Source organism: Nicotiana tabacum, chromosome 14 (genome assembly GCF_000715075.1).
Source record: "Nicotiana tabacum cultivar K326 chromosome 14, ASM71507v2, whole genome shotgun sequence".
Lineage (NCBI taxonomy): Eukaryota > Viridiplantae > Streptophyta > Magnoliopsida > Solanales > Solanaceae > Nicotiana > Nicotiana tabacum.
Window position 1 is genome coordinate 19,649,260 of NC_134093.1, and position 72,089 is coordinate 19,721,348.

A 72,089-nucleotide genomic window follows, 5' to 3' on the forward strand; every position below is an offset into this window, starting at 1 on the left:
TAGGCTACACATTGGCGGTGATTACCTTGATAATGAGTTTAATAAATGTGTTAAATAACTTGGAATATATCAAATTGAGGTCAAAGAGTTTATGACGTGCATTAATTATATTTTGTAGTGTAGTGGAAGAAAGAACAAAAATGGAATTAGCTAAAGATGAAAATGGAACCTACCGTAATTGAGGATGGACACCTTTTCACGTGGAATACATAATATGAAATGAGGAAGTGACTCATTCACTCTACATATAGGTGATCTGGTGGTTGTATGTAGGGGTGGACAATTCATATTTTATTATATATGGGAAGTGAACCCCACGGCCCAAGGGGTTATGAATTGTCTTAATATACTACTTGAATTAAATTAGTTTCTTAGTTCGAATAAAGGCAGCAATGAAAGTTAGTTCTTTCTTACGGTATGAAGAGTTCTTTAACTTGAATTGAGGAAGCAAATTTATTAACCATGGCACATTATTCAATTCATATAAACCCCATCTCAATCAACTAGAAACCCTTTACAATTGCACCTTACGGACAACTATCTCTAAGGAAATTGTATTGCAATTTTCTTCTTGGTTTGGAAGATTTGTGTGTAAAGGTGTTGGGAAGGCTTATCTCCAGTTCATCTTATCCCTTTTCTTCAAATAATTAAGGTAATAATTCAACAATCCTTCTAGATAAGTTTATCTTCAACTTAGATAAATCCTTTAATTTCTTATTGATTTAGAAATAAAGGTTCTTGTAGTATATTTGAGGAGGATTTGGTTGTGTTGAAGGGTTGAAAATATAGTTATAAATATGTATATGTTTTGTTATTCTTGCTGTTCAAGGTAATTTCATACCTTTCTCCATGTATTTGAGGTCATTTGGATCATAATATTGGTTATTGATTAAGTGTTGTAGTTGTTGAACGGTTTTGAGTGGTTTCTCAAGGTATCATATGGCTAAAAATTGTGAAATATAGTTGTTTGTGACGGTGGTTGTGTTGTGAGAAGAGGATAAGAGCTAGTGGTGTTGAATTGCCATTGTAGGATGAGATGAATCTTATGCACCCTAAGTGTTCCATAAAATGTCGTAGTGAATCCAATTCTTGGTTTATTGATTCGATTGTGATCCAAATCATTTATACAATGTAGATTATCATTCATAAAGCATACGAGAACTCGGGAGCTATCGCTAGCCAAGCAATAAAGATATGTTAAGGTTATTACTTCTTTCCTTTTGGCATGATCCATACGATACAAACGAAACGAGTAAACACGCAACTTTCATAAATGCCTCTATTCATAGAAGCACTAGGAGTGCCTATGTTGTTGATTTTTCATGTGTCTTATTATTATATATTATGTTCATGGGTCTAAAACAAATATGTAAGTGGATAAAGTTTATCCGAGAGATCTTATTGACTTACTTCATTATGCATTACATTCATTTAAACATGTAAATTGACCCATGACCAGATAGCGTTATATACGCATATATTATATGTATATGAGATATAGGGAAAGGTTATGGCGTTATATACGCACCTCCACCTGATTAGTTGGTATACATTGATGATTTCGCCCACATAGGCCAAGATGATTTGATGGGATGCCCTCAGAAGCTTGATGATATTATGTACGCATATACCTATGCATGATATGGCATTTACACGCATATGCATTACATTATAAATATTTTCATGATTCATAGAGCTATTCAGACTTACATGTTGAGTTCTTTACTCCATCTTTCTTTCATGCCTTTTATATATGTTTATTTTTATGCCTTACATACTCGGTGTATTATTCGTACTGACGCCTCTCTTGCCCAGGGACCTGCATTTCATGTCGCATGTGCAGATAGACAGTCTGACGGTCCCCATCCTTAAGATCCTAGCTCAGCGAGAGTTAGTGTGCTCCATTTGATCCAGATCTGCTATTGAGTTTTGGTACGATACTTTTGTATACATATAAGGATATGACGGGCCCCAGTCCCATCCTTTATAGAGTTTTACACTCTATTAGAGATAGAGACAATCATGTATAGTTGGATAGTATATGGCCTTGTCGGCTCGCCCTACTGTATTCCGCATGTATATATATATATATATGTCTGTTGAGTATATCTCCTCACGTATGTTATTCACACGATTCAGCAGTTTATGGGCAGATATTATGCATGACCTACACTTATTTCATATTTATATCTTAGACGTATGCTTAGGGGTATTCGGTAGGTAGAACTCGGGCACTCGTCACAACCCATCGGTTTGGGTCGTGACATTTTTTGTAACAACCCGACCGGTCTTTTCGAGTATTACAACCTCGTATCCTTATTTACTGCTCAATTTATGCTTTTCAGTTGTTATTTGACTTGCCGAGGGTAATTGGTTCGGGTCCGGTGAGGTTTGGAATGATTTGGAATACTTGGTCCGGATAACATAATGGTCGCAGAGTGAATAAGAGGCGGGGAAGCTTGGAGGAAAATATGTGGTGCATTATGCGCCAAAGAACAGGTCTGTGGGCCGCATAACTACCGCAGACCCAGGCATGTGACCCCACAATTTTGGGCACCAAATTTTGCGGCCGATATGCGTACCGCATATCAATTCTGCGATCGCATATGCGCCCGCAGAGTGTGTTTTGGGGCTTCATTTTTCTGGTTTTATAAACCCGACCCTATTATTATAAAACACTATTGGGGCATTTTGAAGGGTTTGATATAATATTTTAGAGAGAGGTGAGAGCATCTTAGAGAGAGAAAGTGAAGACCTAACATCAATTCTTGTTCAAGGTTTGAAAATTTCACAAGGATCTTGCTAGGGCTTCAAAGATGTAGGAATATTTTCCCCAATTCTTCAATTTCGAGTTTGGAGTAAAAGATGGGGGATTAAGAGTATGATTCTTGGGTGTGAGGGTATTAATTATACATACACATACCAATAAGGTTTGTGGAAAGATTGTTGAGTTCAAATGGGTAAAGATTGGGTTGAAATCTTCAAAAACTTTAATTGAAGAATTGAGGATCGATGCCGAATTTTTATGAAATTTGTATGGTTGGACTCATGGTTGGATGGGCGTTCATATTCCGTAAATTTTGTTGGGTTCTGAGATGTAGGCCCCACAAGTAATTTTTGTGTTAATTTCGGATTTTTATTTGAAAATTAGCATTTTCTTATGGAATTAATTACAATAATTGGTATTGACTGATTCGAATTAATTGTGGCTAGATACGAGGCTTTCGAAGACCAATTCTCGTGGCAAGGGCATAACGAAATAAAGAATTACACGGTTTGAGGTAAGTAACAGTTCTAAATTTGGTACTAAGAGTATGCAACCCTGGATTATGTGTTATGCGATTGGTTTGAGGTGACGCACATGCTAGGTGACAGGCGTGCGGGCGTGCACCGTAGAAATTGTGACTTGGTCAAATTCCATAGAACTGTATAGTTGAATAATCTGTTGATATCCGTACATTCTCTACGTGTTAGAGAAAATTGAGCTGAGACTCGTATTAAAAATCATGCTTAGACATGTGTTGTTATTGTTAGTACCCATTGGGGTAATCTGTGTGGTTGAATTATATGCTCAAATTGTAATTTCACACTTAGTCATGTTCATTCATTTCATATCATATCTCAGTCTCTGTTGTTATTTATGGGTACATCATATTATCATTTTTGGGCTGATTTTCATGATATCTTGAGCCTGAGAGACTGGAAAGGTTGATAACTGATTGAGACTGAGGGCCTAATTGTGAGGATATTTATGTGATCGAGCTGCGCGCCGTAACATGTTTCATTGTTATATGCCATGATTGGCTTGATATGGTGCTTGGGCTGAAGGAGCCCTTCCAGAGTCTGTAGACACCCCCAGTGAGCGCAGGTACCTACTGAGTGAGAGTGCGAGTGTCGAGTGCCGAGTGCTAAGTGATTGAGATGAATGAGTGATTGTGAGGAATGAGTGACTGTGAGGAAATAATGATTGTGGGGTTGGAGTGAATGAGATGACTGAGTGACTATTACTCTGAGAGGATGCATTGATTTTATTATTGTTGCACTTCAGCTGTCACATATCACTATTTTGGAAATTTCAAAAAATATTATTTTCTGTTTCAATCAAATTTGATATGAAATTATTGTGGAGTTTTAAATGTTGAACTTGAAAGCATGCCTACCCCTTTATGTTGGAAAATACTGTATTTGGACTTAACTGAGAAGCTCGTCACTACTTTCAGTTCCTTATTTATTATTGTTACTCGCTGAGTTGGTTGTACTTACACTACACCCTGCACTTCGTGTGTAGATCCAGGTGATCCCGGACCCAGGGGGTATTGATTATTTCACACAGTTAATTTTTCGGAGATTCAGAGATAGCTGCCATGTTTCGCAGACCTTGTATTTCCTTCTCTATCCTCTTGTTTATTGTATTTGGTCTCATATCATTATAGACCCTATTTTCCAGACTTGTAATATATAGATACTCATGTACTCAGTGACATAAGGTTTTGGGAGTATTTGTATAGGAATTTGCGAGATTTTTGGTATTGTATTAAACATTATGTTTTTAAACTTAAAGAAAAATATGGGTTATTGACGTTGTCGGCTTGCCTAGTACTGAGATATGCGCCATCACAACATGTTAGTATTTTGGGTCATGACATATTTAGTTTAAGCGTTTGGATGGACAACTATTTGGGTTTATTCTTCTAACTATCTAGCCACTCATTCCTGTTTGGGCTTGAACCTGTCCGAAACTAAAAAGACAGGCCGTCAACTTGTGCCGAAATACAACAAATAATTGCATGGTATATCCCCCAACAGGACTGGTCTTGGCAGAATATCTTTGTCTTTTATGATCTCAGCGTAATGTTCAGTTTTTTACGTGAATATTATAGTTCTTCAATATTTAAAACTTGAATTTCTTATTTAATGGTGGAAAGTAGATGATTAATGATTCATTTGTTAAAGTCGTTTGAATTTTGTTAATTTTTGTTTAAATTTTTAGTCAAACACCGATTTGGTGATTTACACTAAAAAGCTCAAAGCTCCATTGTTGGATTTTAGAAAGTATTGAAGAAGATAAAATGAGTCTTTTTGAATTGATTTTATTTGACAAATTTTGTGGTTGGGGAGTATTTGTGTTGGTACTTAGAAGCTTTGTTTCGAATTTTAGATCATTGAGCAAATTTTGGGTGGTTTGATCGAAATTAAAGTTGCAAATTCGAAGAATACTTCGTTAAAGTAACACAAAAAATTAGGCTAATATTTCTTATTAACATTTTCATATAATAAGACTGGTTTTGGAACATAGTCGTGAGGGTCTCACTATTATCAGAGAAATTTTCAGCTTTCGATCATCATCAGATAAATAATCACCTAGATATAAATGCCTTGACTAATGATAGTCTCATAACCTGTATACGAACAATGGTGTTATGAACTGAATTCAGAATATTTAGAATTATGCAAAAAGGAAACTGATTCTTTACTGCATAAAAGTCTTATTTTCTAAGAATCTAGAAATACATTTCAAACATTTAGAACTCCTGCACCTATTACTATTTATTCACATGGATCTGATACCATTTCGTGCCAAGTGAAATTAATTTTTTACTGCATAAAGGTCTCATAAGACCATCCATGTTTAAATGGTCTTGAATATGTTCGAAACTAAAGAGACATGCCGTCAACTTGCGCTGAAATGCAATAAATAATTGCATGGTATATCCCCAAATAGGATTGGTCTTGGCAGAATGTCTTTGTCTTTTATGATCTCAGCGTAATGTTCTGTTTTTTAAGTGAATATTATAGTTATTCAATATTTAAAGCATGAATTTCTTATTTAATGGTGAAAAGAAGATGTTTAATGACTCATTTGTTAAAGTTGTTTGAATGTTGTTAATTTTTATTTAAATTTTTAGTCAAACACCAATTTGGTAATTTACAGTGAAAAGCTCAAAACTCCATTGTAGGATCTTAGAAAGTATTGAAGAAAATAAAATGGGTCTTTTTGAATTGATTTTTTTTGACAAAATTTGTGATTGGGGATTGTTTGTGTTGGTACTTAGAAGGGTTGTTTCGAATTTTAGATCATTGAGCAAATTTAGGGTGGTTTGATTGAAATTGAAGTTGCAAATTCGAAGAATACTTTGTTAAAGTAACACAAAAAATTATGCCAATGAGGTCGACTTCAATTAACAACTTAACATATATGTAAAGTAAGTATAGTATAAACTCTACAAATCCAATAGAGAAATCCCTAAAAGTAAAATAATGTCAACCTGGTAAACTTTAATGAACAACTTAACATAAAGGTAGGGCAAAAATATAGCATAAACTATACCAATCCGGTAGAAAAATGTTTAAGAACAATAATTGAGTGCGGGTCAATGACTTAATTTTTAAATACCACTAATCACCCAAGATCTAGTTGGGTAGGCCATATTTGTATCATTTTTTTTTCATCTTCTTTTGTGACCAAAATTAGTATTAGCGTTACATCGTGCACGTTTATTTTCTGTACCAAGATAGTGTCCAAGACCACTTTTGTCCTCGAATAATTTATTAGGTACCTATTACCTCTCGCTATTACAAATATCAACAACTCTATTCAATAAAGAAAAAAGCATTACCTAATATTTTCGTGACAAGATATGAATAGTTGCCTCTCATGACCCGTTTCCACTTGAATGACTGTTACGCTACAATTTTGAATATTTGTATACATTATTATTAAAGAATAAACATACTAGAACAACTAATAATTTAACCTTCAGCCAAGATTTTTGCTGCTTCGCTTTTCCAATTGTATGTGATCCATCCTTGATTCCTTTTCCCAAGTTTTTTTTAATTAAATAAATGAGACGAACAACTTTCTTACTTCACTAGTTATTATAATTAATATGTTTATCTTTAGCTTTCTTGAATTTTAAAATTCGCTTCAAATACCTAAATGACATACGTAAGTCTAAAGGTAGCTCTTGCTAATCAACTCGTCAACCAATAAAAATGATGAGGTTATAATTTACTAGAAGATATTCAATGACCTAGTGATTAATGGATTTGATTGATAAACATAAAGTCTTATGTTTAAATCTCAGTGGAATCAGAAATAAATATTTTACATCTATCTAAATTTTGATGAATAGAATTGTATGATATATGTTGTTGGGAGATAACAAGTCAGTTTAATAAAAAAAAGTTTCAAGTAGTAATGTTTCAAAACTTACCCTAATTTCTTAAAAATTAATCATAAGGGTGAAAAATGAGAAAGGATTAAAGTAAAAAAGAGACGGAGGCGGATCCGGGTCGGGTCATGCTATATCCCATTATCATCTGAAACCCTCGAGCAAAAAATCTTCTTTTCGTCCCCTCTCCCTCGCTCTCACTGTGCATCAGCTCCAGCTCCTTTGGTGCTCCTTAAACCCTAACTTCAGCTCTTTCTCTTTCTCTTTTTCCACAATGAACTGTTCAAGTAAGCTTCACTCCCTCTCTCTGTTTCTTTACTTCCATTTTCATGTAAGCGTATTATTTATAATATATAGTCCTTTTGATTGTCTCTGATCTGTAGTTTCTATTTTTTGTATAAATTTTTCCGTACAGTTTCCGGCGAGGTGCCGGAGGATCCGGTGGTGTCGAAAAAGTCCGGACTCCTTTTCGAGAAGCGTTTAATAGAAAGACACATCTCTGTGAGTTTCTATTTTTTATTTGAGCATTTGAATTATATACGCGGACAATATGAAAGAGTTTTACGAATTTAGTACAGTTTTACTGGATACACATGTGCTATAGAGAGATATATGTAATTTGTGTTAAAGTGACTAGTAGTGTAAAGATTCTCTACACTGTCAGGAGTATTAACTTATATATGGTTACAGTATCAGTACAGATTTACTGGCTACAACATGTTATTTTACCTTCCTTTGTAGGTTATGGGTCTATGCTGTCTGTGTTCTGTACTATCCTTTGTAGGTTATCTATCCATGTTTGCTGTAAAAAGCTATCTGTAATTTGCGTTAAAGGGTCTAATAGTGTTAAAGGTTCTTGACATTGTTAGAGTATTAAGCTCATCTTTTAATGCTGTTTCAATGTGTGTGCGTTTGTATGACCGAGTTATTTCTGGCAATGGGGGTTCGGATAATGGCCTGCCCCTCCCTTAAGACCAACCACCGCCTTCGAAACTAGGAGAAATGGGCCTGTCCCTTCTACCCTTTTTCACTTAACTACTAGGCTTAGTTCGTATGACATAGGGCTGAATCTGTCACAAGTCCCTCGACGTTTTGCCACTCGAACCTTTGTATGCATTCTTTTTCTCATGGTGTTTTCACTTATTTATGTGGTTCAGTTTGCGGTCAATCTTGAAAAGAGAAAGGTTCTATTTCCGAGCTTGTGTCATGTAAAATGTAGGAAGGAATGGAACAATAACAATTGTGCCTCAACCTCAAACTAGTTAGGGTCGGCTATATGAATCCTTTATATTCATTCAGTTCAATTTGGGTCAGTTTCATTAAAAAACTTACTAGTTTGTCTTTGGTATATTTTCTCCAGTACAAAATCTGAAACATTGGTCCCCCCCCCCCCCCCACACACACACACACCACAATCCCCCGCTTTATGTTCCTCCCCAAATGGGTTCTGTAATAGCTATTGGAAACTTAAGCGGCGCCAACTTAGGTTTCCACGAAAAAATGTAAAGATTTTGCTAAAGTAAAGTAATTTTATTAAAGAAATCAGTACCAAGAAGGTACTGAATAGATTATAAAACTCAGTACTTTGAGCAGAACCTTCACAAAAACAGAGCCTAACAAGTCCATGAAATCATACTAAATACACTTTCTCCTCTAAGCCAACGGAACAAGTTCTGGAGACATATAAATTTTACAATTTCATTCAGTTCGTTTTTTCCTTCAAAACATTTTTTGTTCCTCTCCTGCCATACTGTCCAGATGATACACATGGTATTAGCTCGCAAGTTTTCCTCAGTCTTCTCTTTACCCTTTGTCCTTGCCAACAGTTTAGTAATTCCTTAAAGCTTTGTGGCATTACCCAATGAACACCAAATATATTTAGAAATAAGCAGCAACCCACCCAAAAACGTGATGATTGCAATGTATCAACAGATGATTAACAGTTTCTGCACAGCATTAACCCAAAAAAGCATCTATTACATAAACTGAATCCCCTTTTCTGTAAATTATCCTGGGTCAAGCAAGCTTCATAAGCAGCAACCCACCCAAAACATGCAGTTTTCGTTGGGGTTCCACAATAGTTTCAAGGGCCAGAATGTCTCCAAATCAAGTTACTGATCTATTCACAGCCAGATTTCACCATATATATTCCATATTATCTGCAAGACAAACCTGAGTGTCTTCTTTGTTTCTTCAATATTTATTGTCTGCATTTTCTGCAAAAAGCACTATCATCCATCCACCAATCTTTGAACTTTCTCCTAAGCTGAAAATTCCAACCATTTTGCATAAAGCAGTCAGCCATCAGGCATTCTTGATTCATCACCAGACTATAAATGACAGGAAGTTGATCCTTTAACCGCCCTTCTTTAGACCATTTATCAGTCCATAGTTTGATTTTCCATTGCCCACCTTTAATTTGATATTATTCTTAAACTCTCCCCATAAACCTGCTATTTGTTTTGATATGGCCACTCCATAAGAGTTGTTCACAGGCTTAGGATCTCAGGATCCTTCCCTTCCATACATAAGATTTATAACTGCCTTCCATATAGCATATTGTTATCATTCCATCTCCATATCCACTTATAGAGGAAAAAAGATTGAGTAGAAAGATTAGCATTCAATCATCCATTTTGCTTGATTGTGTGAGAATTTTCATAGTTCTTTGGAGGGAGAATGTTAGCATCTTTTTTGGATAAAGTAATATGTTCTTACCTCTGGCTAAATGCTGCATTTTCTCAAGTTTATATGTGTATCTTTTTGGTTGGTACAGGATTATGGTAAATGTCCCGTAACCGGAGAGCCATTGACGGCAGATGACATTATCCCTGTTAAAACTGGCAAGGTAATACTATTTTGAAATATATAACATAATATGCCTAGTTTTTCTCAGTATTAGCTTTATGGCATGATCTCAATTGGGTTTACATCGTGGAGCTTACTAATATTGGTACTTATTGCAGATAGTGAAACCGCGACCTGTACAGGCTGCAAGCATCCCTGGGATGTTGGGAATGTTTCAAATAGTACGTGTTTTTGATCCTTGATTTTCTGCTTCCCATTTTTAAGGTTTGTTGTGCGACATTAATTAATATGTAATGCCGAGGAACTTGACTACTCAGTTATCATTTTGCAAAGCTATGTTTCTTCATCATTCTTTGAAATAGTATTAAGCACTCATGCAAAGATTATTTACCTTTGAGGGTTATGTTGGAAAATTAAGAAGTTTTTGTCATGATATGCCCCATATCTCTCAAAATGCTCCTTTTTATTTAAGCGGATTGCTTAAGTATTGCTTAGTTCATTGTTCAATTAGAAAAGAGGCGTGCAACCCAGGTTAAAATCATCATCTTGAAATTTATGATCCTAGCTAACTTAGTTCATGAAGCTTCTAAATAAAGCTTTTGACATCATTAGATATGATGTGCCAAATTCAGCAGGATGATTTCTGTTTGTTTATCCTATAGTGTTTTTATCACTTTATACTTCACATGTGGTGACTACTAAACTAATTACCATTTATCTTGAAGCAAGTATCTGTTACATTTGATGCTTCTGTAGTCTTAATTTTCTTTTGTCTCTTAGGAATGGGATGGTCTGATGCTGTCAAATTTTGCATTGGAACAACAATTACATACTGCAAGGCAAGAGCTGAGTCATGCTTTATATCAGGTGAAGGAAGTGGCCTACATACTTTTAAGTATCTAGAACTCTTTATTCTGGAGAGTTTATCCTTCAGACTGTCTTTTACAACATAGGATCAATGATTGTTTTTTTTGGAACTTTAAGGTCTTTCCTAGGCAGTATCGACATTAAGGCAGCCTCAGATACTATTTGATGAAAGAGGAGAGAGGATGTACAAGTTGTAAATTCTGAAAGCTAGGTGTTACAAAGCATGAGTAGTACTTGAATCGATTTTTCTATGCAAGATGATCTTGTATATGAGATCGAGAAGACCTACTCCACCGGTTTTATAGATTATGCATACAGATAATAGTTGGAAGTTGTTCAACATCAGAATGAGCATCTAAAATGATATTTGCTACAGTTCCATAGAGACATAAAATAGAACTATATATCTAGATGTAGTTATAATTTCGTCTCTTTTCCTTTGCAATTTAGGGCTTGATTGGCTAAAGAGTTTGAAGCTAACTTATCCGAAGAATAAAAGAATAAAAAAAAAATAAACGGTCCGAAGGTTTTGGTAAAGACCCATTTTATTTTACTAGGCATTTTATTTTGTACAGTGGAAAAATATACAAATGAAGGGAAAATAATGACCCACTAGTAGCCATAAGAGTGATACGAGATGTCCAGTGGATGAAACTAGCACAAATTTATAATTAAAAGAGCGTAAACAGCAGAGTGAGTTAATGTGTTTCTTATCTGTTGATGTTAGGGCTTAATTTAAGTTGGAAGTTCTTTTGTGCAAGTTTTTCCATTATAACAAGTCATTTATTGTTTCAAGTTTTCTATTTTGTATAACGGGGAATAAATTCTTCTATAGTAAAACCCAACACCCTCAAACTCCCAACCTAGGAGCTCAACATTGGACCCTTCTTACTTTTGCTCCCATTTGTGACTCAAACTCCAGCCTTATCTTTGGGGGGGGGGGGGGGGTCTTACTACCAAGCTCTCTCTCTTTTTTCACAATGGACAAAAGAATTTTAAGCATATCAAAGAAATAAGTAGTGTCATATTGTCTTTAAAGTGACATGAGTTTTTTTTGGTCTATGCCATAAGTTCTGCTTAAAAATTGGCACAAGAAGAGAGTGGAAATTCGATTTGAGCTATAGAGAAAGGCTTAGACCAAGGATCAGATAGTCAAATGAGTTTTCAGTTTAAAAAAGGGATAGATCTCACTATAACGAGGTTCAGTTTAAATCGGGTGGAAGCGAGTGGTTTAGTGGCTTGGGGAGTCCATTGCATCAAGAGTATAGAGACTGATTGGGCCCAAGGACCCTTTTAGCAAACCAGGAATATAGTTAACAAAGAGGTAATTGTACTTGTGTCGGTTGGAGTCACAATTGAGTAGAATTAGCATCCTAAGATTTGATACTGTTGCTTTTTGTTCCAATAATCAGGTTCTAGATTCACTGTATTTTTGTTATCTTTTCTATTTTTGACGAGAAGGGTGTCTGTGCCTGTTTGCGCGCTTGCTACCTCCCACCAGCACAAGATACCGAGTAACTTTTCCCACAAGGCTTAGGCAGATGGAAAGAAGTCACATAGTATTTTTCTCCTGTCTTTCAAATCCAAATTTCCCTCTTCTCAATCTCCAAAATTGACATCTAGATAATTTTCTCCTGTTCTCTCGCCCTACATTCTTCTAGTAGCTGCTTCTCAATATTACAGTTTTCTGCGTGCTTCCCCTGGTACATCCCTTGCGAATTTTATGTATTGTCTTGGCAGCATGATGCTGCCTGCAGAGTAATTGCCAGGCTGAAAAAGGAAAGGGATGAGGCAAGGGGGTTGCTTGCCCAGGCTGAAAGACAAATACCCATGGCAGCCACTACAGCAGTTGGCGCTACTGCTTTAAGCAATGGGAAAAGAGGTAGTTAATTTTTATGCTTTGCGTGTGTCTTAACCATCTTCTTTTTCCTTATGATTCTTGTTATCAACTTGTATCGATAGCTGCCGAGGATGAGGAGATGGGTCCTGATGGCAAGAAAATTCGCCCTGGAATATCAAACTCTGTCATTGAGACTCTTACGGAATGTAATGCTGCTCTTTCACAACAAAGGAAAAAACGACAGGTAATATCTGCTACACACATTTGGAGGGTTTTTTAAGTAGGATTGTGAGTATCCTTTGTTACTTTCCCCTCATTCTCTTCTGATATTGTATTATATGAGCTTTTTCCTTGCTGCTGCTTCTCCCAGTAGGAAGCAAAATGATTATTTCACTTTTTTTTCTAACCTAGATACCGGCAACACTGGCTTCTGTGGATGCTCTGGAAAGATATACCCAACTGAATAGTTATCCTCTTCACAAAACCAACAAACCTGGCATTTTGTCTTTGGATATTCATTATCCTAAGGTAAGTTCTTTCTTCTGTTTTTTCCCTTGATTTGTTTTTAATTATTGTTCACAAAGGAGATACAGCTAAAATCTGTTACTTGGACCTGGGTATGGTTACTTATTCAATGCAGGCGTGTGAATTCGGAACCCGTAATTGCACCTTTTCCTGCTAAGTATTAGTATAAAGAGATTGGAAGTACTGACACCCAAGTCACACCCGTTTCACACTTATGTTGATGCAAATTAAGGATCCATGAAAGATATACTAAAATACATTCCCATTTTGGTTTCACAGTAGCTAATACGAGTCATTTGTTATTCAAACTTCTGCTTTTAGTACAGATGCATAAAGTTAGTGGCTTTTGCATAAATGGCCTTGGCGTTGAAAGTTGTCCTTTTTTCTACGTAGATATTGAGTGCTTATCCAGATAAACATGTGATAAAATAGTTACTTGTGTTAAGGCACAAGTGGTTTTACAGTACTAGGTTCCTATGGCTATGGATTTGGAAGGTGAGTTAGTTAGATCTAGAGCCTGCTCATATATCTGCATTATCACATTTGTGCAAAACCGAGGAATAACTTATTGTCATCAAGAGATTCTCTTTAAAGATGAAAGTTTTGGTTCATGAGAAAGTCAAAAGTTGCAGATATTCGAATGGTTCGTGCCACTTAATTCTTATGCTTCCTTGTTTTCTTGGTGCATATTTATGGTTAAACTTCTTTCAGCGTCTCTAATATCTAATTTGTGTTCTGTTAGGATTTAATTGCTACTGGTGGTGTGGATTCAAATGCTGTGGTCTTCGATCGTCCTTCAGGACAGATCATATCAACACTAAGTGGTCATTCAAAGAGGGTCTGTCTTCTTATTGACATTTCTTTTTCTTACTGTTACTTGATAATTCCTTAGCTGTGTTTGCTTTGCAAAATTTCTGGCTTAGTATATTCTGCCTTTTTAGGTTACCAGTGTAAAATTTGCGTCTGAGGGTGAACTAGTGGTCTCTGGCTCAGCAGATAAGGTAAGCCTGACTGTTTCTCTTTAGTCAAGTTGAACATGCACTTTTCATTCAATAGTATGCCTTCATCTTGTTTTGTTGAAGCTTATACTTTCCTTAGTGTGTTCTCCCCTTCTACGGTAGGTTATGTGCTACTTGTTAGGAATAACTGGAAAGGGTTCACTTGTAAAGAATATCTTAATACGAGGTCACTGATATTAGATGTTACAGTACGGGGTTTCTTTAAATTTTGCCACCATATTTACTCTTTGATATGTTTCCAAGAATAGACTGGATAATAAAAAAGAAAAGGATTTGTTTGATTAAACAAGTGTTTTTATTGATTGTTTTGTCCCTTCAGTTCTAGCCTCTAGGTTCAGATCTGGTTAGTACTAGGATTTGGAAGTTCTTTATATGACAGAAAAAACTTTAGAGTCAAATACTGGATAATAAAAAAGAAAAGGATTAGTTTGATTAAACATGTGTTTTTATTGATTGTTTTTTCCCTTCAGTTCTAGCCTCTAGGCTCAGATCTGGTTAGTACTAGGATTTGGAAGTTCTTCATATGACAGAACAACTTTAGAGTCAAATGTTTTTGTCATTTCAGATGGGTTTGGCACCTCAGCTAAATAATAGAAAATATAAACATTAACACTGTTGTTGCGTAATGCACAGTTGCATGACTAGCCTCAGTGGCACTCTTCCGTTGATGTTTTACTTAACTGTGTAGTTGAGTTTTGCAGACAGTTCGTGTGTGGCAAAGTTCTGAAAATGGGAACTATGACTGTAGGCATGTCTTGAAGGATCATACGGCAGAGGTAATTTCATATTAGCATCTCATTGATCAATACTGAAAGTTCTGATATCAACTTACCTTCTTATTATCTAGGGACAAAATGCTGGTAATAGTCCTGCTTGATTGTACAAAACTTAATATTTTGGAAAACAAGCTAATAAGCTTTCCAGTGTTGATCCTTAATCTCGGTGCCCCTTTTAGTATTCCATCTTTTTGGGTATTTTGTTTCTAGGCTTAGATATGCGAATTGTGGAAGAGATCATTAAGAAGTGAAAGATGGAGATGGAACTCATATATTTGGACTACTGCTTTGCTGTACTAGAAAATTGTAGTTTTCTATATGTACTGTTATATAAATTATTAAGAGTGGATTATTTGTTCACGCAAAGTGCAAAAAATGAATTTGATCTGAAATTACTGGGGGAGTATTTCTGTTGTCCTTGGAGTTGTGTTTGCCTTGTGGTGAAATTCTTTCTTCTGTTCCCAGACTATCTTCATAGTGAGCTTCCACCTCTTGAATGAATACCTGCTAGTTTTTATTGATTTGTGCTATCACATTCTGCTTGAAGGAAAAGTAAAAAAAAAGAAGTAAAATACATTGTTGGGGAATAAGGGGGTGGTGGGATATTTCAAGTGGAAATCAATGTTTTGTTGTCCCTGCTATCTAATATAAGTCCTCCAGACCCGTGAAATTGCCGTCACCCTTCACATTTTTATGATGCTTCATTTTTAGGTTGTGACTTCTTCAACTGGATTTAGTGTACTTTCTAGCCATCTAATTAGATATATACATCTACCAATGATTACAGGTGCAAGCTGTCACCGTCCATGCGACCAATAACTATTTTGTGACTGCATCTCTTGATAGCACATGGTGCTTTTATGATCTTGCTTCTGGCTTATGCCTTACACAGGTTTCTTTTTTCTCTGGCCTCTCATTCTCAAGAAACAATGTAGAGTTGTCTAGAGTCGTCGACTTTTAAATTTATTGACTTATTAAAAAAGTTCAAATTATAATGCAGGTAGCAGATGCTTCAGAATCTGAGGGCTACACATCCGCAGCTTTCCACCCTGATGGTCTGATCCTTGGAACAGGGACCTCAGGGTCTCTGGTTAAGATATGGGATGTAAAAAGTCAGGTCTGTTGCCTCAAAGGCAGCGAATACTCTTGTCCTTCCTCTTCTTCATTCCAAGTAGTCTTACTTTGTGTGTGTCTCTGTTTTTCTGGTGCTTCTCTTCAGGCAAATGTTGCAAGATTTGATGGCCATGTTGGGTCTGTAACTGCTATTTCCTTTTCAGAAAATGGTTACTTCTTAGCAGTGAGTATTCTAATACTGAATTAAACTTTTGAAACCCTCCTTTCATCAGCTTAAAGCGGTTTATGATTGAACTTGTGACCAATGTTTCCTTTCTGTGTTGATCATCAGACTGCTGCTCATGATGGTGTTAAACTTTGGGATTTACGCAAATTGAAGAATTTCAGAAATTTCTCTCTTTATGATGAAAATACACCAACTCAATCAGGTATAACCTAACAGCATTCTACTGAAGAAAAAAAGTGAAGCCATGTTACAAATCAAAGAAGCTTTGGTAGTTCGTACACAAAGATATTTAGTGTTTGCATTGAGTATTTATTGAAGGCCAAGGATTTTGTTTCATGGATGAAGTACTGTATATTTAAGCATACTAGCTTAGGACACCGCTGTTTTTGATAAATTTCCTTTTTATAGTCTGGAAGCGTTCACATTAATGAGTTACAGTATGTTTTGAGTATGCTATCTCAGGTTTTATAGTCTGGTAGCTTTGTAAATCAAAAGTCTTCTTCAGAGCTTTTCATTTTTTACACTGCGTTGGCATACAGTTTACCGCACTGGCTCCTTTCAAGTAGTGTTATATCAAGTCTATCATACTTCCATCTTTCTCATGTTTTTAATTATTTATCATAAATTCATCTCCTATAACAATTTTATGCACATCTAAGATCATCTAACGTTGCTGCTTCTCCTTTTACTTGTAGTGCAATTTGACCATAGTGGAAGTTATCTTGCCTTAGGAGGCTCAGATATACGGTAAGACACCTGCACAAATATTGGGACTGGATAACTCTCTGATTCAATGTTCTCATTTTTTTTAACTAAAAAGTAATTCCTTTTTGAGTCTCCAAAGACTTTGGCATAGCTCAATGAAAGAAGTAGAAACCAAGACACTTGGTGGATTGTTTGTCATTGTACTTTTGATTATCATTATTCTCATTGCCACTATGCATCCCTTGTCAAATGATTCTTGGAGCTTTCTTTTGGTCAAGTAGAGTTAATGTCATTTCTTTCTGTGCTGAATCAGAGTTTTTCAAGTCGCCAGTGTTAAGGCTGAATGGAATCACATCAAAACCCTCCCCGACTTATCAGGCACAGGTATAATCTTCCTCTCGTTTTCTAGATGGATTTTTGACTATTTCTGTTGCATGTGTTTATAAAGGTAATAATAGTCATTGCTGTCATCTAATGCAGGTAAAGCGACATGTCTGAAATTTGGTCCAGATGCAAAGTACATAGCTGTCGGATCTATGGACCGGAATTTAAGAATATTTGGGCTGCCTGGCGAAGATCAAATGGAGAGTTAGGCTCATTTCCAGCATGAAAGCAAACAGTCAACGCCACAGCTTCGCATCTGCTGAAGACCACTGTATTTTCTCTAGGGGGAAGGTTGATGGGTCCCGTTCTTTAATATGTAATTCTTCTGGTTTATGCTGGATCTTTGGGTGGGCTGGCTAATAGACATACCATCAACTTGGGATAACATCCGAAGTGCAGAGTTTATTTGGTCATCTCAATACCATCCTTGGGTAGTCTATTGTATCATTGTTGTAACCATTGCCTATCCTGGGAGCAAAAGTCTGAATGGAAATGATCAGTTACAGTACATTGAGATGTCAAGTTAGTAGCTAAAGAGCAGATATTGCATATATTTATGTTTTCCGACTGGGACATTCAAGTTACCAATTTATCTAATACGCTTTTTACCTGATTTTCACCCATGTTAACAAGGTACTGATTCAAATTCTCTGTTGTGTTGTGGCAGGTTTCTGAGAAGCATGTACTTTTTTCTTCTTTTTACCTTTGTCAGAGGAAATATTATGTCTGCGAGTAGGTCATGGATGTCAAATTGGGGAGCTTTTTTAAAATTTTGTTTTCAAATATCTATTTATAGTTTTTAGTTATTTTGGGCAGATTTTGAAAATAAATTTTCAAATCCCAAAAACAACTCTAGAGTGGTTTTTGAAATTTCTGAAGCTTTAGTCACGGAACTTCAAATTCTTTTAAATGTATGTGCAAATGTAATTTCAACTTTTAAAAATTATTTTTCATCTCAATCTTTAAAAATTTATTTTTTTGAAATTTTAACCAAATTTATGTTCAAACGCTAACTTAGAAACAACAAATAACTGTTCACAGCTTCGATTAAATACTGCTGACAAGGCTTTCATATTGGTCGTGCTTGCAATCTTTTTATTCCATTGGATACCCGCTATTCTCCACCGGCATAGGTACCACATAACTTTGCCTATCAAAACTTTGGTAAAAGGGAAGAGATTATCTAAGTTTTTAAGTTGTCTCTACTAGGATTTGAACATCAAAATTTTTACCTACTTCATTAACAGCTAGATTACACATTTGGATGCATTGATTGTGTTTGCGAGGTAGACTGTCCACTTTATGGGTTTTGGTTTGGAGTTTTGACACCTTTGTAAACTTATTATAACAAGTTCTCAAATCTCCAACGCCACGCCTTTTCCAATCAGAAATGTGATTTTCTAACGCTTCGTTGTGTAGATAATAGAATTTGAACATTGTTCAACAGGTTATATTGAGTGCTATAATTACAGCAGTAACAAAATGCACAATGTAAAATGCTGAATCAATATTCAGAAGAAATAATAATAACAACTAGAAAGCCTCCCCTGGCTAGAAGGATAAAGAATGTGTATATGCATATCAACCCACAATTGCTAAAATCTCACTAGGCTACAACTAGCCCATGTACAACAGGAAGCCTCTAGTATTATAAGAGGAGGAAACTGCTTCATGGACATGAAAGAATAAATAATTGTGTACTCCCAATATATAGCTATGAAATAAATTCATAAAAATTCATGCTTCGGATGTGGCGAGGTAACGGGATGCGTGTGTAAAACCCCATAGCTGCATCAAGAAGAAAAATAAAATGTCGAAGAATTTATACAAATATGTCATCAGTTTGATACCAAATATGCAACGTCCCCGTCCTAGAATAATACATTTTTAGCAAATTTGAACCAACTTATAACTAAGCCATGCGATAATATTATTTAAGAACATTATTTTGACTTCTGCAAACTGCCCATATACTTGAAACAACTTTATAAATAATCTATTTTTTTTTCCTACAATTATTCATCGTTGTTTCTCTTATGATATGACCCTTAAAAGTACAAATGAGAGCAATACACAATTTATTCTTTTCTTGTTTCCGCTGATATGTGCCTTGTCACATCAGTTAAAAGTTAACCTCCTAGAGTTTTGGTTCTCAAAATTGAAGCAATTAAGAATCTCCCCTATTATCCTTCAATCAGTCCATCAGCGATGTTTGATGTTTCAGTCCCTAAGTAATCCTTTATATCTATTTCGCTATATTGCTATATTTGGGTCCATTTCGTTTCAGTATTGGTAAATAATTTATTCTTAAATGCAAGTTAACACTTCTCTAAATCTCACACTTATACCTACACTGATATGTAAAACTCTAACCAAACTAAAAATACTAATCGCAAACATCAAACACAATGTAAGTAACAACAAACAGCTAAGCACCAATCCTTATCAAAGCACACAACGAATTTCTCCTTTCTTTGACACAGAACATTACCTCAACATTCCTCAGTTCAAACTCTTGATCATGTGCCAAGAATGAGTTCCCAAATGTTTCACAAGGTCCACTACTGCCAAATAACCTTCACAGAAAATTGCAAATAAGAAAGGAAGAAATTTGCAAGCAACATTATATAGGGCAACGCAGAGAAACTACAATGTATATGCCAAGGCAGAGAAACTCACAAATCACCATCCAAGCTTAAAGCAAAATTTCCACCACCTCCAAGTGCGAGGACGTCATTCAAACACAAGTAAAAATATCTATTGGCACCTAGTCCAAAAATAACAAAAGATTAGCTAATGTCTACACCATTTCATGGATTACTTCAGATCAGAATCCTTGGGATTTTCTACAAACTATATACAGTGACTTGGCTCATCTATCAAAATGGGTATACAAAGCTCATCTTTTATGTTAAGTTCCCATAGACAAGCTTTGATGTGGACTGAGCAAGAAGATTTATCAGAAAAATGCTTAATGGAAACATGATCAGTCTCACTAGGACATTGAAATTTATGTTATTTTATTTTGTATTTGACGGACTGGTAGTTGCAACATATGTTAGAGCAATTTAGATAGAGGAACAAAGTTAAGTAGCATAAGAACTCATTTTGAATTAACTCTTACTCCTCTCTCCAAACAAAAAAGAAGTACGAAAAAATAGAGCAAAAAAGATCATATGTGGAGATTGGAAGAATGTCATCAAAGGTCACAATAAAGGATTGTGCCAGGCGTTCAACTAAGGGTAACATCTTAATCTGCTGATAATTTTCACAAAGAATTAGACTTAAGATATGTTTATCACCGCAATTTGCCAGTGACAGTACACAGTACCTAACCAGCAGTCGTTTTTCATCAGAGAAACCAACTATGTTGAAAGGAGGAAACCAGGTCCCTAGTAAGAATGTAATGTTGCAACATAATAAACTTGAAGGTGAAACGTAATAAAACTTTCTAAAGTTTGACGCAGGTCTTTGACACGCATCTATGATGTTGTGCTTGGTTGGGGTTAAAAGAATAGAGGGGAAAGGGTTGCTTCTCAAGTTCATATACTAGCGAAGGAAACTTCCAATCTGTCCAAGCCTTGGTGGACAGAGTTACCCGATACCTGTGCAGCTATGCTGGTGGGAGGTAGAGGTACCCGTGGAATTAGTCGAGGTGCATGCAAGCTGGTCCAGAGAGACCACCGATATAAAAAATAATGGCCTCTATCTCCAACCATAAAAGGAAATTTTCCTCAGACAAGTCACGGGGGGCAAAATAACCATATATTGGAACAGCTCGAAGAGCCTTTCTATATGTAATGTTTAAACAAATTGGCTTATGTATTTAATCGTGATGGCTCATAGTTAATTCAAGCCTGCAGTTTCTCTTAAATATAAATTTTCAATTACTGCTTTATACAGACTGATATTGTAACAAACATCCGGACAATTTGCTTACCTGTTGGTCTAAATAACCTTGGTTCACCATATAGAGTTGTGAATACAAATGTTTGATTTGTTCCCTGACACAATAAAACAGAAATTACATTAGCATTGAAAACAAAACCAAAACTAGGTGACGATTAAAAAGGCAGATATTGGCATTTGCTTTTTAATCCTTCATTTGGGGTGAAGGGGTTCTGAAACCCCTTCTTGCATCAAGTCGATTACCAAGAGTAATACAAACTGGTGTTTTTCTTTTTGAAAATTACTGCATCATTATATTATATCAGTTAAAGAAAATCAAATACTGCATGTGATTGCTTTATTACTTGGTACTTCCTCTTAGCAGTAGGCCTCAACGGTGCCTCAAGCAACCCACCAAATACAGCACCCTGCTTATCACCAGTAATCTGAGACCAACATTATTAAGAAAATTCATTTTCAAAAGAAGAAAGAGATGCTTTAAAATTGCTAAAGAATTGGGATTGCATGCACGGCAAATATTTATAGTAATTTAGGTGAAAATACCAGCAAGCAAGGACCAGAAACATCGGCACTCCTCCGAATAAGAGTACGAAGTGATATACCATGTCTGGCCGTGCTGCCCTTCATTCAAATGAACAAAAATAGATGTTAATACTCAGGCTACCAAAATTGCAATAGATGTCACAGTAGAAACTATTTTAAGGTCAAGATTACCTATATAACAAGACCCATTGACAACCTTTCGCTATATTAGGAAGGGAAGACTGGAAAAAATCATATAAATCCGGAGTAATGAAAACAGAATCGGTGGTTAGATAGGCCATGGACTGCTCAAAACTGTGTCTATCCGGAGCATCTTCAAAAGTTTCGGAACCGCTGACAATGCTACTTGCGGAATTAGGCTCTCCATTATCCCTGTCAGTATTTACTGTTTCCTTCTTTACACAAAGTGAACTCTTGATGCAGCCATTTTCACCTTCTTCTGGATAAACATTCGGTATCTCTTTGTAATCATCGTGATCCTCAAAATCATCCAGAGGTTTATTGCGCCACGAGAAACTTTTAGTTCTCCACGTAAAAGAATGTGATTGAAGTGGTTTGACATCATCTCGATATCTTATATTCTCAGAATATGTCGATGGGAGAAGAAAAGAAAGTATAGATGTTACAGATTTTCCTTCCTTAGTATATGGCCTGGCCTAAACACAGAGAGAGGTAATGTTACAAATAATGTGCACTGCATAGAACAACAAATCTCTTATTGCAGAAAAAGGAAGGGAAACACAATGTAGAGCTTCTAATTTTTTCCCAACAACAATAACAATAACATACCCAGTATAATCCCACAAGTGGGGTCTGGGGAGGTTAGTGTGTACACAGACCTCACCCCTATTTTATGAAATATTTTAAAATACAAAAGAATAAGAAATAAGAACAATGTAGCATAAGTAGTTCACTCTTCCAGCAGGAAATGCAAACTCTATTTGCATATAATATAATTCTATTAAATGTAGCAGCTGAAAAATGCTACTCAATTTAGTGGCAAACTGCTATAAACAAACTTGAGCTTGAACATCCTGTGTTCTTTCTTGTTAACTTTTTATCTCATAAATATAACAAGTGCTTCATATTTTGCAACCGCAAAATAAACAGCCATGAAGCAACTAACTGAATCCTTAGACGTCGTTTAAAGTTATCTTTTTTCCTTTCTTCTCTTTTTCAGTTACTAAATTAACTTCATGCACAAATTCCTTAGACATGATATATAGTTTTCATCATTTTTCTAAATTTTTTTTCTAGTTACCTATTTCATGTTCATGTACAAATTCCTTAAACATCATTTAAAGTTCTCATTTTTTTTTTCTTTTTCTTTTTTCAGTTACCCATTTCATAGTCAAGTAAATTCCTTAAACAACATATAAAGTTTTCATCTTTATTTCTTTTTTCTTACTTTTTTTTTCCAGTTAACCAATTTAGTTCATGCACAAACTAATCAGCCCAACTGACAGATCACCAAAACTTAACACTGCCACCAGCTCAATTCACATATAATGGTGAATAAAAAAACAAACTTTAACTCCACATAAAGATCAAAGGTAAACATTCATAAACCAAAATCACACAAGATTCATTCAACAGTTTAAATTCTAAGAAAGAGAAAGAGGAAAAAGAACCTGAGTTTGTTGATCAACAGATTTAGAAGGGGAAGCTGAAAATAGACTTGAAAGTTTCTCAGAAACTGTATCTTTTATGGAATGCATAGCTCTTTTTCTTTCTTTCTTTGTTTTAGCCTCTAACCGAATTCAGAACCTTTGAAATTGAGAACAAAAACTGAGATATGAAGGGTTAATTTCAGACACCCAAATGCAGAAATTCGTTGAATACGGCAATGTGAAAGGAAAATGGTTTTTTTACTTGGGTTGCATTTGGATTTTTGGGATCTTGTGGTGGTGATCTGAGAAGCTGAAAAAAAGAGAGGAGAATGTGCACAGCACCGACGGCTTGTAGTAACAGCTGAAAAATTAGAACAAAAAAGATTTTTTTTGTTAAAATTCTTTTCACATAATTTAGGGTCAATTTCACCATTTTCCGGTTTTTAAATTTTGGACGCGTACTTAGCTAAGTATTACTTGACTTTTGACGGTAAGGATATGATAATCCCAACTATTAATGGAAAACAAGTACTCCTAGTATAAATCAAATTTAACCCTTTGTTCATTGGAAAATAAGAAAGCTGTCCAATTTTGAATTTTAGACAAGGATATTCTGATCTTGACTCAGTACCGACATTTTTTTTCTCTGACTTTGACTAGTTGGTGGGGGTAAAATAGGGTGGAAACAATTTTTTTCTTTTGAAGGGAAAAACATGATTTTGGAATATAATTTTATAAATTGGTCATTGTTATAAAATAAAGACTATAAAAGAAATAAGCTGAAGACAAGTATAGACGGAGATTGATATTTTATTCAACTTTCAGAGTTATATTCATAATGAACTAAAAACTCCTCTATTTATAGAAGAAAGGAAGCAGCTGCGAAACTTTTCAGGAAGCAGCTGCGAGGCTTTTCTTTAGCTGCTTGTAAGTTGTCTGCATGAGCTGCTTGCAACCTGACTGTTTAATAAGAAACTGCTGCAAATCATTTCATTGAGTTGCTTGCAACCTGCCTGCATCAACTGCTTGTAGATAAATTTCAACAGAGTATTAAATGGATAATCTTCTTCAGGAAGATTATCTATAGCGGAGTAATGAATGGACATCCACAATATAATATTTTCATAACACTCCCTCTTGGATGTTCATTAAAAGATAATGTGCCTCGTTAAAATCTAACTAGGAAAAATCCAGTAGAAAAAAACCTAGTGAAGGAAAAAGAGTACACATATTTAGTAATACACATTTCTAGCCGCCTCATTAAAAACCTTACAAGAAAAAACCCATGGAAAAAAACCTTAGTAAGAAAAAAAGAGTACAATGTGTATTTCACTCCCCCTGATGAAAATCTTGTTTCAAATATTTGAATCTCTGCATTCCAATCTTGTATACCATCTTCTCAAAAGTTGAAGTTGGCAAAGGTTTAGTGAACAAATCTACCGGATTGTCACTTGAACGGATTTGTTGCACATCAATGTCACCATTTTTCTGAAGATCATGTGTATAGAATAATTTTGGTGAAATGTGCTTCGTTCTATCTCCTTTTATAAATCCTCCCTTTAATTGGGCTATGCATGCAATATTGTCTTCGCATAAAATTATGGATCTTTTATCACATTCCAAACCACATTTTTCTTGAATAAAATGAATCACTTATCCCGACCATACGCATTCCCTGCTTGCTTCATGAATAGCTATTATCTCAGCATGATTTGAAGAAGTAGCAACAATTGATTGCTTTGTGGAGCGCCATGATATGACAGTAACTCCACATGTAAACACGTACTCGGTTTGAGATCGAGCTTTATGGGGATCAGATAAATAACCTGCATCTGCATAACCAATAAGATCTGTACTACCTTTGTTAACATAAAACAAACCCATATCAAGAGTTCCCTTTAAATATCGCAAAATATGTTTAATCTCATTCCAATGTCTACGTGTAGGAGAATAGCTATATCTTGCTAGTAAATTAATAAAAAATGTTATGTCAGGCATTGTAGTATTAGCAAGATACATAAGTGCACCAATTGTACTGAGATAGGGTGTTTTAGGACCAAGGAGTTCCTCATCCTCTTCCGGAGGTCGGAACGGGTCCTTATTCACTTCAAGTGATCGAACAACCATTGGTGTATTTAATGGGTGCACTTTGTTCATGTAAAAGCGTTTTAAGATATTTTCTGTATAGACAGATTGATGGATAAAGATACCATCTGCTAAATATTTAATTTGTAGCTAAGACAAAGTTTTTCCCTTTGGAGCTCTTCTGGAGTTCCTATGAGATTTATGTCATTAACATAAACAACACGTATAACAAACTCTAATGTTGTTTTCTTTGTAAAAATGCATGGACAAATGCCATCATTTATATAACCTTCATTCATCAATTCAGTGAGGCGATTATACCACATGCGCCCTGATTATTTTAAATCATACAAAGATTTTTATAAAATGATTGAGTACATTTCTCGAAACTTTGAATTATATGCTTCAAGAATTTTAAATCCTTTAGGAATCTTTATATAAATTTGATCAAATGAGTCATATAGGTTATGACTTGCATCTAAATGGCATGACATCTTCAAGTGTCTGGACTACAGGTCTGATCCTTATAATATTGTGCACTATATTATATCAAATATATCGTCGACGATCATTTGTATCAGTTCGCAAGCGACATAACTTGTTGAGATCTCATCACTTTATTTATTTTCAGGTATCTGAACTTCTTCTAGAGTTCCATGAAATATTATATCGTGGGCTCTTCCAGAGCTTATTCCCTCCTTATTATGATCATTTGCTCCTATCCTTTTCAAGGATTGTTACCTTTGGAACGGATCGGTTTACTACGCTTCATGCGTACGATAAACTTTATCCTTCAGGGACTTTAATTTTAATAGGAGCATTTGCAGCTGAAATATTATATTTAATTTTAAATCAGCAAATGCTTCTGGCATTTGACTTGAATTATCTTTTAAGCAAGGATCATATTAATGATAATTCGATTCATATAGCATATTTTTCAGCTATTTTATTCCATCCCCCAAATGTTAGAAAAACTAACTCATATCCCTAATCTTCTTTGAGAAATATATCTTTGTGCATTGTGGTAGAGAAATTAATCATATACCATGCACCAAAAGTTATTAGATAGTAAAGATATTTGATTTTTGATCCTAAACCAATTGTGAGGGGAGGACTTATCATATTTTGTTGGTTTGATGCATACAAGTGATGTTGTATGCAATTTAAAAAATCTTAGACCAACACATGAGACTTTGTTCTCATAAGTAATAATTTAGCCATTAATAGGAGGTATTCAATGCTAAATTAGTTTGGATATAAACCAGCATCATTAAGATGAACTATCTTGATTTCATAATCTAAAAATTATGCTCTTAATTGAGAAAGATAATTTTAAATACCAAACTGCAGGTTGACAATAAATATACATGTAACCATCTTATATATGCATCTATAAGTGGTTCACATGATGGGTGAATGAGCCCATATTCATATTTTATATATTCCAGAATTCGGAGAATTTAGTCCCAACTTTAGCTGGTATAATCAAGCTATTATGAGAACAAGCAACAAAGGAGAATTCTTGAAGAATCTTCTAGTTTTTCAGTATATGCTTATCTGAATTCTCAAATAGCTCATTTAAAAATGGCAAATAAAAACTTCAAGTTTATCATGGCATGTGCTATCTCTTAGTAAATTTTTGGTTTACGATGGCATAAACTTTTGTATGAGTAAACTTCTGATTTACTGTTGTTATTTTTGTATCAGTAAATTTCTGGTTTGCAGTAGCTACTTTTGTCTCAGTAAAACTTCTGATTTACTGTGACTGTTTTTGGATTAGTAAACTTCTGATTTACTGTGATACATGATATAGTACAAATTGAAGAATAAGGCTGGTCGCTTCTCACATACATATTATTTTACCCCCTATGATTATGGAAATATGAAGATTTTCAATCTTTCAGTCATTTGTAGTCTCAATATGATAGCCATTTGTATTAGTAAACTTTAGGTTTACTACAACATATGTTTTGACCATAATCATATAATATGAATGACATATTTGTATATAAGCTCTTCGAGAGCATTCATTTATTATCCACAATCTAATATTTATCACACACTACTAGTGTCATGTGTCTTCTAGACAAACAGTTAGCTCTTCAGGAGTTGTTGATATATTTTGTACTATCAAATATTGCTCAGAGACTTCTGGTATCATGAGAGAAAATCATAATCAAATAAATAATATAAAATAATTATTTAAGTACAAGAATACACCTCTTCATAATATTTTCCTACTTCATGAGGAAATTTCAATTGTGTTACTTCTTCAGGAGCAAATTTAAAATACGAAATATTGAGTATATATTCTCTTAATCATATTAACTCTTCTGGAGGTGAATTGTAATATATTTACAACAAGAGTGCGTTCATATTTACGACTTTATTAATATTATCACATTCACTTCAGGGAATAGATTAATATTTATCAAAAATTCTCATCCTTCAGGAAATCGAATATAATTATCTGAACGCGCATTAATCACATCAAATTGTGATGCTTCAATCTCTTTTAAAATACTTACTACTTCATGAGCAAATCTAGGTGTGCATGTAATATATAGAATATTTCTCTAGCTTATCTTTAATTGTAACCATAGAAAACCTAAATTATCACTTCTGGTGGTCATAGGCATATACCACTTCTGGTGGTCATAGGCATATACCACTTCTGGTGATTAACAAAATTTAGTTACAATGAGATATACGAAATATAACCACTTCTGGTGGTTGTATATTTCTTGCAAACTCTGTTGGAGTTTAAGTGGATCTAACAATGTTATCCACTTTGTAATCCTTTATTAAGATAATAAAGATGAAATAGGTATTGTATACGTAACATATAACCAAGCAAGCGATGATAAAGATATTAAAATATAAGCAAAAGGCTCAAATTAAATTACGCAAATACGGCCACTCCATATGTAAGTGATATCTACATCACTACTGTCAAGAAGAAAAACTCACCACCTCAAGGATATAATATGCCTTATGATGCTCAGAATGAACAAGATGTGACCACGGACATAAGAGTGTCGCCTTACATCGGAGATGAACACTAAAATAGAAATTAAATTTGATGTAAGTGCTCAAAATGGCAGAGTCTCGTGCTGATAAAGTGTTATAAAATAAAGACTATAGAAGAAATAAGCTGAAAACAAGTATAGAGGGAGATTGATATTTTATTCAACTTTCAGAGTTATATTCATAATGAACTGAAAACTCCTCTATTTATAGAAGAAAGGAAGCAACTACGAAGCTTTTCAGGAAGCAGCTGCAAGGCTTTTCTTTAGCTGCTTATAAGTTGTCTGCATGAGCTGCTTGCAACCTGCTTGTTTAATAAGAAGTTGGTGCAAATCATTTCATTGAGTTGCTTGCAACCTGCCTGCATCAGCTGCTTGTAAGCTGCCTGCATCAGCTGCTTGCAACCTAACTATTTAATAAGAAGCTGCTGCAAATCATTTCATTGAGTTGCTTGCAACCTGCTTGCATCAGCTGCTTGTAGATAAACTTCAACATAGTACTAAATGGATAATCTTCTTCAGGAAGATTATCTATAGCGGAGTAATGAATGGACATCCATAATATAATATTTTCATAACAATTATCTATTTCTAAAAATAATTTTCGTTTGTGAACTATTTTTTTTAAGGTTTAGAATTTCCCATTTCTTTAATTTTTTTTAATTTCTTTTTGTCTCCTCCTTTTTTATTGAAGAATTTTTTCAAATTCCTAGAAATGAAAAATGTGAACCTTGTGAAACATAAGTGTCAACAACTCATACTATGATTATTCCCATTTTGAGGCAACGTATAGTTTGGTTTGATAAACTATTATCTAATAATTATATACATATGATTGAACGGAACAAAAGTAATTGATTATCTAAGTAAATGTCTTCAAGATTTATCTTTATGAGAATTGGAAGGAAAAATTAGAGATGACTGTTTTATATTTTACCTATGCCTTTCTTTGAGATGTAAACAAAAACTAGGTAGTTATCAATTCTAAAAATATTTATCGAATAACCATATAATGATATTAATAACATATATGGTTTAACAAAATACATTTAAAATCAGGTAAATACTCCAAGCACAAACAAGTCTTCCTAATGGATATTATTAATATGTAGTAGTAGCACTCTTTTTATTAAGTAAGTTCGTTACATGATATTTAAGCAATAAAATTTTGGCACAATGCATATACGTTGGTAGTTCCATTTATGAAAAAGAAAAAAAAAATGCTGATTTTTCAAAAAAGCTCAATGCAATTTGTTGAACTGATTTCTTATTTAGGAGTCTCAACCAAATGAAATTAAATAGATAACGATAATTCATATCATCGCTAATATTAACCAATTTTAACTCTAAGCTCCCGTTTGACCATTGATTTTGGCTTCAGTTTTTCAATTTTCTTTTGAAAATATTGTATGTTTATAAAATATGATCATGTTTTGGGGAAAAAAACTTCAAAAAATTTCAAGTTCCCAAAAACTAGTTTAGGGAAGTTTTTGGATAAAATATTTTCTTCCACTCACAAAACTTCAATTTTTTTTCAAATAAAATGCATATCCAAACACAACATCAAAAACTCTTTTTTCAAATTTCAATCAAATTTATATTAAAACGCTAGCTAAGAATCATCGATGATTTACCTAGTTAATTCGATTGTTGAAGATTTTATTTTTTGTTTTTGTTTGTTGAATTGCCATGACCTGGCAAAGTCCGTAGTAGATACATATACAAAAGACATGAAACATCTTCTTCTAAACCTTAATCCTTGTTTGGTACTAATATTCTTGTCTTCTACTTCAATTTTCGAATAAAACATTCTTTAAAAAGACAAATTATAGTTTGAGAACTAAAACGAATGCTTGACAACATCCTCATGAGATAGGGAGGAGCTATGGTATTTTCATATTTTTAAATTTTACATGCAAAATGTAAAGATGACTTGAATTTAAGTTATATACATTTTTAGTGCAAATTTTTTTAGTGCTACAATATGTAAAGATAATCTTATATCATAAAAAAATCTTTATACTAAGGAATCGTTTTGTTTGAAGACAAGTTATGTTGATATTAATTATGTTGGAATTAATTAAATTAGAATTAGTTATGCTGAGATTAGTTATCCTAATATTATTTTTTATTGACTACGGTATATTGTATTAATACAGGTCTTGTTAATTTTACCACTTTATCCTAATATAACTTATTTCGAGATTACTATTCCACCCTTTGACATGTATAAGTTATCCCGATATTATTTTTAGTCATGAGATAACTTATCCCACGATCAGTAACCAAACAAGGAATAAGACGGTACTAAATTTTTATCCCAAAATTATTTTTGCTTACCCAGCATACCAAACTACCCCTAATAGTGTATACTCCATCCGTTCACTTTTAATTGTGTCCACTATACTAAGAATACATTTTTACTTTTACTTGTCCCTTTTAGCAAATCAAGAGAAAGACATTTTTTTCCTGTTTTACCCTTATTATTAACTATTCATTCCCCAATTTATTTCTCAAGACTTTTTGAAATACTATCGTTATTAGGGGTATATGGTAAAATACATACTGCAATTATTATTTCTTAATAGGCATGAAAAATCTAAAGTGGACAAGTAAAAGTGAACGGATGTAGTATTACTTAGGGGTCGTTTGGTAGGAGGTATTAGAAAAAATAATGCAAGCATTAGCTCTATGCATTACTAATACCTTGTTTGGTACATTTTTTCAACATGTGTATAACTAATACTTATATTAGTTATACATCATACTTGGCATTATCCTATGCACAAGTAATGCATAGAAAACCATGACACTAGTAATACCAAGGCTATTAATGTATGCATTAGCATGGTTAAAGATAAAAATGTCCTTAAAGTCCCTTAAAGCTAGAGAATACGGAGGATATTTTTGCAAACAATTATTTTTCTTAAAAATTATGCAATGCGTTATAATTTTAATACACCACACCAAAAAGTAGATAAAAATAATATCTTCATAACTAATGCTTGCATTACTAACCCATGCATTACTAATACACCTTATTCTGTATTATTCTTATACAGCTTATTTCGCATTATTCTTATACACCCTATAAAACGACCCCTTAAAGTATGACCTTTAATATACCTCTCAGCTAGCCCAAATTAAATAGAAATCAATGACATTTTCCTCTTTTGGTGCTATTTAACTTGTGTAATTAATTCTTGTGACAATTTTATGAGCAGACTGTCTCAAGTTACTATTTAAGGCAAACCTCTCAAATCTTGCCACCTTCAAGTAATCTATAGTGCAGTTATCACATGATAAAGATTGGTTGCCATAACTATTATTTCATGTCATTAATAAAGAAGTTCAGTACTTGTACCATTGGTTCACAATATTTTATTCAACTCCATTAAAAAATACTTCAACTTCAGACAATTAAAACAAAACAACCAATACAAAACAAATATACCAGAAACCTATTAAAGATTTCAAAATTCAAAACCTTGAAATTTACAGTGTGTTTTTAATAAATGTACTTTGGTCAAACTTGTGCAGTTAATTCATCTTTACTCTCACTCTCCCGCCTCTCTGTTACCTAGGGAATATTTCTTACACTTTATGAGTTGTTTTTGTTGGTGTTTAATACTACCATTTTTTTGTTGTTGTCATTCTCTTCAAATAATACTAATTTATTCTGTCTCTAAATAAAAAATATTTCTCCCCATTTGGCCACGGTTAATAAAAAAATAAACTTAGAAGTTAAAATGCAGTATCAAATGATCCTGGTACATACTTCATTTATCCTATTTTACGTGACACACTTTTGTTTTTAGTTTATTTAAAAAATAATATTTTTTATATTTATAAATAATTTAATATATGGATCACGAATTTGAGTCGCGGAAGCAGTCATTAATACTTACATTAGGGTAGACTATTTACATTACACCTTAGGAGTGCGGTCCTTCCCCAAATCCTTCGTGAATGCAGGACACTTTATACATTAAGCTGTCTTTTCTTTAAAAATAATTTATAACCACACATATAAGATGATATATGACCATGCAAATGTTTATGTTTCTGATAGCAACAACAACAACAACAACAATAAATGCAGTATAATCTCCCTCACTGAGCAAAGTCTTTCTCATAGCAAGTTTCAATAATTTTCTTTCTTAAATTTCGAAATGCATCAAATACGGTCACATAAAATGGTGGTGAGAATCTATATCCGTACTTGTAGAGATACAGATGCCCTTTTTTCTCAGCTCTGCACATCCAAAGATAGACAGGGAGTAGGCCATCTAAAAAGAAAGTGAATCCCAAACACCACTACAAAAACCAAGACCCTTTTTTCCAGAAAAAAAGAAAAACAGATTTCAAGAACAAATAATATAGAATCTCAGCCCTTCATATCCCTTCCTGATATCTCAAGCAAAAACAAAAAAAACCCTTCAAGCTGAAATCTTTTCTCTCAATATCTTCTTCAAAAGAGCAAAAAGAATAGCCATGTTATAATATTTCAAGAATCTCCCACAAATGGGCTTACACAAAAAACCCTGTTGCATTTTGTCTCTTTTCTTGGTCATTCTTGCAATTCTCAAGCTCATTCCACTAGCTGAATCTGCATCTGAAAACACTAACTTAGTGTACAAAGGCTGTGCAAAACAAGCATTATCAGATCCATCTGGTGTTTACTCACAAGCACTTTCAACTCTTTTTGGTTCACTTGTTTCACAATCCTCAAAGTCAAAATTTTACAAAACTACTACAGGCAGTAGCCAAACAACAATTACTGGTCTTTTCCAATGTAGAGGTGACCTCTCAAATGTTGAGTGTTATAACTGTGTTAGTGGTTTGCCAATACTTATAGACAAACTCTGTGGCACTCCAGTTGCAGCAAGAATCCAGCTTTTAGGTTGTTATATGCTATATGAGGTTTCTGGTTTTCCTCAAATATCAGGAATGGAAATGTTGTATAAAACTTGTAGTGGGAAAAATGCACAAGGGAGTGGATTTGAAGAGAAAAGAGACACTGCTTTTTCTTCATTGGAAAATGGGATGGCTAGTGCTACCAATGGATTTTATACAACTAGTTATGAGTCTGTTTTTGTTGTGGGACAATGTGAAGGGGATGTAGGCTCATCTGATTGTGTTGAGTGTGTTAAAAGTGCTGTCCAAAAAACTCAAGTTGAATGTGGTAGCTCAGTTTCTGGTCAAATTTTCCTACACAAGTGCTTTGTTAGTTTTAGTTATTATCCAAATGGGGCTCCTAAAAAATCATCATCTTCTTCATATTGGTCTCCATCTCCTTCTTCAGGTATTTTCTTGAATTAATTGATTTCTTGAATTTGTTTATTCAATTAGATTTACAATGGTTTCTACTAGTTTTTTTGGCAAATGTTAACATCCTAATCTAGATTTTTGTCTTTCTTGGACTTTTGAGCTGTCTATCTCATTAATTAGTTTGTACATATTACTTAAAAAAGACTCTTAGAATAAATAAAGGGTGCATGATAAATTGATTTAATAATATGTCACTGGTAACAAGGCGTTTGTCTACCTTAGATTTGTGTGCTTATCACTTAGGGGTCGTTTGGTATACGAGGACAAAAATATTCCAGAATTAAAATCTTGTAATTATAATTTTTGGACTAATTTATCCCACCGCCTAGGTGGGAAAAAATAATTCCAAGTTTGAAAAGCTAAGGAGTAAGGCGAGATATCCGGGATTAAGTTTGAAATTAAATTTATATTATGTTTGGTCGGTATAAATTTAATCTCAAATCTTATCCCACTTTATCTTGCGTATCAAACGACTCTTACAGATTTGTTATCTATAGTTTTATAGTATTGAGAGTTGTATTTAATGAATGTAGGGACAGGCCAAAATACAGGGAAAACAGTGGCTATAATACTAGGAGGAGCAGCAGGAGTTGGTTTTCTAGTCATTTGCTTGCTGTTTGCTAGGAACTTAACGAAGAAACATGATGGTAAGTACTTAAACTAAAGTGTGTTTGTTATGAAGAAAGTATTTTTTGGAATTCTAAAATAAATTTGTCTCACTTTCCAAAATACAGAAACTATTTCAAGAAAGTCATTTTCCCATTTTAATGAAAATAATTTTTGGTGTTTGGTTGCTACAAAAAGCTTAATTTTTTGGAGAATGTTTTCCGTCATACCAAACGCACCCCTAGTGATAGTAATTCTCTTTTATGGTTTAAATTTTGCAACTTGCTTATGTTGGTATATTATGATTTAAATATTTGCTGCAGATTATTGAAGTTGAAGGGATCAGCTGTGTATTATAAAGGCTGCCAAAAGCTTTTTCTGAGGTGGATTCTTTCCTTGATTAGATTTTCTTCCTAGAAGAAAAAGAATTTTTCTTTTCTGGAAAAAAAAAAGTGAGTGAATTTGTGAGCTGTAATTCTTGGAATTATTATTATTAGGTTAAAGAGAGAAACAAAAAACCATTGAGCAGAGAGTATTTTTTGGGGTGATGAAATTGAGATGAATGGGACATAAATTTTTTGGTGAAATGATGTAACAATACATGTTTTGTCAACTGTGAAAAAGATTACTAATGGTTTTGGCCTTTTTCTCCAATTGCCATGTGCCTTGTTGTCTTTTTTTCTCTTTGTCTAGAATAGTGGTTCACCATTTTCTTCTAAAGTTTTATGCTTTTCAGAAAGTTCTCTCTCTGTATTTCTACTTATTTAATGCATGAATTAAAAATTAATATATGTACTTGGGTCAATATCCAAGAATAACATTGTGGTTTTAGCATCTTCAGCAGTTCACTGAAAATGTTTTACCTCAAACTTTATATGGAGATGGCAGGGAAGTTTAGTAGGCGTTTGGACATCAAAATTGTAATTTTTTTTAAAAGTAATTTTTGGAGTCAAGTTGAAAAATAGTAGTTGAATTTGAAATTATGTTTGCACATGAATTTTACAAGAAAAAATGTTGCAGTTTTGTGAGTAGGGAAAAAGTTTTTTCTGAAAATTTTGAAAAATTTATTTTCAAAAAATTTTCAAATACTTAGCAAAATTTTATGGACAAACACATTTTTGAAAAAAAATAATGATTTTTTTAATGGACAAAGGTCCTTAGAATAAATTTTGCTTGAGAAAGTAAGTATTGGAAGAATGGAATAATTCATTTGGTGCTAACATAGATGATGCTGTTTCAGGATTTAAACTTTGGAAAATGGCTAAAAATACCCTTGAACTATTTGAAATAGTTCAAAAATACCTTCCGTTTGTTTTTGGTACCAAAAATATCCATGATATCTATATTTTGGACCACAAATGTCCCTTAAACCGCTAGTCTTGCAATTGAAGCTGACATGACAGTCCAACTCTGGATTAGATTTGTTTACGTGACCATCCACCTAAGTAATCCAGCATGGCAAAATTATTTTTTCGAAAAAATTAATTTTTCGAATTTTTTTATTAAAATACAAAATCAACACTTATTCCGAAAAAGTAAAAACTTTCTGAAAAATTATTTATTTCGGATTTTTTTTATTAAAATACAAAATCAAACACTTATTCCGAAAAAAGTAAAAAAATTTCGGAAAAATTATTTTTGATTGGGGTTTATGATTTAATTAAAAAACTCCAATGTTCTCTTTTGTGAATTTATGATTAGTTTGATCTAAATTTTTAGATGCTTATCTGTTATAGTTTCACAAAAGGTACACCTCTGGTGTAAGTATCAATTGGTTCATCTGAAGGTCTTATAATTTTTCCGGAAATCTTTTACTTTTTTCGGAATAAGTGTTGATTTTGTGTTTTAATAAAAAATTCCGAAATAAATAATTTTTTTCGGAATTTTTTTTACTTTTTTCGGAATAAATGTTGATTTTGTATTTTAATAAAAATTTTCGAAAAATAATTTTGCCATGCTAGTTTGCTTAGGTGAATGTCCATGTAAGCAAATCTAACCCAGTTGGACTGCCATGTCAGCTTCAATTGCAACACTAACGGTTTAAGGGGCATTTGTGGTCCAAAACATAGACGACAACGATATTTTTGGTACCAAAAACAAACGGAAGGTATTTTTGAGCTATTTCAAATAGTTCAAGGGCATTTTTGGCCTTTTCCGTTTAAACTTTATGAATTCGAGTTTTGAGATTCTCTCATAACTCATTTGATTTTGTGAGTTCAGAATCAAATATATATACTTATTGTAACAATTTTTTTTAAAGAGACTGTTATTAGTTACTTGCTGATTATCTGTCACATGTCTAGTAAACCAAGGCTAGAAGATCGGGATTCCCCCGACCCTTAAGATCGACTAACTCATGTGCAAATGCCTATCACATTGAATTATCCGAGAAGCGTTCCATGCATTTTGAAAATTCAGATACATGAAAAAGGTTATGTAGTTTTTGTTTGGACTTCTAAACTTCAAAATCACTACACTTTTAATTATTGATCTTCAACTCTTGATGTCACCCCTTTTTCAGTATACCGTCACAATAAAAGAATCTTCTTTTCCCCAGAACTGACCTATCCTTTTCTTGTTTATGACTTCTTTATGTACCTTTCTCCTTAGATACTGAACAGCATATAACTTCTCATATGGAGTTGGAATCATTAGGAACTAGATGGGGTTTTGGTTTAGATCTATGTATTAGCTATGCCTTAATAGTATGTAAGATTTTAGTTGGGGGAAGAAGAGTTGAGGCAATGACTAAAAGAGAGATCTGAATTTAGTCACGAAAATTTTACCCAGCAACAACAATAACCCAGTGAAATCCCACAAGTGGGGTCTGGGGAGGGTAGTGTGTAGTCAGACCTTAACCCTACTCCGGAGGAGTAGAGAGGCTATTTCCGATAGACCTCGGCACAAGAAGATGGAACGAGACAGTGTAGCAGTAACAACAAAAGTGAAATTTTTATCCAACAAAATGAAAATTATCTCAAGTCTCAACTCATCAGGGAAGTAAAAACAAACAGATAGACGATAAAGCAGTGTCCACTGTCCACTTTACTTCAAGGGCTAACACAGTCAAGAATCATAGAAATTGAAGCTTCATAGTAATTCTGCAGAATTGGCAACTTCTTAAGTGACTAAAATCTCCCAAGAACAGAGTGGAAACTCCAGCTTCCTTCCTTAACCTCATGGTTTTCACTTTTCACCAACCAATTCATTTTTTGGGTTCGAACCTTTTGAGAAACTGGTGTTCAGCACCTTGACCTTCACCCGCCTTTTGGCGCCACTGGCAAACTCATGCTTACTCATCCTTCTATCCAGACATTGCTTCAAGCCTTCAACAACACAATACAATACAATAGTATATACAGTATAAAACAACAGATTATGAGACGACGAGAAATATCAACCCAAACATGCAGTAAAAAGATAATTACCTCAACTTGCAGCCTGTAATCAAATCCCTTCTTTTATGTCGACTCTTGGGATGTGAGCAATCTTAGGCCAGTCCTCTCCTCCTTCCTTCTCGCATCTTTGCTTCAGACTTGATGAACATCTTGTAACAATTAGCATTTCCAATGCTGAGAGAGATCGCAGGCCTTCTGGAAAGGATGTCAACATAGGTGAAACATCAATTTCCAATCGATTAAGGGCAATGAGGTCGCCTATCCATTCTGGTATTGTTGTGAAGTTAGGACATCCCCGAATCACTATAAACTTCAAAGTACCCGAGAAATGTTGGAGCCAAACTGGAAGCGACATTAGCTTGTCAAGCATGTTAACACTGAAAGTCAATAAATTCCCCGGGACATCAAATTGCATTGCTTCTTTGTTCGACAAATCAAGCAGAGGGCAATTCTCAATACATAAAAACTCGAGGGAAGTGAGATGAGTTAGACATGTGGATAGAGAGACCAGATTTCTGCAGTTACTAATAAACAAGGATTGGAGCGAAGTGAGACACTTGAACGAATCCTCTGGCATAGTTGCTAGGCCCTCGATAGAAAATAGACTCAAGCTATTTACATTGAAAAGAGGAGAAGGATGAGGAGGTGGGCAAAGAATTTGTTTCAATATCTTCTCACTTATTATCCCCAAATAAAGTTGTTTTAGGGAAGGGAAGTAGCACTCATATGTAGGAGAATTTGATGGTAGCATGAATTTATCATCACCACCTTCTATGCTCTCCACGACGTCAAGATTCCAATGGAGTACAAGATCTTCGAGAGAAGGCAGTCGCCATAATGGTGGGAGCTTTTGGCATTTATGACAATCTCTGATGTTTAGATAAACAAGCTTGGGTAGCAAAAAGCCAAGATTATCAACCATCAACCAACTTGGGAAGCTTGATCCACTATAATTTTCTATTTGCAAGCTTTCAATGTTTTGGTGCGGCTGCAGGGCCTCCAACATTATCAGATCAGCTCCAGTATCATCCTCTTGATTTCCATATTCGAACTCTACAAACAGCTTCCGAAGATGTTTCATTCTTTTCACTACATCGGTAGGTATTCTTTCTCCAATTGCACGGGCTCGTCCCATGAACTTAATGTGTAATCTATTTCTGAGATCAGCAAGGCCCTTAAATTCATTCAACTTGTCACTTGCCAAACCAGATATACAACTTTCTTTGCCTACAACAAAACTTTTCAATGTCCGTAGAGATGTCAATTGGCCAATTCCAGGTGGCATATCTTCCAATGAACCGCAACCATCAAAATCCAAATGCGTTACACTTGCCAACTGCCACAGTCCTGGTGGAATATGGGTTAATGATTGGCACCACGAACATATCAAACTTCGAAGGCTCACCAATCTCCAAATATCTCTTGGCAATTTTTTGAGTTTAATGCAATTAACCAACTTTAAAACTTGTAGATTATGCAACTTCGTGATGGAATTTGGTAAAGTAACAATGCTTCTAGAGGAAATAGCAAGATATCTTAGATGCTTCAGTCCACCTAAAGATTGAGGCAGAATTTTTATCTGCAGGTGACATAGATGCAGAACGCGTAAACATTTAAAACTTGCAAGCATTCTCTCTAACATTGAATTGCTCATAACACTGTATGGAGACCCATTTAGGTAAATAAATGTCCGCAACTTCATATGCTTCGCATAGAAGGGTTCGGGAAATTCCAATGAATCATTAATCTGGAATAAACAAGAAGCATGGAGCGCTTGTTCTGGGACAATCTCTGTATCATCTGTTTTAGTGATACAGAAGAGCTCTCTATCTGCAACTTCTTTTGCGAGATCATGAATAAGATCGTGCATTTTGTAACAATGCGGATAAAAATGATGCTCTTCAGTTTCTTGAAAGAATGACCTTCTTAACAAATCCACGAAATATGAATTTGCATCGTCTTCCACACTGTCTCTGTTGCTAGTAGTTGATTGAATAAAGCCTTGAGCGATCCACATATCAATCAAATCAACTCTGTCAATTCGGAAATCTTTTGGAAAGAGGGAACAGTATGCGAAGCATATCTTTAAATGGTGAGGAAGGTGATTATAGCTCAATATCAAAATGGCCATGACACTGTCATCTCCTCGTGTGATACTTGACAAATCTTGATTCTTGAAATATATCCACTCATCCTCCGTTCTTTTTAGGCGTAGTAGGCTTCCTATTGACCTTATTGCAAGAGGAACTCCTCCACACTTTTTCACAATTTCCTTTCCTATTTCCACCAAACTCGAATTTTCACTCTCTTTGGTACATTCGAACGCCATTTTTTCAAGCAATGCCCATGCCTCTTCTTTTGAGAGGTCCCCTAATTTATGTTGGCGAACACTACCTGAAACTTCCGCAACTACATTTGAACGAGTAGTTACTAAAATCTTACTTCCCTTGGCTCCACCGATCAACATATTTTTCAATCTCGACCATTTCAAGGCATCTTCGTTCCACACATCATCGAGCACCAGTAGATATTTCTTCCCATCAAGCATTTCTCGAAGCTGGTTTTGCACAGCATCTAGTTGAAGGTAATTAGCCTTCTCCCCTCCTGCAGATTCTACGATTTTTTCTGCAATCACTTTCACTTCAAAAACATCTGAAACACAAACCCACAATCTTTTATCAAATCTTTTCCGAACCATTTTCACTATTATACACCGATTGCGTGAGAGTGGTCTTTCCTAGTCCACCAAGGCCAACAACTGATATTACCGCAACATTCTCATTAACCTTAGAATCCATAAGAAAATCTAGAATTTCCCTTTTATTATCATTCCTTCCAATGACTTCTCCATCAGGCACAAATGAATAAGTCTCTCTATCCAAATTAGACTCAAGAAGCAATGGTTGCCTCCTTTCAACAAGGTTTAAGTAGGCCTTATCTTTTGCAATTACATCTAAATTTTCTCGAATGACCTTGAGACGCTTACTTATCTTAACATTATAAAGCACAGGATTTGACTTTGAGAAGAAGATGCTTACCTTACTCACCAATTTTCGATGCGTGACTTCAGTTGCAAAGTCATCCAAGAGATCATCAGCCTCAAAGAAAACTGTTTTAAGTTTCCTTAACCAATCCCTCACCTCATGGCTATTCCCCTGCTGCTCCTCCGCGTCAATTAGTACAGATTGGATTGAAGAAACTGTACCAGAAAGGTTGCTAAGCTCATCGCTTAGTCCTCGAATTGATCCTACTTCTTGAGCTGCAAGAGAAGCCAAGTTTTTCAAGATTTCAGCAGCAAGCCCGTAAAGAATTTCAGCCATGATGAGAAAGTAATATGATTTGAAGATCAACCACCTTTTTGTTGCAAACTAGTATTAGAAGCAGCCTTTACCTAACACAATATATTAAAGGGTTGATGAAGACCTTGACTTGGACCCCAACAATCATTGAACTCTAACAATAATTAAATCTTCTTTTATTATTATTGTACTTATACCTGTAGCACTTAACTTGCTTCATTTTCTAAGTTAGTAAGTTACTAATATGTAACTTATTACTGACAATTCCATGTAAATTTCTCTTTAATAGGTGAACCTATCATGAGGTGGTTAACTTCATGTACAAATTGATATCATCAGAAGCGCAACCAAGATTCGAAGTTCATAAGTTCTCAACTTGTCATCGAATACTGTTTGATTTTTTAAAAGATGGAGCAGCAAAAAAGATTAAAAGTATTGGTTGAAAATGTCTTTAAATAATTTTATTAAGCATAAAAAGGCTTTAAATAGCCAAATAGGAACAAAAAATTTCCATAATTTAAAATTCAAAAAACCTAAAATATCTCAACTAACTTAAACAACCTAATAGAAATTTAAAATAGAAATTCATCCTAAAACGAAGCAACTTATTATACTAAAAAAGTTACTGCAGTGATTGAAAAAAACAAAATTTCAACAAACACATAACTCATTTTAGTTATAGGGAATAACATTTATGGACTAATAGACAAACTTAGATAGAAACCAAATTAAAACTATACATTTTTTTTCCCCCACAAACATCAAGGTGGTGGAAATTGAAAAGCTGCAATAGCTATCTCAGCTCATCACAAAAGTAAAAATTTAAAACAGAAAATAAAGATAATAGCAACAAAAAAAAAGAGTGTAATAAAACAGTGTCCACTTTACTTCAAGGGCTAACACAATCAATCAATAATCATAGAAATTGAAGCTTCAGAGTAGTAATTGGTGGATGTTTCCTTACAACAGAGTGGGAACTCCAATTTCCTTTCTTAATCTCATGGTTTTCGCCAATTAATTCAGTTTTTGGAGTCGATCCTTTTGAGAAAATGGGTTCAGCACCTTGACTTTGACCCACCTTGTTCTGCAATTTTGCAAATTCACTTGTTCAAATATCTATCAGACCAGACATATCTCTGCACTTTGCTTTATGTAGATGTTATATGGGTTTGTTTTGTTTTTGATGATTTAGCCGGGGGAAGAAGAGTTTGAGGAAATGACCAAAAGAGAGATCTGAATTTAGTCATAAGATAGGTTCATTTATTTTCAAGTGATTGGAGCTAAAACTTTGTGATGGTGGGATATATTTGCGCCATTATATTTTCATACTTCACTACTAATAAGTTATACGACCCCTTTCATGTACTCTTATTTGGTAGCCCATTTAATTTGTACCTATTTTTTAAATTTTTTTAACTACCGTTAAATATATCTATAACAACATCTTTATATAATAACCATTCACTATAAAAGTCAAGTTTCTTCGAAACTGCTTTTTTAGGTTATATTTTAACTCTCTATAACAATATTTTACCTATAACATCAACAATCATATTTATAGCAGAACACTCTTTGTAAAATTACCTCTTTATAATAGCTATATAGAATCTTTAATATTACTAATAATAATTCTAAAAATATGCATACAATTTTTTGCATTAAATAAAGTTTCCTTCCTGCATAAGATATAATATTTGAAGATTTGCACATGATGTCTTTTCCATTGGACAAAATTCAAAAACTATTTAGATAGAATATTTAACTGTTAAGTTCTTAGATTGTATTCAAGGGAAAGTTATTAGATACCTTTTTTGCTGAAAATTTGGACACGAATCTTCGCCAATTCAAGCGTTATATCGCTAGTAAGAGAATAAAATCTACGAAACAAGCTACAATTACAAACTTTTTCCATCAATCTTGAAGAAAATTATTTTCTTAGGTAGCTTTAAAATATTTGCCTAAGAGTTTAAATCTTTACACTTTCAGTTATGAATTTATTAATAATATATTAGCTTTATTCAATATTTAACTAGTGAAATATGCATGTCTTTTGAGATTTTAAATTTGAATAATTTTCTTATCTTTTTATACGTAACATTCAAGAAGGAAAAATAATTGAATTTTGGTTAAGTTTTATCTATAACAATCAAAAAATATTTAAACGTCAAATGCTTATAGGTGTATAATAGCTATTCACTATAAAAGTCAAAAAATATCGGAACAAACGAGACTATTATAGAGAGGATTGACTGTAGTACCCAAAGTTTAAACAACTTCACGCATTTTTCTCCTCTTTCTTCTTCTTCGGGTGAAAGATATTTTATATGGTGTTTGTGAATATATTTTAAGGTAGTTTATAATGTTTTACAGTGGTGAGCTGCCGTAACTCTTTATTTCTTTTACTATTGTTTAGGGTTTCTTCTTATTCTTTTTCTTAATTGCAAAATAGGTTCATTCGATTTATTGTTGTTTTGACAAATTGATGATTGGGGTTTGTTCTTGATGATATTTGGAGGTTATGTTTCAAATTTGAGTTTATTTGGAGTAGATTTAGGTGTTAAATCGTATATTAGATTGTTAAAATTCGATGAATAAATTTCTATTTCTCGGTAATTTGCACTTTAGGCCTATTTGGCCTTAAGTACATGAAAACATTGGTTGTATTTCAGACCTATTTGGTCTTAAGTGTATCTGAAGTAAAAAAATTTCACTTCAAACTTATTGATCTTAAGTGCATGATACCATTGGTTGCATTTTAGACCTATTTGGCTTTAAGTGCATCTTAAGTGCAATTTTTTCACTTAAGACTTCTTGGCCTTAAGTGCATAAAACCGCTGGTTGCACTTCAGACCTATTAGCCTTAAGTGCATCTGAAGTGCTATTTTTTCACTTCAGACCTCTCTCACCTTAAGTGCATGAAAATATTTATTACATTTCAAACCTATTTGGCCTTAAGTGCATCTTAAGTGCAATTTTTACACTTTAGGCTTAATTGGCCTTAAGTGCATTGCACTTCAAACTATTTTTTTAACTTCAAACCCGATAAATCTCAAGTTGATCGTAAAGTGGGTAGTCGTACAAATATTTTTATAAAGTAGTATAGCTTCAATTGTGATCCCAAAACTGGGTATAGATGCAAAAGACCCTTTCCTCTGAGATCGATAAAAATAATGTATAAGAAATCAGTAATATAAAATACAAAAATAAAAATTTACAGCGTTATTTTCTTCTATTCAATTTGTACTTGGCCATAGGAGATTATTTACTCTGTAATTGCGAATGAGATTTTTAAAATACAAAAATGATGACCTGAAACGCAATTTTTCTAAAATGCAAATATACGTTTTTTATGTCCCGCTAACAGATAATTCCTCAATTGCAATGCATTTTGACATTATTTATACTTTTTTTTTTATTTTTAACACGTTAACTTTTTCCAATGCAAAAAAAGAAAAAGAAAACAATGAGAAAAAAGCCTGTATTCTCCTCGTCTAAGGCCTTGTCTTAATAAACTGAAATTATCCTAAGATCTAATACTTATAATTTATTGAAGATTATGTGCGCTAATTATTTACCTTGCTAACCAATTGTGGGGTGCACTTAGGGGTGTTAATGGTTCGATTGGGCCAGTTATTTTATAAATTTTGTATCATACCAATTTTTCGGTTATTTTATTATGTATAATCAAAATTAGATTTTTCAAAATCGTCTCAATCATGTCGGTTTCTCTTCGGTATTAGTACGGTTCGGTAAATTTTCGATAATATTTTTAAATGTCATGTAAAAGTCATTAGTATAAGTAGAATGCAATAACATACGTACTTTTATAGGATTTTTAGTAAAACTCTCTAGATATTTTTACAGTTTAAAAGGTGATGAATTAAGAAAATATGAAAGATAACTCGAGTATAAATCCATCAAATATTCTAAGCAGCGTAAACGAAACTAAGCAAATACAAAGAAAATATAAATCACACGAGTGGAAAGATATTAACCAAGTTGGGATTCAAGAATATAGAAGATTAAACATTTCAAAAAGATAAATCTAATTCATACGAAAGAAAATATATTCAATACATTGTAGGTTGCTACTCATAATCGCTACAATACCTTATGTCTTGCTAGTGAATATCCTGAAAATAATTTAGTTTCAATAGAAGTAGCATAATAGGTTTGGGAATTACGATTTTGAGTTTAATTACTTGTTGGTTTGTAACTGTTTCATTATTCCAAGGCCCTAAACAAAATTTAATGCTTTATTATTTTTAAACTTAACATATAAATATATTTTTCGCATTGTAAATTTATTCGGTACGGTTCGGTATTTTTTCGGTTTATTTTCATAAAATAAAAACCTACCTTAATTATCAGTACAGTTATAGATTTATATAAAAATCTACGATTTTATTAAAAGAAACCTAAAAATCGGTTCGATACGGTATAATTCGGTAGGTTTAATCGGTTTTTAAATATCCACTAACACTTCGTGCACTATGATCATTCAGATTATTAAAAAGACCGTATTGTTTGTCCCCTTTCAACGTGGAGACAACTTATATTTTAAATTTGTCTCAATATGTTGGTGACATTCTTTAAAATAAGACTCTTAGCAGTACATTTTTTTAGGGATAATGTGTAAAATTCTCCACGACCTATAACCATACTATTAACTACACAATTTTTCTTTTCAAGGATCTTATTACCCCATAAACTATTTTAAAGTGTAATAAATACCACTCTAAGTGCTGATACGGCATAGAGAGTGCGCACTCTCTCTTAAGGGCAAGTGGAAGTTACATAAATAATTTTAAAATTGATTAACATGCACAAGTGTCATCTTTTGATTGGACATTACACAATTAATTACATCTAATTAATTAGTCTCCTTCGTCTTCTAAACCTCTTCTCGTACGAACAACGGGAACATCGTTTCAACGGCGAAATGCCCGAGTGAAAATCCAATACAACGTAAAATCAACCCAGAAATCAAAAGCAGATATGTTTGATAACAAAAACAGAGCTACAACTAGAGGGAGCAACGAGCATGATTCAGTGAAGAACCTACGAATAGTCAAAACGGTCAACAACAATGGAGTTTCGCTGGAGCAAGGCTCTTCGTCAGAGTTTCGTTCTCCGGCCAGATTTGTCAATATCAAACAAGTATTAAATAAAACCTATCAAAAACTCAGTTCACCGGAGAATAAAGATCTCGTCGTATACAGCAAGTCATGTTAAAAACAAAGATCAGGATGGACATTTAGCTTTTAACAAGTTCCGACCATTGAAATGAAAAATGGTTGAGAAATTAGGAAAGAGAAAAAAAGAATGCTTTAAGAAATACTTTATGTTAGACATATCGAAGTCCATGTCTAGCGAGATGGGCTGATACCATGAGTGGAAGGACTACAATTTTTTTGGTTTAATCATTAGTTGTCTTATTAGCAAAGTTACTAAATTTACAATTCATACTTAACAAAAAGCCATAATGCAAAGAAAAACTAGTGACGTCCAGATTGTCAATCTTTTGGAGTTAGAGCCGAGACGAGGCTTTTGCCTTTTGGCCGGATATGTTAACGAAGGATGCAAATAGGAAAATAAGGAAGAAGGAGAAAAAGGTGAAAAAAAGTTTTTAAGTAAGAAATACATATTTTAGGCGGGTGTATTTTACCACTTTGTACATATATGATTGTAGCTTTTTAAGGGGTAGATAATTTTACTTTAAAATAGTTCAGGGGGATAATAGGACCCCCAAAAAGAAAATGTGTGTAGTTGATAATATGATCATAGGTCGGGGAGAATTTTATGCATTATCCTTATTTTTTAAGAAAGACGACATACCTTAAGAAAATCATTTAATAGCAAGAAAGTAGGGGTTCGAATCTATCTCTTCGAAAAGATGGAACACCGTGAAGTCCACTCTCTTAACCTAGAGGAAATTTTTAATTTGGGATGAATTAAGGAATAGCGAGACAATGAGTGATAAACCTATAAAAGTGATAGCTATGGGTAAAAAGAGTCGTCCCGAATATATACCTGCACCGAAAGCAATTAAAAAAATAAAAAGATCGAAGCTTTGTTACTCGAATATCTTTCTTTAATTGAGTAATGTGATGCCTTCTTGGAGCAGGAACAGTGGAGTTGAAAAAAGATAAATAATGTTGTCTTGATTTTTAAAGTGACAAATATTTTGGACGAATATTTTTTACTAAAGTAACAGACGAAAAGGATGGGCAGAAAAAAACTGTAAAGGAAAATCAGATCTACACACAAATTTATCCAGAAACAAAATTAAACATATACATTATCCCCTACAAACATCAAGGTGGGAACTAATTGAGAAGTTGCAAACAGAGAAATCAAGAAAACTCCTTAACTTCATGGTTTTCACTTTTCAAAATGGTGTTCAGCACCTTGACCTTCACCCGCCTTCCACTGGTAAACTCATGCTTACTCATCCTTCTATCCATACATTGCTTCGAGCCTTCAGCAGACAACAGCACAATACAATACAATGTTATATACAGTATAAAACAACACATTACGAGACGACGAGAAATATCAACCTAAACAGGCAATAAAAGAATAATTACCTGAACTTGCAGCGGATTATCAAATCTTAGTCTATCTCAACTCGTGGAATGTGAGCAATCTTAGGCCAGTCCTCTCCTACTTCTTTCTCGCATCTTTGCTTCAGACTTGATGAACATCTTGTAACAATTAGCACTTGCAATGCTGCGAGAGATCGCATGCCTTCTGGAAAGGATGTCAACATAGGTAAATCAATAATTTCCAACCGATTAAGGGCAATGAGGTCGCCTATCCATTCTGGAATTGTTGTGAAGTTATAACAGTCCCGAATCTCTATTGATTTCAAAGTACCCGAGAAATGTTGGAGCCAAACTGGTAGCGACATTAGCTTGTCAAGAGTGCTAACTTTGAAAGTTGATAAATTCCCCCGGACTTCAAATTGCATTGCTTCTTCTTTCGACAAATCAAGCAGAGGGCAATTCATTATACATAAAGACTCAAGGGAAGTGAGATGAGTTAGACATCTGGATAGAGAGACCAGATTTCTGCAGTTAATAATTAACAAGGATTGGAGCGAAGTGAGACACTTGAACGAATCCTCTGGCATAGTTTCCAGGCCCTCGATAGAAATTAGACTCAAGCTATTTAAATTGAAAAGAGGATGAGGAAAAGGGCAAAGAATTTGCTTCAATATCTTCTCACTTATTATCATGAAAGAAAGTTCCTTTAGCGAAGGGAAGTAGCACTCATATGTAGGAGAATTTGATGGTAACATGAATTTATCATCATCACCGTCAAGATTCCATTGGAGTTCAAGATCCTCGAGAGAAGGCAGTCGCCATAATGGTGGGAGCTTTTGGCATTTACGACAATATGTGATATTTAGAAAAACAAGCTTGGGTAGCAAAAAGCCAAGATTATCAACCATCAACCAACTTGGGAACCTTGATCCACTATAATTTTCTATTCGCAACCTTTCAATGTTTTGGTGCGGCTGCAGGGCCTCCAACATTATCAGATCTGCTCCAGTATCATCCTCTTGATTTCCGTAATCGAACTCTACGAACAGCTCTCGAAGATGTTTCATTCTTTTCACTACATCGGTAGGTATTCTTTCTCCAATTGCACGGGCTCGTCCCATGAACTTAATGTGTAATCTATTTCTGAGATCAGCAAGGCCCTTTAATTCATTCAACTTATCACTTGCCAAACCAGATATGCGACTTTCTTTGCCTACAACAAAACTTGTCAATGTCCGTAGAGATGTCAATTGGCCAATTCCAGGTGGCATATCTTCCAATGAATAGCAACCATCAAAATCCAAATGCGTGACACTTGCCAACTGCCACAGTCCTGGTGGAATATGGGTTAATGATTGGCACCACGAACACATCAAACTTCGAAGACTCACCAATCTCCAAATATCTCTTGGCAATTTTCTGAGTTTAATGCAATCCAACTTTAAAACTTGTAGATTATGCAACTTCGTGATGGAATTTGGTAAAGTAACAATGCTTGTAGAGGAAATAGCAAGATATCTTAGATGCTTCAATCCACCTAAAGATTGAGGCAGAAATATTATCTGCAGGTGACATAGATGCAGAACACGTAAACATTCAAAACTTGCAAGCATTCTCTCTAACGTTGAATTGCTCATTACATATGCTTCGTACCCATTTAGGTAAATAAATGTCCGCAATTTCATATGCTTCGCATAGAAGGGTTTGGGAAATGCCAATGAACCATTAATCCGGAATAAACAAGAAGCATGGAGCGCTTGTTCTGGGACAATCTTTGTATCTTCTGTTTTAGTGATACAGAAGAAATCCCTATCTGCAACTTCTTTCGCGAGATCATGAATAAGATCGTGCATTTTGCAAAAATGCCGAAATGATTTGTCTTCTTCAGTTTCTTGAAAGAATGACCTTCTTAACAAATCCACGAAATACGAATTTGCAACGTCCTCCACATTGTCTCTGTTGCTAATAGTTGATTGAATGAAGCCTTGAGCAATCCACATATCCATCAAATCAACTCTATCAATTAGGAAATCTTTTGGAAAGAGGGAACAATATGCGAAGCATATCTTTAGATGGTGAGGAAGGTGATTATAGCTCAATCTCAAAATGGCCATGACACTATCGCCTCCTTGTGTGATACTTGACAAATCTTGATTCTTGAAATATATCCATTCATCCTCCGTCCTTTTTAGGCGTAGTAGGCTTCCTACTGACCTTATTGCAAGAGGAACTCCTCCACACTTCTTTACAATTTCCTTTCCTATTTCCACCAAACTCGAATTTTCACTCTCTTTGTTACACTCAAATGCCATTTTTTCAAACAATGCCCATGCTTCTTCTTTTGCAAGGTCCCCTAATTTATGTTGGTGAACACTACCTGAAACTTCCGCAACTACATCTGAACGAGTAGTTACTAAAATCTTACTTCCCTTGGCTCCACCGATCAGCATATTTTTCAATCTCGACCATTTCAAGGCATCTTCGTTCCACACATCATCGAGCACCAGTAGATATTTCTTCCCATCAAGCATTTCTCGAAGTTGCTTTTGCAGTGCATCAAGTTGAAGGTAATTAGCTTTCTCCCCTCCTGCAGATTCGACGATTTTTTCTGCAATCACTTTCACTTCAAAAACGTCTGAAACACAAACCCACAATCTTTTATCAAATTTTTCCTGAACCATTTCACTATTATACACCGATTGCGCAAGAGTGGTCTTTCCTAGTCCGCCAAGGCCAACAATTGATATAACCACAACATTCTCATTTACCTCAGCATCCATAAGAAAATCTAGAATTTTCGTTCTATCATCATTCCTTCCAATGACTTCTCCATCAGGCACAAATGAATAAGTCTCTCTATCCAAATTAGACTCAAGAAGCAAAGGTTGCCTCCTTTCAACAAGGTTTAAGGAGGCCTTATCTTTTGCAATTACATCTAGATTTTCTCGAATGACCTTGAGACGCTTACTTATCTTAACATTATAAAGCACAGGATTTGACTTTGAGAAGAAGATGCTTACCTTATTCACCAATTTTCGATGCGTAACTTCAGTAGCAAAGTCATCCAAGAGATCATCAGCCTCAAAGAAAACTTTTTTAAGTTTCCTTATCCAATCCCTCACCTCGTGGCTACTCTGCTGCTGCTCCTCCGCGTCAATTAGTACAGCTTGGATTGAAGAAACTGTACCAGAAAGCTTGCGAAGCTCATCGCTTAGTCCCCAAATTGATCCTATTTCTTGAACTGAAAGAGAACCCAAGTTTTTCAAGATCTCAGCAGCAAGCTCGTAAAGAATTTCAGCCATGATGAGAAAGTAATATGAATTTGAAGATTGAAAACCTTTTTGTTGCAAACTAGTAGTAATGTAGTATAAGTCTTTGTATTAGAAGCAGCCTTTACCTAACACAATATATTAAAGGGTTGATGAAGACCTTGACTTGGAAGTTTCTTCCTCACTACAAATGTCACAAACTATCCTGGACCCCAAAATTCATTGAGCTCTCACAATGTAATTAAATTTTCTTTCATTATTAGTGTACTTAAACCTGTTGTAGCACGTAACTTGCTTCGTTTTCTAAGTTAGTAAGTTACTAATATGTAACCTATTACTGACAATTCCATGTAAATTTCTCTTTAATAGGTGAACCTATCATGAGGTGGTTAATTTCATTCACCAATTGATATCAATATCAGAAGCGGAGCCAGTATTTGACATTTATAGGTCCTTAACTTGTCATCAAGCACATAGCTCGTTTTAGTTAGAGGGAATAGAATTTAAGGAAAATCAAATCTGTAGACTAATAGACAAACTTAGATAGAAACCAAATTAAAACTATACATTTCCCCCCACACAAACATCAAGGTGGTGGAAATTAATTGAAAAGCTGCAAAGCTATCTCAGCTCATAACAAAAGTAAAAATTTAAAAGAGAAACAAAGATAACAGCCAAAAAAAAAAAAACCAGTAGTAAAACAGTGTCCACTGTCCACTTTACTTCAAGGGCTAACACAATCAATCAAGAATCATAGAAATTGAAGCTTCAGAGTAGCAATTCAACTTTTTAAGTGACTCAAATTTCCTTACAACAGAGTGGGAACTCCAATTTCCTTTCTTAATCTCATGGTTTTCACCAATTAATTCAGTTTTTAGATTCGACCCTTTTGAGAAAATGGGTTCAGCACCTTGACTTTGACCCACCTTATTCTGCAACTTTGCAAATTCACTTGTCCAAATATCTATCAGACCACACATATCTCTGCACTTTGCTTTTATGTAGATGTTTGTTTTGTTTTTGATGTTTTAGTCGGGGGAAGAAGAGTTTGAGGAAATGACCAAAAGAGAGATCTGAATTTAGTCGCAAATAGGTTCACTTCTTTTCAAGTGATTGGAGCTAAAACTTTGTGATGGTGTGATATATTTGGGCTATTATTTAAGATTAAGATTCAGTTTCATTGTTCACTACAAATATGTTATAAGACCCTTTCCTGTGGTAAAAATTGCACCAGCTTCTTATTTGGTTGCCGCCCTGTTTAACTTATACTAATTTTTAATAGTAAGACCTCTATAATCATTCACTATAAAAGTCAAGTATCTTCGTAACCGATTTTTTATTTATATTTTAACTCTCTCTAACAACTTTTTAACTATAACAACAACAACCATATTTATAGCAGAACGCTCTTTGTAAAATTACTTCTCTATAATAGCCATATAGAATCTTTAATCTATATTATCTTATTAAAAGGAGAGGAAAAAACCTCTTCTTAAGCCAAGTGACAGACTAGAAAAAAGCCACATAGCATAAATAGTTAATAATTAGTTATTTAGTTAATAATTAATTATTGGTTATTATTTTTGAATTTAAATCTATATCTATATATCTATCTATATATAATAGGAGAGACAAAGACACCATAGTATGCCAAGTGGCAACATAATAAAAAGTCACTCGACAATTTTAGGACAAAGTTAGTTAGGTTAGGTAAATATTAGTTTTTTTTTGAATTTAAATTTTAAAAAATGATATGCGTTATTTATTATTAATAATTAGTTACTTTTTTTGAGTTTGAATTTAAATCTATCTATATATGATATGAGAGGCAAAGACACCATAGTATGCCAAGTGGCAATATAATAAAAAGCCACTTGGCAATTTTAGGACAAAGTTAGTTAGGCTAGGTAAATATTAGTTTCTTTTTGAATTTAAATTTTTAAAAATGATATGCGTTATTTATTATTAATAATTAGTTACTCTTTTTGAGTTTGAATTTAAATCTATCTATATATAATAGGAGAGGCAAAGACACCATAGTATGCCAAGTGGCAACATAATAAAAAGTCACTTGGCAATTTTAGGACAAAGTTAGTTAGGTTAGGTAAATATTAATTTCTTTTTTAATTTAAAATTTAAAAAATGATATATGTTATTTATTATTAATAATTAGTTAATCTTTTTGAGTTTGAATTTAAATCTATCTATATATAATATGAGAGGCAAAGACACCATAGTATGCCAAGTGGCAATATAATAAAAAGCCACTTGGCAATTTTAGGACAAAGTTAGTTAGGCTAGGTAAATATTAGTTTCTTTTTGAATTTAAATTTTTAAAAATGATATGCGTTATTTATTATTAATAATTAGTTACTCTTTTTGAGTTTGAATTTAAATCTATCTATATATAATAGGAGAGGCAAAGACACCATAGTATGCCAAGTGGCAACATAATAAAAAGTCACTTGGCAATTTTAGGACAAAGTTAGTTAGGTTAGGTAAATATTAATTTCTTTTTTAATTTAAAATTTAAAAAATGATATATGTTATTTATTATTAATAATTAGTTAATCTTTTTGAGTTTGAATTTAAATCTATCTATATATAATATGAGAGGCAAAGACACCATAGTATGTCAAGTGGCAACATAATAAAAAGCTACTTGGCAATTTTAGGACAAAGTTAGTTAGGTTAGGTAAAAATTAGTTTCGTTTTGAATTTAAATTTTAAAAAATTATATGCATTATTTATTTTTAATAATTAGTTACTCTTTTTAAGTTTGAATTTAAATCTATCTATATATAATAGGAGAGGCAAAGATACCATAGTATGCCAAGTGGCAACATAATAAAAAGCAACAACAACAACAACAATCCAGTAAAATCCCACTACTGGGGTTTGGGGAGGGTAGTGTGTACGCAGACCTTACCCCTACCCCAAAGGAGTAGAGAGGCTGTTTCTGAAAGACCCTCGGCTCAAGAAAACAAAAAGACAAAAGGACAAAAGGAGACAATATTAGTATCACCACAACAATCATAGGAAAAATAGGAACACCATGAAATACAGAAGAAAGATGCAAAGCAAAAGCGATAGCTAGTAAATAGGACATACACTGAAAAGTGAAGTAGTAAAATACAACATTGTCACTAGCTATCTTAGACAAAAGCCCTACCTGGCTAGTCTCACAATGGTACGATGTAAGTTGAGACTCAACTACATCCTAACCTACAACTCTAATAATCGACCTCCACATCTTCCTATCAAGTGTCATGTCCTCGGAAATCTGGAGCCTCGCCATATCCCGTCTGATCACCTCTCCCCAATACTTCTTAGGCTGCCCTCTACCTCTTCTCGTGCCCTCCAAAATCAGCCGCTCACACCTCCGTACCGGAGCATCTAGGATTCTCCTTTGAACATGTATGAACCATCTAAGTCTCGCTTCTTGCATCTTGTCATCAATGGGAGCCACGTGCGCCTTCTCCCGAATAACATCATTCCTAATCTTATCTATCCTAGTGTTTTCGCACATCCACCTCAACATCCTCATTTCTGCTACTTTCATCTTCTGGATATGTGAGTTCTTAACGGGCTAACACTCAGCGCCATACAACATGGCCGGTCTAACCACCGCTTTATAGAACTTACCTTTGAGTATTGGTGGCACTCTCTTATCACACCGGACTCTAGATGCTAACCTCCACTTCATCCATCCTACCCTAATACGGTATGTGACATCCTCGTCGATCTCCCCTCCCCTTGGATAACCGAACCAAGGTACTTGAAGCTGCCTCTACTCGGGATGACCTATGATTCAAGCCTTACATCCATGCCCACTTCTCCTGGCTCAGCGCTAAATTTACACTCCAGGTATTCTGTCTTCGTCTTGCTCAGCTTGAAACCCTTAGACTCAAGAGCCTGTCTCCAAACCTCTAGCCTCTCGTTAACACCGGCTCGCGACTCATCAATCAGAACTATGTCATCGGCGAATGGCATGCACCATGGCACCTCCCCTTGAATATGGTGTGTTAACGCGTCGATCACCAGGGCGAATAAGAAAGGACTGAGCGCAGAACCTTGGTGTAACCCCATTACAATTGGAAAATGCTCAGAGTCTCCTCCTACTGTCCTAACCCGAGTCTTAGCCCCATCATACATATCCTTAATCGATATAATAAAGGGAACCGACACACCTTTTACCTTCAGGCATCTCCAGAGAACTTCTCTAGGAAACTTGTCATACGCTTTCTCTAGGTCAATAAAGACCATGTGCAGATCCTTCTTCCTCTCTCTGTACAGTTCCACCAACCTCCTAACAAGGTGTATAGCTTCTGTAGTCGAACGACCCGACATGAACCCGAACTGGTTGTCGGATACAGACACTGTCATCCTCACCCTTACTTCAACCACCCTCTCCCACACTTTCATGGTATGACTCAGTAATTTGATACCCTTATAATTATTACAACTCTAGATATCACCTTTGTTCTTATACAATGGGACCACCATACTCCACCTCCACTCATTCGGCATCCTCTTCACCTTAAAAATAACATTAAACAACCTAGTCAACCACTCCAAACCTGCTCTCCCCACACACTTCCAAAATTTCACCGAAATCTCGTCTGGCCCGGTCGCTCTGCCCCTACTCATCTTACGCATAGCTCCCATGACCTCATCAACCTCGATACGCCTGTAGTACCTAAAGTCATGGTGACTCTTGGAATGCTCCAATTCGCCTAGCACAATATCCCGATACCCTTCTTTATTCAGAAGTTTATGAAAGTAAGTCTGTCATCTCCTCTTAATCTGGGCATCTTCTATTAATACTCTACCATTTTCGTCCTTGATGAATCTCACTTGGTCCAAATCCCAAGCCTTCCTCTCTCTCAACTTGGCCACCCGAAATAACTTCTTCTCCCCACCTTTTTTTACCCAGTTCCACGTACATACGACCATAAGCCGCAGTCTTAGCCTTTGTGACTGCCAACTTGGCCTCCTTCCTAGCTGTCTTATACCTCTCCACGCATGCTCGCCTCTCCTTCTCATCTATGCTCCCCACTAACTTCAGGTACGCTGCCTTCTTAGCTTCCACTTTACCTTGAACCACTTCATTCTACCACCAGTCTTCTTTGTGCCCAGCAAAGACGCCCGTCGAGACTCCTAACACCTCTCTCGCAGCCTCCCTAATACAGTCTGCTGTCGTTGATCACATAGTGCTCGCGTCACCACTGCTCCTCCAAGCTCCCATAGCCGACAACTGCCCCTCCAACTCTTGGGTTTTATCCTTAGTTAAGGCTCCCCACCTGATTTTCGGACTTCCTTGAGTAGACCTTTTCCTCATCTTTAACATAATACCAACGTTCATCACCAAGAGCCTATGTTGCGTCGCGAGTAACTCACCCGGAATCACCTTGCAATCCTTGCACAGTCCTCTGTCACCTCTCTTGAGGAGGAGATAGTCAATCTGAGTCTTCGCCACCGCATTTTGAAAAGTAACCAAATGCCTCTCCCTCTTTGAAAAGCTAGAGTTCGCAATCACCAACCCAAAATCCTTAGCGAAGTCCAACAACGATGTACCTCTTCCGTTCCTCTCCCCAAAACCGAAGCCTCCATGCACCTCTCCATAACCACCTGCAGTCGACCCAATATGCCTATTGAAATCCCCTTCTATGAATAGCTTCTCAGTAGGCGGAACCTGGCGCACAATATCATCTAACCCCTCCCAGAAGCGTCGTTTAACCTCCTCATCTAGGCCTACATGCGGCGCATATGCGCTAACGACATTTAGGGTGCACTCTCCAACCACCAACTTAATAATCATCAATCTATCATTCACTCGTCTAACCTCGATCACAGACTCTCTAAGTTCCCTATCCACTAAGATGCCCACTCCATTCTTACCTTTCTGGACTCCTGAGTACCAAAGTTTATACCTGTCTGCATCCTTCGCCCTCGACCCTACCCACCTAGTCTCCTGGACACACGCTATATTGACCCTCCTCTGAGGATCTTCGTCAACTCTATAGACTTACCCGTCAATGTACCTACGTTCCATGACCCAATTCTCAACCTACAGACACCCTTGTTCCCTTTACCTCCCTTGCCTCCCGCCCCACCCCTAACCCCTGCCCTACCTCCCACCCTATCCCCCGAGGACATGACCTCACTCGACCATCCCAGACCACAGCCACTATACCTACGACAGAGTAAAGGAAATCACTATCACACACAATACAACAGACCAAACCAGAAGAAGACAAGTTGCAACTACAGGCACGCTAATACGGTGAATAAACTAATACGAACTAAGCTGACAACAATTTAACTAACACAACAAATAAAAACTGAAAAACGGGAGGTACCAACTCACACGAGTCCAATATTAACAAATAGTAAATTCTAAGCAAGAACAATAGAACCTGAAGTCACAACGAGTGCCGAGAAAGGTGTTGTCCACAACAGCTATGTTTTGGAAGTTTCCGCCCGCTTCGCCCGAGGCTCGCTGAAAAATTATCTCAGCCGCCGCCGCCGCTAGGCTAGGTCAGTACGCCAGAAAATAGGGGGACGAGGTAGAAGAGACGAGGTATAGGGGAGAGAAAGAAGGGAGAAGAAGAAAAGGGAAATATAAGGGGGGAGGGGGGGGACAGATCTGAAAAGCAAAAAGGAGGACAAGAAAACAAAAAAGAAAGGGAGGGGGAAAGGGAAGTAATAGAGAAGAAGGAGAAAGCAGGAGAGAGAAAGAGAGGAAAAGAAGACAAGGGGTGGGGTGGGGTGGGGGCCGGGGGTCTTACCTGGTTAGTGTTCGCCGGAGGTCCGATGATAGGGATGATGGAGCGACAGGAGAAAAATGTTAGAGAGAGAAAATATGTGATTTAGAGAGACGTTCCAACATAATAAAAAGCCACTTGGCAATTTTAGGACAAAGTTAGTTAGGTTAGGTAAAAATTAGTTTCTTTTTGAATTTAAATTTTAAAAAATGATATGCATTATTTATTATTAACAATTAGTTACTCTTTTTGAGTTTGAATTTAAATATAGAAGAAAAGTCAAATTTGAATTTGAAATAATTGCAAGCAACATAGTGAAAAAATATAAAAATCAAAACTTTATATTGAGAATAAAATAGAAGAAAATTCTAATTGCTTATCCCATATAATCTATCGATATATAATAGGAGAAGCAATTAAAGATACCATTGTAAGCCAAGTCGCAACATAAGAAAAAATAACTTCGCAATTTTAGGACAAAGTTAGTTAGGTTAGGTAATAGTTAGTTTATTTTTGAATTTATATTTTAATAATATTAAATTATGTATTATTTGTCATAAAGTATAATTCTTATTCCATATAGTGTAGAAAAAAATTCTAAAAATATTGATCCATTTTATACAAAATAATAAAAGAACATATATTATGGACGAAGTAAAAAATGTAAAAATTAAAACTTTATATTGAAAATAAAATAGAAGAAAAGTATAATTGCTTATTCCATATAATGTAAAAAAAAATATTTATAAATAATAATAATAATAATAATATATATATATATATATATATATATATATATATATATATATATATATATATATATATATATATTTTAAACGAAGTAAGAAATCTATATTATCTATGTTATATTAAAGGAGGTATCTATATATTATATATTATGTTATCTATACATAATAAAAGGAGAGGAAAATACTTCATATTAAACCAAGTACAACAAAATAAAAAGTCACTTAGCAATTTTAGGACAAAAATATTATTATTCGTAAGATTAAACCAAATATCAAGATACTACAAAATATTTTTCGCCCAACGCGCGGGTAGAAATACTAGTTATTTAGTTAATAATTAGTTATTGGTTATTATTTTGGAATTTAAATATTTATAAAATAAAATATTTTATAATAAAAAACGAAAATTAAAAAAATCTATCAATTCAAATTGGAGAGTAATTTCGAGTTAGAGTTTTTAATATATATATTATTAAAAGGAGAGGAAAAATATCTCTCCTTAAGCCAAGTGACAGCCTAGAAAAAAGCCACATGGCATAAGTAGTTAATAATTAGTTATTGCTTATTATTTTTGAATTTAAATATCTATAAAATAAAATATTTTATAATAAAAAACGAAAATTAAAAAAAATCTATCTATCCAAATTGGAGAGTAATTTCAAGTTAGAGTTTTTAAATTATTTTAAAATAAAAACAAAAATTACAAAAAATAAAAAACTACCAATTCAAATTTCTTTATTTTTTTAAATAATTTTGTTTTTATTTTTAAAAATAAAAATTTCTTTATTCAGAAAATATTATTGATAATAATAGAATAAAATATAAAATAAAAAAATATATCTTTTATTATATTATAAAAATAAAGTAGCATACAAAAATTTAAATAAAGTAATATGCTAATTAAAGTTTCTATTAACAATGCAATAATACTAAATATTGGATAATATAATAAAGAAAAATACCGAACAAGCCTATTATTCGATGCCTATATAAGTCTCATTAATTTAATAGAGATTTTATTCATTAAAATTCAGATAATATTATTGAAAACAATAGGATAAATTTTAAAATAAAAAAATATTTCAAGAGTAATAAAATATATATCTTCTATTATATTATAAAAAGAAAGTAGTAGACAAAATTATTAAATAATATGCTAATATAAAATAAAAAATATTTCAAGATTACTAAAACATATATATCTTCTCTTATATTACAAAAATGAAAGCGAGCTAACGAAAATATTACACAAAATAATGTGCTAATAAAAGATTTCTATTAACAATGTAAAAATATTAAACATTGGATAATAGAATAAAGAAAAATATAGAATAAAAAGTTATTCAATGACTATATAATTCCCTTTAATTTAATAGAGATTTTTTTATTGGTATATCATATTGACAAGCAAGATGACAATTAAAATTTATTAAAGCAATACGATCTAATATGTTCAAACAAACCGGATCACAATTTAATTTAATTAATATTTTTTAATAGTGACCGCGCATCGTGTGGCAGAAAAATTATTCAATGACTATATAAGTCCCTTTAATTCAATAGATATTTTATTATTGGGTATATCATATTGACAAATAAGATGACAATTAAAATTTATTAAAGCAATACGATCTAATATGTTCAAATAAGCCCGATCATAATTTAATTTAATTAATATTTTTTAATATTGACCGTGCATCGTGCGGATACGATTACTAGTTGCTTACTAATAATAATTCTAGAAATATGCACATAATTTGTTTGCATTAAATTAAGTTTCGATCTTACATAAGATATAAGATTTGACGATTTGCACATGATGTCTTTTCCATTGGACAAAATCCAAAAACTATTTAGATAGAAAATTTAACTGTTAAACTCTTAGATTGTATTCAAGGGAAAGCTATTGGATACCTTTTTGCTGAAAATTTGGACACGAATCTTCGCCAGTTCAAGCGTGATATCGCTAATAAGAGAACAAAATCTACGAAATAAGCTACAATTATAAATATTTTCCATCAATCTTGAAAAATTATTTTCTTAGGTAGCTTTAAAATATCTGCCTAAGAGTTTAAATCTTTGTACTTTTAGTTATGAATTTATTAATAATATATTAGCTTTCTTCAATATTTAACTAGTGAAATATGCATGTCTTTTGAGATTTTAAATTTGAATAATTTTCTTATCTTTTATATGTAACATTTAAAAAGGAAAAATAATTAATTTTTGGATAATTTTTATCTATAACAGCCAAATAATATTTAAACGTCAAATATTGTTATAGGTGTATAATAGCCATTCACTATTAAAGCAAAACAATATCGGATAAAACGAGGCTATTATAGAGAGGGTTGATTGTAGTACCCAAAGTTTAAACCACTTCACGCATTTTTCTCCTCTTTCTTCTTCTTCTTCTTCGGGTGACATTTATTTTATATAGTGTTTGTGAACATATTTTAAGGTAGTTTATGATGTTTTACAGTGATGAGCTGCTGTAGCTCTTTAATTTATTTTTTTACTATTGTTTAAGGTTTTTTCTTATTCTTTTTCTTAATTGCAAAATGTGTTCGTTAAATTTATTGTTGTTTTGACAAATTGATGATTGAGATTTGTTCTTGATGATATTTGGAGGTTATGTTTCAAATTTGAGCTCATTTGGAGTTGATTTAGGTATTAAATCGTATATTAGATTGTTAAAATTGGATGAATAAATTTTTATTTCTCGGCAATTTGCACTTCAGGCCTATTTGACCTTAAGTGCATAAAAACATTGGTTGCATTTCAGACCTATTTGGCCTTAAGTGCATCTGAAGTAAAAAGTTTTCACTTCAAACTTATTGATCTTAAGTGGATGAAACCATTGGTTGCACTTCAGACCTATTTGGCCTTAAGTGCACCTGAAGTGTAATTTTTTAACTTCAGACTTCTTTGCCTTAAGTGCATAAAACCGCTGGTTGCACTTCAGACCTATTGGCCTTAAGTGCATCTAAAGTGCAATTTTTTCACTTCAGACTTCTTGGCCTTAAGTGCATAAAACCGTTGGTTGCACTTCAGATCTATTGGCCTTAAGTGCATCTGAAATACAATTTTTTCACTTCAGACCTCTCTGACCTTAAGTGCATGAAAATATTTATTGCACTTTAAACCTATTTGGCCTTGAGTACATCTTAAGTATAATTTTTACACTTTAGACTTAATTGGCCTTAAGTGCATTGCACTTCAGACTAATGTTTTTTTAACTTTAGACCCTATAAGTCTAGACCCTATAAGTCTGAAGTTGATCGTAAAGTGGATAGGCGTGCAAATATTTTTGTAAAGTGTGTATAACTTCAATTGTGATTCCAAAATTGGGTATAGATGCTAAAGACCCTTTCCTGTGAGATCGGTAAAAAATAATATACGAAATCAGTATTGTAAAATACAAAAATAAAAATAAAAATTTACAGTGCATTTTCTTCTGTTCAATTTGTACTTAGTCATAGGAGATTATTTCCTCTGTAATTGCCAATGAGATTTTTAAAATAAAGAAATGATGATCTGGAACATAATTTTTCTAATATGCAAATATACGTTTTTTTTATTGTCCCGCTAACAGATAATTCCTCCACTGCAATGCATTTTGACATTATTTATACTTTTTTATTTTTAACACGTTAACTTTTTCCAATGCAAAAAAAGAAAAAGAAAATAACAACAACAACAATAACAATAACCCAGTATAATATAGTGTGTACGCAGACCTTACCCCTACCATGAGGTAGAGAGGCTGTTTCCAATAGAAACTCGACATCCTTCCCTCCAAGAACTCCTCACCTTGCTTTTGGGGTGACTCGAACTCACAACCTCTTGGTTGGAAGTGAAGGTTGCTTACCATCAAAGCAACCCCTCTTGTCAAAAGAAAAAGAAAACAATGAGAAAAAAAGCCTGTATTCTCCTCATCTAAGGCCTTGTCTTAATAAACTGAAATTATCCTAAGATCTAATACTTATAATTTAGAGAGAACTTCATTTGTAGCCACTCAATGAAAACTAATGACAACGGGTAGTCATAAAATAAGGCATGCAATTCATAGCCCAAAATCAACTATAAGGGCTAGCAAGTGAAACCCAAAAAACCAGCGGACACTCTGGCTCCTCAATGCAACCTTCTTTTACACTTAATATTTATAGTCAAAATATTTCAACCTCAATAATCCTTCAAACCTAGTGAAATCCCCGTCAAAATCCACCCTTCAGCCCAAAAATTCCATTAAACCCAACCGTCTTCTCCATAATCACCAAAAACTCCTTTTTTATCTTTTACAAAAAAAATTAAATTTTTAGTGATCCAATCTAGAAAAATATAATATTGCATAAGCAAAAATACCCATGATATAAGAAGAGGAAGAAGGTGATGTATAGGTTTTACACGTACTATACACATTATACACTAGTATAAAGGGTATATACACTTTTTATACATCGCCGAACAATATATATACAATTATACACTTTATATACAAAATATATATAAAACTATATGAACATTGAATTTGTATAAAAAGTGTATATGCATTATATCAATGTAGATACACCTTTCATATAAATGTGCATACATAATATATACACATTATATATAATATTTTCAACACTCACCATAGTCACAATAATCTTTTACATCTAGTTTTGTATAATATGTGTATAATAAATGTATCATTAGTGTATAATGTATACACACCGATTATACACTATATAATATAGTTATTATACACTGATTACACAGTGTATAAATAAAGGACCACTAGCGATAATGGATGATACCGAACTTGGCTGGAAAAAGCTTTTCTCCGGCAGCAACTATTTTATTTTCTCTATTTCTTATATTCTTGCAAAAGTTATCCGAAAAAAATATCATGCAATACTATATCTGAAAGTGGACAGAAAGCGAAGAAAGCGGCAACCACCGCCAGACTTTTGTCAGAAATTACTCAAAGAAGATAGATATTTCTGTATCTAAGTAAAAGAGGAGGAGATCGCAAAGAAAAAAGAGAAAATAAAAAAAAAGGTGTGTTGGTGTCGCTACAGGAGAAGAAAAGAAAAAAGAAAAAAAGGAGGGAGTGAAGAAGGGAAAAGATAAGAAGAAAGGGAAAGATGGAAGATTGAAAATCGGAGAAGATGAGAAGAGAGAGAGAGAGAGAGAGAGAGAGAGAGAGAGAGAGAGAGAGAGAGAGAGAGAAGCGTGCGGTTGAAAGAGAGTAGAAGTGTATTGGGAATAGTGGCTATAATTTATCAATCAATTGGGCCTAAAGACTATTTTGGGTCCATGGGGTAAAGGATGAGCTAATAAAATTTTGAAGGGCTATAGAGAGTAGTTTTCTCTATAATTTATTGAAGATTATGTGCGCTAATTATTTATCTTGCTAACCAATTGTGGGGTGCACTTAGGGGTGTTAATGGTTCGATTCAGCCAGTTATTTTATAAAGTTTGTACCATACCAATTTTTCGGTTATTCTATTATGTATAACCAAAATTAGATTTTTTGAAACCGTCCTAATCATATCGGTTTCTCTTCGGTATCAGTACGGTTCGGTAAATTTTCGATAATATTTTTAAATGTCATGTAAAAGTCACTAGTATAAGTAGAATGCAATAACATACATACTTTTATAGGATTTTTAGCAAAACTCTCTAGATATTTTTACAGTTTAAAAGGTGATGAATTAAGAAAATATGAAAGATGACTAGAGTATGGATCCATCAAATATTCTAAGCAACGTAAACGAAGCTAAGCAAATACAAAGAAAATATAAATCACACGAGTGGAAAGATATTAACCAAGTTGGGATTCAAGAATAAAATCTATAAAAGATTAAACATTTCAAAAAGATAAATCTAATTCATACGAAAGGAAATATATTCAATACATTGTATGTTACTACTCATAATCGCTACAATACCTTATGTCTTGCTAGTGAATATCCTGGAAATAATTTAATTTCAATAGAAGTAACATAATAGGTTTGGGAATTAGGATTTTGAGTTTAATTACTCGCTGGTTTGTAACTGTTTCATTATTCCAAGGCCCAAAACAAAATTTAATACTTTATTATTTTTAAACTTAATATATAAATATATTTTTCACATTGTAAATTTATTAGGTACAATTCGGTATTTTTTCGGTTTATTTTCATAAAATAAAAAACCTACCCTAATTATCACTACAATTATAGATTTATATAAAAACCTACGGTTTATTAAAAGAAACCTAAAAATTGGTTCGATTCGGTACGGTACGATTCGATCAGTTTAGTCGATTTTTAAATATCCATTGACACTTCGTGCACTATGATCATTCAAATTATTAAAAAGACCGTATCGTTTGTCCCCTTTCAACGTGGAGACAACTTATGTTTTAAATTCGTCTCAATATGTTGCCGACATTCTTTAAAATAAGAATCTTAGTAGTATATTTTTGAAGAAAGACGTCATACCTTAAGAAAATTATTTAATAGCAAGAAAGTAGGAGTTCGAATCTAACTCTTCGAAAAGTTTGAACACCGTGAATTCCACTCTCTTAGCCTAGAGAAAATTTTTAATGTGGGATGAATTAACGAATGGCGAGACAATGAGTGATAAACCTATAGAAGTGATAGCTATGAGTAAAAAGAATCGTTGTCCCGAATATATACCCGTACTGAAAGCAATTAAAAAAATAAAAAGGTCGAAGATTTGTTTTCGAATATCTTTCTTTAATAGTAATATGATGCCTTCTTGGAGTAGGAACAGTGGAGTTGGAAAAAGATAAATAATGTTGTCTTGAATTTTAAAGTGACAAATATTTTGGACGAATATTTTTTACTAAAGTAAGAGACAAGAAGGATGGGCAGAAAATACTGTTAAGGAAAACCAGATCTACACACAAACTTATTCAGAAACCAAATTAACTGAGAAGTTGCAAAGCTATCTCAACTCATCTTGGAAGTACAAACAAACAGAGAAATCAAGAAAACTCCTTCACCCGCCTTTTTGCGCCACTGGCAAACTCATGCTTACTCATCCTTCTATCCATACATTGCTTCAACCCTTCAACAGCACAATACAATACAATGTTATATACAGTATAAAACAACACATTATGAGCCGACGAGAAGAAATATCCACCTAAACAGGCAATAAAGAATAATTACCTGAACTTGCAGCGGATTATCAAATCTTAGTCTATCTCAACTCGTGGAATGTGAGCTATCATAGGCCAGTCCTCTCCTACTTCCTTCTCGCATCTTTGCTTCAGGCTTGATGAACATCCAGAAACAATTAGCATTTGCAATGCTGCGAGATATCGCATGCCTATCCATTAAGGGCAATGAAGTCGCCTATCCATTCTGGAATTGTTGAGAAGTTATAACAGTCCCGAATCTCTATTGATCTCAAAGTACCCGAGAAATGTTGGAGCCAAACTGGTAGCGACATTAGCTTGTCAAGAGTGCTGACTTTTGTGTGTAGGTGAATTGGAGATGAAAGTAGAGCAAAAAGGAATACTTAAAGTCTAAAGCGTGCCCAAAAACAATAGTTGAAAAGAAGAAGGAAAGAAGTGAGCAACTGATAAATGAAAAGTTGGCGAAGCCAGGCCTAGAGCAGAGGCGTTAGAACAGGCTGGGTGAGCTCTTTAGCTCGCGTGGGAGCTGGCGAAGCGAGGCTTGGGGTGAGGTCCACCAGGTTGTGAAGCTGGCGAGGCGAGGCAGAAGGCGAGCTCAAGCAGGCGTTACACCTCGCGACGCCAGGCCTGGGGCGAGCTTAAGCAGACGTTATGCCTCGCGAGGCCAGGTTTGGGCGTGCACATTCAGAGCTTTGAAGACTTATTTCGTCTCCTGGTTTGACTAGGACTTGGCCTACGCATTTAGGTCTTTTCCTAGACATATAAATAGACCTAAAAATGCCACTTTGGAGCACTTTTGCAACCAGAGGCAAGGATAGCTCGTGGAACACCCGTTGGGAGTTAGAATCATCGATTTCTACATCCATTTATCCTTACTTTGTAATTTAATTATGCAAAATACTTTGGATATTGTGACTATGAGTATGAGCAGCTAAACTCATAATCTAGGGTTTTGATGGAACCTATTGGAGGATGATTTTCCTGTTACATTAATATTGATTTGCCGTAGTATTTTCTCTATTTGTTCAACTATATTATTATTGTTGTTGATTGAAGGGCCCTCAATCAACTGTACCTATTTAGTGTGTATTACTCGGGAGAAAGTGCATATTTAGGTAGTTGTTGAACAACATCACTCCTAACGTATATGAGGGATCAATACGAAGGGTTTAAAGGTGGGATTAGGGATAACGAAACCTTGGTGCGATCCAAGTGAGCCGTAATTAATGTCAGCTAGCGTAATTCGGGAGAATATGTCTAGTAAATTGAGGTAATTACTCGGGAGAGAGTTACGACAGTCAGAGTGCTCATGATAGATAGAGAAGACTTAGGCAAATTTATAGAAAACGTAGCGGAAAAGATTTCGACAATAGGGAAAATCACAACCTTAGATCATTCCAATTCTTGCCTACAACCCATAGTAGTTAGTTATTAATTGTTGCACTTTCATTACGTAATATTTAGTTAGCAAACATCCAAATTGTTACTTAAAATTTTTTGAAGATTGATTGCGTGAGTTCGTGCGAGTCTAGTAGCTGTGTTTGATAGATTAATTCCCCGTGGGATTCGACTCCGGACTTATTAGCCGGAATATATTTGCAACGACCGCTTAGTCCTTTTTATAACTCCATGCTTCTCTGCGGTAACGAGTACAACTTGGATTAAAGAAACTGTACCAGAAAGCTTGCGACACTCATCGCTTAGTCCTCGAATTGATCCTACTTCATAAGCTGCAAGAGAAGCCAAGTTTTTCAAGATTTCAGCAGCAAGCCCGTAAAGAATTTCAGCCATGATGAGAAAGTAATATAATTCTTTGTATTAGAAGCAGCCTTTACCTAACACAATTTATGATAGGGTTGATGAAGACCTTGACTTGGACCCCAACAATCATTGAGCTCGAACAATAATTAAATCTTCTTTTATTATTAGTGTACTTAAAATAGTTGTTAGCACGTAACTTGCTTCATTTTCTAAGTTAGTAAGTTAGTAATATGTAACTTATTACTCACAATTCCATCTAAATTTCTCTTTAATAGGTCAACCTATCGTGAGGTGGTTAACTCCATGTACCAGTTCATATCATCAGAAGCGGAGCTATGATTTGAAATTTATAGGTTCTGAACATATAATCGAACACTGTTGGATTTTTTAAAAGACAGGGCAACAAAAAAAGATTAAAAATATTGATTGAAAATGACTCTTAATAATTTTATTAAGCATTATAAGGCTTTAAATAGCTAATTAGGAACTCCAATTTCCTTTCTTAATCTCATGGTTTTCACCAATTAATTCAGTTTTTGGATTCGACCCTTTTGAGAAAATGGGTTCAGCACCTTGACTTTGACCCACCATGTTCTGCAACTTTGCAGATTCACTTGTCCAAATATCTATCAGACCATATCTCAGCACTTTGGTTTATATAGATGTTATATGTGTTTGTTTTGTTTTTGATGTTTTATGGTATCACAAACTCAATGTTTATATAAGGCAAAATATATAAAGACCCATTAAACTTGTTCAGAAAATATGTTTGAATATTTAAATTAAAGTAATCAAACGGAAGGAAAAGGTTCAAGAAATGGAAGATATGGACTTAACCAACACTTCAGATCAGACTAGAGAAGAGTCTAACAGAGTTCATGCAGAATACATCAAGTGGCTTAGCATGCAAGAATCTATATTTAAACAAAAATCTCAAATCAAATGCTATGAAGAGGGTGATAGTAACTCTAAGTGTTTTCATTGTTTGCTTAGAGAGAAGAGGAGAAAACTTCAGCTAAACAAAATTAAGAATGATAGAGGAAGATGGATCAAAGGGAATGATAAGATATCCAGAGCTGTAGTGAAGCATTTTGAATCAATGTTTAATCTTCCTAAGTGTATTCTTAACCCCAGCATCTTAGATTGCATTCCTAGTAGCATTTCTGAAGAAGACAATGATATGCTGACAACTTTGCCTAATGAAGAAGAAGTAAAAGAAGTTGTCTTTAGTCTTAGTGCTTCGAGTAAAGCAGGTCCAGATGGATATAATGGTACCTTCTTTCAAAAATGTTGGAGCATCATCAAAACTGATATCTTGGATTATGTCCTGTATTTTTTCAATGGTAACAACCTTACCAAATTCTTCTCACATACTTGTCTTGCCTTAATTCCCAAAGTAAATGCTCCTACTACTTTCTCTAAATTTAGACCAATTAGTCTATCCAACTTCACCAACAAGATTTTATCTAAAGTCATTTCTCTCAGACTCATTCCCCTATTACCCAAATTGATTTCTAAATGCCAAAGTGGGTTTGTCAAAGACAGACTTATCATAGATAATGTTTTATTGGCCCAAGAAATAATTCATGGCATTAATCAGCCTAACAAAAGAGGCAATGTAGTGATTGAACTTGATATGGCCAAGGCTTATGATCGGATGTCTTGGACTTTTGTCACAGATGTTCTAAGAAACTTTGGATTCTCTGAGCCTTGGATTGATTTAATTTACAATCTCATCTCTGGGGTATGGTATTCAGTCAATATTAATGGCTCGAGAAATGGTTTCTTCACCTCCCCACAAGGGCTTAAACAGGGAGATCCTCTATCTCCCTTCTTATTTATCATTGCTGCCGAAGTTCTTTCCCGGTCCCTTAATAAATTTCTTCTTAATGACAATTTTATACCTTTCTCGATGCCACAAAAGGGTCCTCAAATCAATTACTTAGCCTATGCAGATGATATTGTAATTTTCAGTAGTGGCAAGAATAGTTCTATCAATCTCATCATGAAGTCAATCAGGAATTATGAACTTAACTCTCGGCAAAAAGTCAACAAGAACAAAATCTTTTTCCTCACTTCTCCTAAAACCACTGCCACCAGAATCAATAGAATAAGAGTCTGTACCGGCATGTTGGATAAACAGTTTTCCTTCACCTATCTTGGATGCCCTTTATATGTGGGAAAAAAATTCCAATATTTTGATGGTATGGTTAATAAGGTAGTTCAGAGACTCAATGGATGGCATGGTAAAATGTTATCTCATGGAGGTAAACTTGTTCTTATCAAACATGTACTTCAGTCCCTTCCTACCTATATTCTCTCTGCTATGAACCCCCATAAGGGCACTCTGAAATAACTAGAGAGGCATTTTGCTAACTTCTTCTGGGGGTCTAATGGTGAGCACAATAAGTATCATTGGAGTGCATGGAAGAAAATATGTTTCCCTAAGGAAGAAGGAGGAATTGGGATTAGAAGCATGGAGGAAATCAGTGATACACTGGCCACCAAGAGATGGTGGAGATTTATAGCCACTTCATTTTTATGGTCAGACTTTCTTAGAAATAAATATTGTATCAAGGCCCATCCTAGCACCAAAGTGTAGACCTCTAAGGATTCTCACACATGGAAAAGATTACTGCAGTCCATAAAGAAGGCAGAAACCAACATGGTCTAGCAGATTAATTCAGGCAACAGTAGTTTCTGGTTTGATAATTGGACAGAAAAATGAATGATTCAGCCAATCAATTTAGAAGTGAGAAAAAGTACTAAAGTTATGGTTAGCAACTTCATCACCAATGGGCATTGGAATATCCCAAAGCTCAGCGAAGTTACTTCCCCTAGTGACATCCACCATATTAGAAGCATCATTATAGGAAATCCAGATGAGAATGATCATATTATTTGGAATTTGGCTGAAGATGGAAGATATTCTAACTCCTCAGCTTGGCATATGAATAGGATCAGAAGACCAAAGGATCACCTGCTTAACAATGTGTGGCATACTAGTATTCCTTTTAAAATTTCCTTTTTTTCATGGAGACCATGGAACAAGGAACTTCCTTTTGATGAAACCATGAACAGATTTGGGAGAAACACAGTATCTAGATGTAGTTTTTGTATCAACCACAAAGTCGACACTATGCAACATGTCTTTATAGAAGGGAGTGCTGCAAATTATATTTGGAATTTTTTCGGAGCTCCACTGGGTATCAAGCATCACAACTGGCCTATCAGGTATCTTCTAAACTCATGGTGGCAATATAAAGCTACTAATACAATTCATAAATTTGTTTTGCAGGCACTTCCAATAATAATTTGCTAGGAGATTTAGAAGGAAAATTGTTCTTGCAAGTATGGTGATAAAAAAAGGTTTAAGCTTTTCAGAATGGAACAACAAATTAGTTGGACTATACAGCTAGCTATCAATAAGGAGTTCCCTAATTGCAACCTGACATTACCATGGATCAACCTGTGTGATAAAATGATGAAAATGCAGCCTATCCCAAAGTGTATTGTTGTTTGCTGGCAAAAACCTGAAACATGTACTCTCAAATTGAACACGGATGGTAGCTATATCATTCAAACCGGCAAGGCTGGAATAGGGGGTATTCTAAGAGATGAAAACGGGGAATGTATCATGGCCTTCTCCTGCCCAATAACCTATAGCAGTAACAATGTCTCTGAAGCTTTAGCTGCCGAGTTTGGTGTCAATTAGTGCCTACATAATGGATACACAAACTTTGCTTTGGAGATGGATTCTCTAATTGTTATAAGTATGCTAAAAAAGGAGACTACCAACAACTACAAAATGAAGAGGATAGTTGATGTAACTTCACAGAAGTTGAAACATACTAATGTCAAGTTCACCCACTGCTTTAGGGAGGCCAATTATGTGGCAGATTACTTAGCAAAGCATGCAAGTAAAGGTAATGAAGCTTCTCTATATTTCTCTACTATGCAACTTCCCAGAGGAGCCATAGGATTTTACCAATTGGATAAATGACAGATGCCAAGCTTAAGATCAAGGTTCGATAGAGCCAATTTTTTTGTTAGCTAAATCACATTATCGATTCACAGGGTATGGTTATTCTTGCCCATCACTACCCTGGTTTTTGTAGGATAAAGTTTTTATCCTATTGTTGTATTTTTGGAGGTGAGGTCTAGTCCGCCTCTTGTACACTTCTTCCAATTAATACAACTCCCCAGACAACTGGAAAATTTTATAAAATAAAAAAGACTGTTAGTTCAATCATATGTAAAACTTTTAGCACCCAAGTAGATAAATATATCTACCCGTGCTTCTATAATATTTTTCCTTTTTCAATGTGAATATTGATTTTATCTCAAATGACAAGGACGCTGGCTGGTGATGCAGGATGAGACTCTGAAAAAGCTGTAATATTAATCCTGATATTTAAATATGGTGCTGGATAATATCCTGTAGATTAACTCAGGGTTGTAGAATTGACATCATTATTCGTTACGTTTTAACAAGATAAAGGTAACAAATAAACAATGCACCCTTCTGTTGGTCTTGACTTGCTACTCTTGTCTTTATATATATATTTGCTTTATGCAGAGATATTCATGCCTTTCATATGCAATTATAAAGCAATATTTCATTCACCACCACTGGTTTATCATGAAAATGTCAAAG

General features: G+C 34.3%; 4 protein-coding genes and 1 pseudogene across 7 annotated transcripts; 2 read left to right on the plus strand and 3 right to left on the minus strand.

The window, feature by feature from the left end:
- Positions 1-7,308: 7,308 nt before the first annotated feature.
- LOC107769884 (pre-mRNA-processing factor 19 homolog 1) lies at positions 7,309-18,009 on the plus strand. Its single transcript, XM_016589140.2, has 18 exons — positions 7,309-7,459; positions 7,588-7,673; positions 9,949-10,020; positions 10,139-10,201; positions 10,761-10,847; positions 12,588-12,729; positions 12,810-12,931; positions 13,099-13,215; positions 13,955-14,050; positions 14,154-14,213; positions 14,933-15,007; positions 15,795-15,899; positions 16,008-16,124; positions 16,227-16,304; positions 16,413-16,509; positions 17,003-17,054; positions 17,326-17,396; positions 17,493-18,009. The coding sequence occupies exons 1-18, from the start codon at positions 7,447-7,449 to the stop codon at positions 17,603-17,605; spliced, it is 1,566 nt and encodes a 521-aa protein (XP_016444626.1). The 5' UTR covers positions 7,309-7,446; the 3' UTR covers positions 17,606-18,009.
- An 870-nt stretch (positions 18,010-18,879) lies between these two features.
- On the minus strand, positions 18,880-24,086 carry LOC107769885 (oxidation resistance protein 1). Of its 2 annotated transcripts, XM_016589142.2 has the most exons (8): positions 23,480-24,086; positions 22,020-22,504; positions 21,849-21,921; positions 21,650-21,730; positions 21,337-21,400; positions 20,076-20,163; positions 19,888-19,972; positions 18,880-19,184 (listed from the first exon to the last, which is right to left on the minus strand). In XM_016589142.2, the coding sequence occupies exons 1-8, from the start codon at positions 23,564-23,566 to the stop codon at positions 19,134-19,136; spliced, it is 1,014 nt and encodes a 337-aa protein (XP_016444628.1). In that variant the 5' UTR covers positions 23,567-24,086; the 3' UTR covers positions 18,880-19,133. The 2 variants fall into 2 exon arrangements, with proteins under 2 accessions (XP_016444628.1, XP_016444627.1); XM_016589141.2 differs by having other exon boundaries at positions 18,880-19,972.
- Positions 24,087-32,684: 8,598 nt separating this feature from the next.
- Positions 32,685-35,160, plus strand: LOC107769887 (plasmodesmata-located protein 2). The gene is made up of 3 exons (XM_016589143.2): positions 32,685-33,874; positions 34,434-34,547; positions 34,830-35,160. The coding sequence occupies exons 1-3, from the start codon at positions 33,094-33,096 to the stop codon at positions 34,835-34,837; spliced, it is 903 nt and encodes a 300-aa protein (XP_016444629.1). The 5' UTR covers positions 32,685-33,093; the 3' UTR covers positions 34,838-35,160.
- A 2,282-nt stretch (positions 35,161-37,442) lies between these two features.
- On the minus strand, positions 37,443-41,274 carry LOC107769888 (putative disease resistance protein RGA3; annotated as a pseudogene). Its single transcript, XR_001644500.2, has 2 exons — positions 37,935-41,274; positions 37,443-37,832 (listed from the first exon to the last, which is right to left on the minus strand). The product of XR_001644500.2 is annotated as a putative disease resistance protein RGA3 (transcript).
- Positions 41,275-47,341: 6,067 nt separating this feature from the next.
- LOC107769889 (putative disease resistance protein RGA3) lies at positions 47,342-52,190 on the minus strand. 2 transcript variants are annotated; one of them, XM_075229391.1, is made up of 3 exons: positions 51,947-52,189; positions 47,794-50,992; positions 47,342-47,684 (listed from the first exon to the last, which is right to left on the minus strand). In XM_075229391.1, the coding sequence occupies exon 2, from the start codon at positions 50,529-50,531 to the stop codon at positions 47,820-47,822; it is 2,712 nt and encodes a 903-aa protein (XP_075085492.1). In that variant the 5' UTR covers positions 50,532-50,992; positions 51,947-52,189; the 3' UTR covers positions 47,342-47,684; positions 47,794-47,819. The 2 variants fall into 2 exon arrangements, with proteins under 2 accessions (XP_075085492.1, XP_016444630.2); XM_016589144.2 differs by having other exon boundaries at positions 47,794-52,190.
- Positions 52,191-72,089: the final 19,899 nt, after the last annotated feature.

What these genes read in the sequence shown, in the direction of transcription:
- LOC107769885 (XM_016589141.2), bottom strand. Translation starts at nt 23,566, where the DNA reads ATGCATTCCATAAAAGATACAGTTTCTGAGAAACTTTCAAGTCTATTT. An exon ending in CTGCTAAGAGGAAGTACCAA is followed by an intron (nt 21,401 to 21,649) that starts GTAATAAAGCAA and finishes TTATTGTGTCAG; the next exon opens with GGAACAAATCAAACATTTGT. An exon ending in TTAAGCTTGGATGGTGATTT is followed by an intron (nt 19,973 to 20,075) that starts GTGAGTTTCTCT and finishes TTTTCTGTGAAG; the next exon opens with GTTATTTGGCAGTAGTGGAC.
- LOC107769887 (XM_016589143.2), top strand. Translation starts at nt 33,094, where the DNA reads ATGGGCTTACACAAAAAACCCTGTTGCATTTTGTCTCTTTTCTTGGTC. An exon ending in GTCTCCATCTCCTTCTTCAG is followed by an intron (nt 33,875 to 34,433) that starts GTATTTTCTTGA and finishes TAATGAATGTAG; the next exon opens with GGACAGGCCAAAATACAGGG.
- LOC107769889 (XM_016589144.2), bottom strand. Translation starts at nt 51,053, where the DNA reads ATGGCTGAAATTCTTTACGAGCTTGCTGCTGAGATCTTGAAAAACTTG.
- LOC107769884 (XM_016589140.2), top strand. An exon ending in CTGGCTTATGCCTTACACAG is followed by an intron (nt 15,900 to 16,007) that starts GTTTCTTTTTTC and finishes ATTATAATGCAG; the next exon opens with GTAGCAGATGCTTCAGAATC. An exon ending in CCCCGACTTATCAGGCACAG is followed by an intron (nt 17,397 to 17,492) that starts GTATAATCTTCC and finishes CATCTAATGCAG; the next exon opens with GTAAAGCGACATGTCTGAAA.